Source organism: Stenella coeruleoalba (genome assembly GCF_951394435.1).
Source record: "Stenella coeruleoalba genome assembly, chromosome: 1".
NCBI classification, from domain to species: domain Eukaryota; kingdom Metazoa; phylum Chordata; class Mammalia; order Artiodactyla; family Delphinidae; genus Stenella; species Stenella coeruleoalba.
The window spans coordinates 163,418,891-163,490,979 of NC_137169.1; the positions used below are offsets into that span (position 1 = coordinate 163,418,891).

Consider the following 72,089-nt stretch of genomic DNA (forward strand, 5'->3'; position numbering starts at 1 on the left):
TGCACTGTTGGTGGGAATGTAAATTGATACAGCCACTATGGAGAACAGTATGGAGGTTCCTTAAAAAACTAAAAATAGAACTACCATATGACCCAGCAATCCCACTACTGGGCATATATCTTGAGAAAACCATAATTTTAAAAGAGTCATACACCACAATGTTCACTGCAGCACTATTTACAATAGCCAGGACATGGAAGCAACCTAAATGCCCATCGGCAGATGAATAGGTAAAGAAGATGTGGTAAATATATACAATAGAATATTACTCAGACATAAAAAGGAACAAAATTGGGTCATTTGTAGGGATGTGGATGGACCTAGTCATACAGAGGGAAGTAAGTCAGAAACAGAAAAACAAATATCATATATTAACACATATATGTGGAATCTAGAAAAATGGTACAGATGAACCTATTTGCAGGGCAGGAATAGAAATGCAGTCATAGAGAAGGGATGTGTGGACACAGTTGGCGGAAGGGAGGGTGGGATGAATTGGGAGATTGGGCTTGACACATATACACTACCATATGTAAAACAGATAGCTAGTGGGAACGTGCTGTATAGTGCAGGGAGCTCAGCTCGGTGCTCTGGGGTGACCTAGATGGGTGGGATGGGGCGGGGTGGAGGGAGGCCCGAGAGGGAGGCAATATATGTATACATATAGCAGATTCACTTCGTTGTACAGCAGAAAGTAACACAAAATTGTCAAGCAACTATACCCCAATTAAAAAAAAAAAGGAAGTAGCAATTAAATGCTTGGAAATAGGCCTTTCTTAGAATTAAAATTCTCCATCACAAGAAAAAATGTGTTTTGTTTTTTCCGGTAATGGAGTAGGTAGGTCACTGAGCAATATAATTAACAAATATCTGATGCCTGTGACTTTTTAATTACAAGATATCTGTGAGATTTTTTCCTATCACATCAGTTATCTATGGGAAATAGTGTATATATTAATGATGTCTAAAATATTATATAGCTAACTTGTATTATTGAGCAATTCTTTTCACCCCTGGCCTTACATTTTTCATCTGAAAAGCAGGGACTGGAACAACCGGTCTCCAAAGCTATTCCTAGTGCTAACATTCTAATTTCGTTTTGTTTTGTTTGACTTTTTATAGCCTTGAAAAGCCAAGAGGAAACAAAATGAATATGTGATCCTTATGAGAAATGCCCTCCTTTCTGTACTTGACTGGGTTCAGAATCCCTGTATTGGATGTGGCACCACAGTAATGCTCTTGAGGTAACAGCCAAGTAAGAAGGTCAATTTGCTGGCAGGTGCCTACCAGGTGAGAGTAGAGGTGGCAGAGCTCCCAGGACCAGCCTCAAAAAGGTGGCTTAACTATCCTGTTTAGCCATTCTCTTTCAGGTTTTCACAAACACCTAACCTGTAAAGCACCATGACAAGTGAAAGCCTCTTCTGAGAGCATTCACAGGCCCCTTCATGCTGCTACCCTCACCTCTGAAAAGCAAAATGTAAATATACCAATTTAGGAGGCAAAGGATCGTCTAGCATTGTTTTATTTAATGAAGTCCCCCTCGGGTTAATGACATCCACAGACACCTCCCTCCATCTTACCGCCATTCCTAAAGCTTACAGGAGAGCTACTACATAGCTCAAAACCTGGTCTACAGCCATATTCTCCATTCTCTTCTTATTTTCCTGTTGGCAGTTTTACAAAATCTTTAGGGGGAGTTGGAGGAACCACTAGTGTTTAAGCCCCTACTTCACTCAAAGCCTTGACTCTTGAGTTCTATTCCTTTCAGCACCTTAGGAAGTTCACAGTCCATATTCCCCCTTTGAACTCAGTCACTAAAATGATCTCAAGGCTAAGGGTTAGACAGTAGATCCACTTCATAGGTCAGCTTGCCATGCCTGATTTAGGAAAGTTTTCTCTGCAGACAGTTGTAGACAAATCCTTTCAGAGACAAATTCTGCTTGTTCCCAGTACCTAACATTATTAAAATCAAAACTTCTCAGAACTTTTCCAGCATTTGGTAAATCCATGCTGGGGAGGATTGGCAGAGACATGTTATATGCACTTGACAGCAATGCCCATTTATTTCATTCAGTACTTAACGGGTATTTGTTATGTACCTGGTATAGGTCTAGAACTGTCTCAGCACTGGAGATACAGCAAGAAAACTATCCCTGCCCCATGGAGCTAGTCCAGAAAAATAGGGAATAAGGCTCAAAGTCTTTCAAATGGAGCCTCAGTTGGGTCGAATCAAAGTAAGTTAAAGAAATCTATGTGAAAGTCTTCAATTATATTAAGAATGGCTTGATGAAACACAGGTATAGAAATTTCACTGGTTGAAATAAAATTCCAGTAAAGCCCCAGTTCTTGAATCTAATCTAGCATTTGTAACTAGTAAACCAAACGCTAGTCATATTTTTTTCCCTTTTAAATTTTCTCATGAGAAATAAAAACTTACTTCCAAGACTAGAAATAGATGGGAAAGTTTTTTTGAACTTTATTCAGATATAAGTGACATATAACATTATGTACCAATAGTTACAGAGAACATAAATAGATCCATTTTAAGTGCCAACATTGAACCACAGAACATTTCTGTTATATCACTGTTTTATAACTATAAGAAATAACAGAAATGATAAGTCCCCCTCATTAAGTTTTCTATTCACTGTCTCCTTAATTGTACCTCCTTTAATTGCCATCATGGAGTGTCTGGATTTTATAATCCAAGACACTAAGGTGTTTATTTTATACATCACCTCCACACTTAGTATCTTGTATGCTAGATACAAGAATCCAAACATTGTGTTGGTCTGGGAGGAAACGGAAATTCCATAGTTTGTTGAACCCAGAAAACCTTTAGTGCATCTCAGGTATAAAGTTGTTTAAATATATATAAAGTTCTATAATTGCAGAAGATGCATTTGAGGTTTACACAAAGAGCTTCCATTTCCTTACCATCCTCTCATACCTTAACCCTATGTGACACAGGTTCTATTCCCACCATTCTATGAACAAAAGAGCAGGTGATATACAGGCTGGCTTTTTAAAAAAATGTTTCTTTATCTGATTCCAAATGTAACAAAGGTCAATACAGAAAAACACCACACAAAAATGAAATATAGATAAGCCTATGAACTGTTAGTTAATTTTGACTATTTCCAACTAATCTCTTTTTAAGTGTATCAATATACTATTTTGTTTTAATAAAAGTAATGACAAAAGGCACACACCGATTTGGAGTTTGCTTTTTCTACTTACGAATATACCATAGTTTCTCATATTTTTTTTTACACTGCTTGCTTCATAGAAATTCATTCCATAAAGCTGCCTGTCAAAAACTCATACTTCTGCTAGACATTTAAGAGTTTATATTTTGTTCAAAATTATACATCTTTGCTCCCAGCTCTGATGATATCTTTGGGATAAACTCTAAATGAAACTAGCAGTTTAAAAGTCATGTCCATTTAAAATTGTAACACATGAGAAAGTTATGTAAACTAAAACTTTGAGGGTGCTTCCCCCCACCCCACCCCATCCCCAATATGTTTACACAGTGGTTGACTTTTTTATTCTTTGCTAGCTAATACGAAGAGAATGTCAGCTCCTTTGTTTGCTGTTTAATACTGGTCATGTTACTTTCCTTTCCTTTTACTAGTCATACAGGTTTACTCACAACTCTACAAATAAATCTTACTCATTCTTAATTTTCCAGCATTGAGAGATTGGTTCACCAGAAAAGTTGTCACTCATCAATTCCTACCCATCCCAACTCTAACGACATTCATTGCTTCCAGAAATATGGCACTTAATGCACCCTTGTCCTTACCCTTTTCATGCATGTATATGTCATCTTCAGTAAAACATTTAGTCGTTCGAAGGCAAGACCGTAGAGTTGAGGCCCAATATGCTAATGGCCCGGTGTTGTTTAATAATTTACCTTCCCAGGGGTGCTCTCCTGGGAATACAGGTGAGACTAATTGACTTTAGCAGTTGGGAGAGCAACAGCCAAACCTTCCATGTTTTTCAAATCTATCAGGCCATGAGAGGCTTCAGTAGCAGAGGCTCAACCACGGAAATCTCAACTATTGTCCCGAATTATGCCTGACTAATGCCAAAGATTGAGCAAGGGCCCAGGTATCCGGACAGTCTGGATTGCCCCAGGTCCAGACTGGAGTCCTGAGGGGTGTCTGCCCCACAGTGACTCACTGCCTGGGCTCTACGTTTCTGTCTTCAGCTCGATGCGTTTTATTCTTTAATCTAGCGTTCCGGAAAACTGACAATGCTGACCTCGCCAACGCTTGCTTCCTTTCCGCCCTTCCTGCATAGGGTGGTAACAGTCTTTACGAACAGGCGGTGAACAAGCCATTTCTCGCAAACCGCAGCTGTACTTCCGTGTAGGTCCGAAGAAGGAGGAGCCAGGTACAGCCAGGGTCTAAGAGTGAGGCGTAGAGCGGTCCGCGCGCAAGGACTCTTAGACTTCGGCAAGCGCCACGCCCCGCCTCTCCAGGCCTAAGGGCCACCCCCAACACCGAAGCCCCGCCTTACAGCCCGCCTATTGGCCCGGCAGGCCCGTCCATAGAGTCACTTCCGCCCTGGGTACGGCCCAGGCAACGCCCAGCTACGAGACCGCGTTTGACGGTTTGTGACTGTGCGGATTCTTGTCTCTGGTAACTGGACTCAGAAAGATCTCTGCTGAGCTGTTTCAGGTTTCTCGCTGATCTCCCGAAAATGACGGCGCCTTGCTCCTCTCGCAAGGCATCCCCCTACCGCTCCGAGAGTCCATTTTCTTCTAGGTGCTTCGTTGGGATTCTTTTGGTGGCGCTACTGCTCCTGCTTCCCATATCCTCTGGTAGGAGCCTGGAGAAGGTGTCCGCACAGGCGGCGAACTGGAGCGGGTGGTGGGTGAGGCAGGCCGGGTCGCGGGGCAGGCCCGCTGGAGCCGAGGGTCGGGGGAGCTTTGCTTGGTGGCTCGGGGCGGAGGCGCGGGGCTGAGTCCACCCAGGGTCGTAAGGAGTTAGGGTAGAAGGCGTGGCCAGACTGTCCCCGGCTCGTACTGTGTGGGGACCCCGGGGGGTAGTGACCACGTAGTGGCCGAAGAGAAGACTTGCTTGGTGGCGTGGCTGGGGTTTACCCGGGGCCAAGCTGGGTCTCTAGCAAAAGCTTGCAGGGTGTTTCCGGGACTGATCCGGTGGATAAGGGAGCGCCAAGCCGGGGCTGGTGGTGACGACTTGCTCTTGAGTTGCCCAGGTGCCTGGGGATGTTGCTAGGCTGGTGCTGTGCTCGTGGGGAGAGTTTGCCCTGTGTTCCCTGGGCGGGATGACGCCTTGTGCCCTGCTGGGCGTGGTTAGGGGAGCCCAGGCCAGGTGTACGCAAGTGTGTGGCCAGCGCTGCCGAGCCGAGTGTGGGACAAGGAAGCTTACTGCTTGCTTTAAGTGGGCCTGCGGAGCAGATGTTGTGCCTGTAGCACTCCGGTGAGAGCAGGCTCTGGGAGCCTGGGATTTAGAGGGTTTGAAAGCGGGCAAGGTGCTTTTTGTAAATAAAGTTAACAGGAAACTTGGTACTCGAGATCGTATTGATATTGATTTGCAGGTTCTTCTTCTTTTTTTTTTTTTTTTCTTTGCAATAGAGTTATCTTCCTGTTCTCATCCAATAGACAATATTCAGTTCTATTACCGAATGGCTTTTTGGCATTGCTTTCCTTCTTTCTGAAGGTTGGGTCATGTTTGAGGGGCTATCCGAAGCAACCTAAAAAACACTGGTAGCCAAATCTACCGAAAAATGAGTATCCTAAGAAGTGAACCAGAAATGGTGGTAGTCTGGTTTTCTCCTATAGCTCATAAACTAAACCTGAAGCCCAACCACTAGGTTTGTTTCATGTTTCACAGAAAGCACTTTTTTTTTTTTTTTTTTTTGCAATACGCGGGCCTCTCACTGCTGTGGCCTCTCCCGTTGCGGAGCAACAGGCTCCGGACGCGCAGGCTCAGCGGCCATGGCTCACGGGCGCAGCCTGGCATGTGAGATCTTCCCGGACCGGGGCACGAACCCGTGTCCCCTGCATCGGCAGGCGGACTCTCAACCACTGCGCCACCAAGGAAGCCCCACAGAAAGCACTTTGAAGTACATATATTCTAAAAAAAAGGCATGCTTATTGTATAAAACAACCATTTTTAATACTTTGGTAGATTTCCTTTTGTCTTTATATGTACATATGTTTTCATGCCCAAGTTATTTTTAGGATCCTATTACATATACGGTTTCATTAGCAGCATTCATTCAACAAATACTTGCCTTCTATATGCCAGGTCCTGTACTGGTCCTGAGGATGCACTGGTGAGCAATAACACACCATTCCTACTTTCATGATCCTTATTTCACTATTTGTCTGTCTGCCTACACACATGAATATATGCAGGGACTGTGTTTTGCTCACTGCTCTACCCCCAAGTGCCAGGCACACATTAGGAAATCAAATATTTGCTACAATTTATTGGGAGTGGTAGGCAGTAGCCAAAACATAATACTAATGAATATGTTATAACCCAAGAGAAGTACCCAGGAGGAAAGGAGCATGATTCTCTGACAGCATTTAACAAATGACTGGTGGAAGGGAAGACTTTTCTGTTCATTGAACAAGCCAAACTCTGCCACTTTGCCTTCTGTACTTGCTGTTCCCTTGGTCTTGGGACATTCTCCTGCCTCTAGCATAGTTTGGCTCCTTCTTATTCTTCAAATTCACTTGTGATATTACCTTCTCAGAGGGACCGTCTCTGACCCACTATTTCCAGTAGACACACATGTTCCAGCTCAATTACCCCACTAACTGGTAGTCACTCTCCCAAACTGTTTTCTGTTCTTTCCTTACTAGAATGCAGAGATCTTGGCTGTCTTGTCACACTTGTGGTTGCCTAAGTGTCAACACTCTTGTATAACTCTCAAGTACCAGAAAATTAAAGGTAACATTCGGCTGGGGCTTAGAACCCAGGAAAAACTTCTCTTGCATGGAGGAAGCAAGAGAGCCATGCTTAGGATGGCCTTTCTTTGGTGCCTAAAAAGCTAAGGAAGGAGCAACTGGGGGTCAATCTATCTTCTCCTGATAGTAGAATCCTCAGGTCTCACCATACTCGTCTTGCTTATTACGGATCATTTTAAAAGTTTATTTCTATGCCAGAGAGGTGTGGGGATGGAACAGCAGTGCTAACAAGAAATTAAAAGGAAATTTTTAAAGAATAATAATGTTTAGAATAGGCTTAAAGCTAGATGTTGAAGGATATGATGAGAACTATTTAAAATAGAGGAGGGCTTCCCTGGTGGCGCAGTGGTTGAGAGTCCACCTGCCGATTCAGGGGACGCGGGTTCGTGCCCCGGTCCGGGAAGATCCCACATGCCATGGAGCAGCTGGGCCTGTGAGCCATGGCCGCTGAGCCTGCGCGTCCGGAGCCTGTGCTCCGCAACGGGAGAGGCCACAACAGTGAGAGGCCCACGTACCAAAAAAAAAAAAAAAAAAAGTAAAATAGAGGAAAATAGAGGGATTTCCCTGGTGGCGCAGTGGTTAAGAATCTGGGACACGGGTTCAATCCCTGGTCTGGGAAGATCCCACATGCCACGGAGCAACTAAGCCTGTGTGCCAAAACTACTGAGCCTGCGCTCTAGAGCCCGCGAGCTACAACTACTGAGCCCGCGTGCCACAACTACGGAAGCCCGTGCACCTAGAGGCTGTGCTCCTCAGCAAGAGAAGCCAACGCAATGAGAAGCCCGCCCACCACTACGAAGAGTAGCTTCTGCTCTCTGCAACTAGAGAAAGCCCGCTCGCAGCAACAAAGACCCAATGCAGCCAAAAATAAATGAAAATAAAATAAAAATTTAAAAAATAAAATAGAGGAAAATAGATAAATAAAATGAATAGCACGTATTGTGGAAGGTAACAAAACTAGAAATGGAGGAAAAACAAGGTGAGGTTTTAAGGCTGAAAGGTAAAATCAGGATAGGTGGGAAACATAGATGAGGTACAAATGCGAACTTACTATACTGGCAGGGAAAGTATGTGGATAAAATAAATATTTCACTGAAGCAGCTCATGAGGAGAAGGTTTTGTAAGTGGGCAGTGTGTGCTTGGGAGGCTTGCCATCTCAGAGGTAGTTGCCAAATGGTAGGGGATCACAGAAGGGACCAGTCTCATTCCTCCAGAATGGGTCTGCTTTTTGGAACAAAACCTACAATTTCCTTTTATGGGTGGTTTCTTCTGACTGTTTTAGGTCTTTTCTTTCTTCCTAATGAAAGAAGCCAAGATCAATAAGTGCTTACACAGTAGTTTCTTAGTTTCTTACTCTACATATTACAGTGTAGGGAGAACAGTCCTTATCTGGTCAGTTGCTAGGTTACATATACTGGGAGATATGAGACAAAAGAAATTAAGTGGTCAAATATTTCTCCAGTGCATAATGCTTTAAGATGATTATTTTCAATATTAGATTCATTATACTATATTCTTTACCATTGGTTTCTGTTTAACAGCAGTGGTTCTTTGAGAACCAAAGTTTTTTGAATAGCAGCTATGAGGGACATACTGTGTGAGGTGTTGTGGCCACATGGATGGATGGAGTCCACTGGTGAGCTGAGAGATCCGTGCAGAGGAGAGTCCAAGAGAAGGGGACTGGTCACTGCCTCCCCAGGAGAATCAGAAAGTACTTCCCAGAGGAGATGTTGAGTGGATTAAGTTAAAGAAGACAAGAGTTGAACAGGAGTTGCTCCTGAGCAGGAGGAAGGGTGTTCAGAGCAGAGGGAGCATTGTGAGCAAAGGCTCAGAGATGTGGCATGGCTCAGGGCAGTCATGGACTGCCTAGTTACCCTGTGTGGCAGCAGTAGAGCAAAGGAGGCAAGAGGAAGGCAGCGCTATAGATCACAGAGTGAATAATTGTGAAAAGAACAGGATAGGTAGCAATGAACAACCATCGTAATAAAAATCACCTGTTGTTTTTGGGCACCTTGACTTAGCAGAATGCAAATCTAAACTAAGGTTGCTTTAATTTCCCTAGGCTCAGTATAAGACCATTTCTTGAGGACTAAATTGCAGACAGAGTGTATTGGTGTAACCATGCAAGGGTTCCAGGTTAGAGACAGTGATGGGAAATGGTGTTGGCAGTAGAACTAGGCTGCCTGGCTTCACTCCTGGGTCTGGTACCTTCTGGGAATGTATTCTTAAGCAAGTTACTTCATGGCTCAGATTGCTCATCTTAAAGAGGGTGAAATAGTACGTAACTCATAGGATGTGTATGAAGAGTAAGTTAGTTTAAAAGGACTTAAAATATAGTTGGTACAGGTAGTGCTTAAATGTGCTATTTCCAAGATAATTAATATCATTTCTTTTGTTGTTAGAAACAAGTTCTGGGATCTTTCATACCATACTTTAGGAAAAAAATGTAACCAACAGGATTTGGAGTTCTCCTTTGAGAATGTTAAAATGCCATTTCTAGTCATAGCAGTATTGGAGAATGGGTTCAAATAAATAAAGCACAAGTATTTTGACATTAAAAAAAAACTCTGATAAAGGGAAACATCTGTAACTAAAGCAATGGAAAAAATTTGAGGAAAGGCATACAAAAGCAAAGAAAAATGATGATTTGCAGATATCTCTGGAACAGGTTGGCTGAACAGTATAAAGAATTTGAATTTTGATCCAAGAGTTTATAGAACTGATAACAGTGCCCCTTCAGCTCTGGCGTCAGGAACTAGAAATGCAGTGAAGAATGAGACATGGTCCTCAAGAAGGTTACAGTCTCCTAGGGAGTACAAACAATGAACAATTACAGTATGAAAATTGCTATGAAAGAAATAAATTGGGGCTCATGAGGACATTTAACTGAATTTTTTGGGTGAGAAATGTTAGGAGCCTCCAGGAAGGAGTGGCATCTAAGATGAAACTGAAGGATGAGTAGGTGGGAGGAATGGCAGGGTCTCTGGTCAAAGCTGAAGTAATATGATGCAAGGAGGTCTAGAGTGCTAAAGTAAGTTGAGTAATTTAATGGGCACTACTAGTGGAATTGAATGTGGCTTAGAAGAGTATGCAAGAGTGAGCAGATATTAAAGCTCTGTTAGCCATGTCAAGGAGCCTTAGACATTATCATGAGGGAAGCAGGGAGCCGTTGAAACATATCTGACTTGGAAGGGCCTTGGTCCTAGTATCATATCAGTATTACTCTGGTGGCAGTGTGAAAATGAACTGAATGAAAGGTGGCAAGACCAGTAAGGAGACCTATTCAGAAACTCTTGTAGCAATCCAGATAAGAAATGATAGTGGCTTGAATTAGAAGTAAAGGTGGAAACGGAGAGAGGGAACAGGCATTTCAGTTGTGGAAAACATGTATCTTGTTTGCTGGCTTCATTATGTTATTTGAGATAGTGTGACACATTCCAAGTGGAGCTATGGGGAGGCAGTTGAACACATAGACTTGGTACCCCAGCTAAGATCTAGGATGGAGAGAGGGATTTGGGAGGCAGCTCTCATCAGTTGTAATGATGTCATGAGAGTATACATTCTGACCTGGGGGGATTTGCAGAATGAAAATAAGGAGAGCTCGTAGAATAACTCATGAGGAACGTCACATTATGCAATCAGACAGAGAAGGAAGAGCAGCCAGAGGACAGGCTGAAAACCAGGCTGGTTTGCTACCTGGAAACCAAGGAAAAGAGCTTTTTAGGCACAAGAGAGCAAAGAGAGAATGAACAATAGCTCCAGATGTTACAGACAGGGTAATTAAAATTACTGAGGGAGAGAGTGCTAGGATGAATTTACTTAGAAGGAGGCTACTTAATTACTTCGAACATGATTTATGTGATTTTTTTATAGGCCTAGAAATGAGTGGAACATGAGAAATTAAATAAAATTTGAAAATAGGTTGTGTAGAGTGAGAAAAGGGGAAGTTTCGTCAGGTTTCATTGAGGTTCCGGTTTGGGTCAGAGACCATGATTTTCTAAAGGTACCACCTGGGCAGGGGTGTGGGTGTGTGCTTACGTCAGAGAGTTATTTTTATTTTTTGCAAGCAGGTAGAGAGTGCTTGCATAATTTTTGTAAGTGTACAGAAGGTGAACAGTTTTCTTGATCCATATTAGGGACTATTTCACCTTCCTGAAACTCATCTGGAAAATTGGGGAATTTTCTGAATGCAGCCTATCATATGATATAATGGCATCTGTTATTAAAGTGTAGCATTGCAGCCTAATAACAATTACATTTTAAATTCTCTAGAAAAAAACTCAGTCCATATACTATTTTTCTGATGCTGGGAATGTTTAGTTTGAAAATCCTCATAGGAAAAAAGAATTCAGTATTCTGAGCAAGAGAAGAAGATATTTGATTATAAAACAAGTATGATATTAGACCCAGTTATTACAGTATATAAAGCTTGTAATCAACTGATGGCCAAAGCAAATGTTCTAAACTGCACATTGTTGAAGGCATGTCTTTCGCGATGCATGTTATTGGGAAGAAATACTGCAAGTTAGTCGAATAGATTGAACCATCCAGTTGACATTTCTTTTTCCATACACAGCACTGTATGTGAGAGTCATATTAGGAATTCTCTCTTCTTTTATGCCTTCAAGATAGTTACTGAGGGCTTCCCTGTTGGCGCAGTGGTTAAGAATCTGTCTGCTACTGCAGGGGGCATGTGTTTGAGCCCTGGTCCAGGAAGATCCCACGTGCCGCGGAGCAACTAAGCCCCTGCGCCACAACTACTGAGCCTGAGCTCTAGAGCCTGTGACCCACAGCTACTGAGCCCACGTGCCACAACTACTGAAGCCAGTGCGCTTAGAGCCTGTGCTCTGTGACAAGAGAAGTCACCGCAGTGAGAAGCCTGCCCACTGCAACGAAGAGTAGCCCCCACTCGCCGCAACTAGAGAAAGCCTGCGCACAGCCCTGAACACCAAAAACAGCCAAAAATAAAAATAATAAATAAAGTAAATCAATTTATTTTAAAAAAAGACAGTTACTGAAATTGAATACATAAAACAAAGAACACTTGTGTAATTTAATCACATGCATGCTGTTACTTGATTTTTTTCTTGGTGCTTCCAGGATATTCTAGAATGATACGTGTTTTTATCTAAAATGGAATTATATAGCATTTCTAGCCCATTATTTCCTATTGTAAAATGAGAATGTATGGCTCAGGGTATTCAGTAAATTTAATGTTATTAATAAAATTCAACTCTTTACTAATCTTTTTTAAAAATGCTTTTAATAACTATGGCTCTTTGTTTGTTTTTTGCTTTTGCCTTGTTTTGGGCAGTTGATTGAGGAGCATTCATGTAACAAGATCAGCACAGTGGAAATGTTCAAAACATTTGCTAAATGCTGAAACAATTTCAGCACATGACGTAAATGAAATGTTGGACAGTGTATTGAGAGAGGAGTTTAGAATTTAGAATAAGATGTAAAATATTTCACTTGTTTAGACTTCTCTCTTGACCAGTCTCAATCTGAAGACCAAGATCCAGGGAGTAAGAAAGAAAAAGTTCCTCAGGGACCAGAATAGGTCTGTCTTCTTTCTCCTTAGGTTCTTTTTATTTTTTTAACAACTTTATTAGAGTATAATTGTTTTACAGTGGTGTGTTACTTTCTGCTTTATAACAAAGTGAATCAGCTGTACATATACATATATCCCCATATCTCCTCCCTCTTGTGTCTCCCTGCCACCCTCCCTATCCCACCCCTCTAGATGGTCACAAAGCACCAAGCTGATCTCCCTGTGCTATGCGGCTGCTTCCCACTAGCTATCTGTTTTACATTTGGTAGCGTATATATGTCCCTGTAGCACTCTCACTTTGTCCCAGCTTACCCTTCCCCCTCCCCATGTCCTCAAAGCCATTCTCTACATCTGCGTCTTTATTCCTGTCCTGTCCCTAGGTTCTTCAGAACCATTTTTTTTTCTTTACATTCCATATATATGTGTTAGCATACGGTATTTGTTTTTCTCTTTCTGACTTACTTCACTCTGTATGACAGTCTCTAGGTCCATCCAGCTCACTACAAGTAACTCAATTTCGTTTCTTTTTATGGCTGAGTAATATTCCATTGTATATATGTGCCACATCTTCTTTATCCATTCATATGTTGATGGGCACTTAGGTTGCTTCCATGTCCTGGCTACTGTAAATAGAGCTGAAATGAACATGTGGTACATGACTCTTTTTGAATTATGGTTTTCTCAGGGTATATGCCTAGTAGTGGGATTGCTGGGTCGTATGGTAGTTCTAATTTTAGTTTTTTAAGGAAACTCCATACTGTTCTCCATAGTGGCTGTATCAATTTACATTCCCGCCAACAGTGCAAGAGTGTTCCCTTTTTTCCACACCCTCTCCAGCATTTATTGTTTGTAGATTTTTTGATGATGGCCTTTCTGACTGGTGTGAGGTGATACCTCATTGTAGTTTTGGTTTGCATTTCTCTAATGATTAGTGACATTGAGCATCCTATCATGTGTTTGTTGGCGATCTGTATATCTTCTTTGGAGAAATGTCTGTTTAGGTCTTCTGCCCATTTTTGGATTGGGTTGTTTGTTTTTTTGATATTGAGCTGCATGAGCTGCTTGTAAATTTTGGAGATTAAACCTTTGCCAGTTGCTTCGTTTGCAAATATTTTCTCCCATTCTTACGGTTGTCTTTTCATCTTGTTTATAGTTTCCTTTGCTGTGGAAAAGCTTTTAAGTTTAATTAGGTCCCATTTGTCTATTTTTGTTTTTATTTTCTTTACTCTAGGAGGTGGGTCAAAAAGGATCTTGCTGTGATTTATGTCATAGAGTGTTCTGCCTATGTTTTCCTCTAAAAGTTTTATAGTGTGTGGCCTTACATTTAGGACTTTAATCCATTTTGTGTTTATTTTTGTGTATGGTGTTAGGAAGTGATCTAATTTCATTCTTCTCCATGTAGCTGTCCAGTTTTCCCAGCACCACTTATTGAAGAGGGTGTCTTTTCTCCATTGTATAGTCTTGCCTCCTTTATCAAAGATAAGGTGACCATATGTGCATGGGTTTATCTCTGGGCTTTCTATCCTGTTCCATTGATCTATATTTCTGTTTTTGTGCCAGTACCATACTGTCTTGATTACTGTAGCTTTGTACTATAGTCTGAAGTCCAGAAGCCAGATTCCTCCAGCTCGTTTTTCGTTCTCAAGATTGCTTTGGCTATTTGGGGTCTTTTGTGTTTCCATCCAAATTGTGTAATCTTTTGTTCTACTTCTGTGAAAAATGCCATTGGTAGTTTGATAGGGGTTGCATTGAATCTGTAGATTGCTTTGGGTAGTATAGTCATTTTCACAATGTTGATTCTTCCAATCCAAGAATATTGTATATCTCTTCATCTGTTTGTATCATCTTTAATTTCTTTCATCAGTGTCTTGTAGTTTTCTGCATACAGGTCTTTTGTCTCCTTAGGTAGGTTTATTCCTAGGTATTTTATTCTTTATGTTGCAATGGTAAATGGGAGTGTTTACTTAATTTCTCTTCCAGATTTTTCATCACTAATGTATAGAAATGCCAGATATTTCTGTGCATTAATTTTGTATCCTGCTACTTTACCAAATTCATCGATTAGCTCTAGTAATTTTGTCGTGGCATCTTTAGGATTCTCTATGTATAGTGTTATCTGAGAACAGTGACAGCTTTACTTCTTTTCTGATTTGAATTCCTTTTATTTCTTTTTCGTCTCTGATTGCTGTGGCTAAATCTTCCAAAACTATGTTGAATAATAGTGGTGAGAATTGGCAACCTTGTCTTGTTCCTGATCTTAGTGGAAATGGTTTCAGTTTTTCACCATTGAGAACGATGTTGGCTGTGGGTGTGTCCTATATGACCTTCATTATGTTGAGGTAAGTTCCCTCTATGCCTACTTTCTGCAGGGTTTTTATCATAAATGGGTGTTGAATTTTGTTGAAAGCTTTCTCTGCATCTATTGACATGATCATATGGTTTTTCTCCTTCAATTTGTTAATATGGTTTATCACATTGATTGATTTGCGTATATTGAAGAATCCTTGCATTCTTGGGATCAACCCCAATTGATCATGGTGTAGGATCCTTTTAATGTGCTGTTGGATTCTGTTTGCTAGTATTTTGTTGAGGATATTTTCATCTATGTTCATCAGTGATATTGGCCTGTAGTTTTCTTTCTTTGTGACATGTTTGTCTGGTTTTGGTATCAGGGTGATGGTGGCTTGGTAGAATGAGTTTGGGAGTGTTCCTCCCTCTGCTACATTTTGGAAGAGTTTTAGAAGGATAGATGTTAGCTCCTCTCTAAATGTTTGATAGAATTCGCCTGTGAAGCCATCTGGTCCTGGGCTTTTTTGTTTGTTTGTTTTTGTTTTTTCTTTTTGCAGTACATGGGCCTCTCATTGTTATGGCCTCTCCAGTTGTGGAGCACAGGCTCCGGATGCGCAGGCTCAGCGGCCATGGCTCATGGGCCCAGCTGCTCTGTGGCATGTGGGATCTTCCCGGACTGGGTCATGAACCCGTGTCCCCTGCATTGGCAGGCGGACTCTCAACCACTGTGCCACCAGGGAAGCTCAGGTCCTGGGCTTTTGTTTATTGGAAGATTTTTACTCACCTTCTCAATTTCAGTGCTTGTGATTGGTCTGTTTATATTTTCTGTTTCTTCCTGGTTCAGTCTCGGAAGGTTGTGCTTATCTAAGAATTTGTCCATTTCTTCCAGGTTGTCCATTTTATTGGCATATAGTTGCTTGTAGTAATCTCTCATGATCCTTTGTATTTCTGCCGTGTCAGTTGTTACTTCTCCTGTTTCATTTCTAATTATATTGATTTGAGACTTCTCCCTTTTTTTTTTTTGGTGAGTCTCTCTAATGGTTTATCAATTTTGTTTATCTTCTCAGAGAACCAGCCTTTAGTTTTATTGATGTTTGCTATTGTTTCCTTCATTTCTTTTTCATTTACTTCTGATCTGATCTTTATGATTTCTTTCCTTCTGCTAACTTTGGGGGTTTTTTGTTCTTCTTTCTCTAATTGCTTTACGTGTAAGGTTAGGTTGTTTATTTGAGATGTTTCTTGTTTCTTGAGGTCGGATTGTATTGCTATAAACTTCCTTCTTAGCACTGCTTTTGCTGCATCCCATAGGTTTTGGGTCGTCGTGTTTTCATTGAGATTTTTTTCTAAGTATTTTTTGATTTCCTCTTTGATTTCTTCAGTGATTGGTTAGTAGTATATTGTTTAGCCTCCATGTGCTTGTATTTTTTACAGATTTTTTTTCCTAAAATTGATATCTAGTCTCATAACGTTGTGGTCAGAAAAGATACTTGATATGATTTCAATTTTCTTAAATTTACCAAGGCTTGATTTGTGACCCAAGATATGATCTATCCTGGAGAATGTTCCAGGAACACTTGAGAAGAAAGTGTATTTTGTTGTTTTTGGATGGAATGTCCAAAAAATATCAATGAAACCCATCTTGTGTAATGTATCATTTAAAGCCTGTGTTTCATTATTCATTTTCATTTTGGATGATCTGTCCATTGGTGAAAGTGGGGTGTTAAAGTCCCCTACTATGATTGTGTTACTCTCGATTTCCCCATGTATGGCTATTAGCATTTGTCTTATATACTGAGGTGCTCCTATGTTGGGTGCATGAATATTTACGATTGTTATATCTTCTTGGATTGATCCCTTGATCTTTATGTAGTGTTCTTCCTTGTCTTTTATAACATTCTATATTTTAAAGTCTATTTTGTCTGACATGAGAATTGCTACTACAGCTTTCTTTGGATATCCATTTGCATGAAATATCTTTTTCCATCCCCTCACTTTCAGTCTGTATGTGTCCCTAGGTCTGAAGTGGGTCTCTTGTAGACAGCATATATATGGGTCTTGTTTTTGTATCCATTCAGCCAGCCTTTGTTTTGGTTGGAGCATTTAATCCATTTACATTTAAGGTAATTATCCATATGTCTGTTCCTATTACCATTTTCTTAATTGTTTTCGTTTGTTATTGTAGTTCTTTTCCTTCTCTTGTGTTTCCTGCCTAGAGAAGTTCCTTTAGCATTTGTTGTAAAGCTGGTTTATGGTGCTGAATTCTCATAGCTTTTGCTTGTCTGTAAAGGTTTTCATTTCTACATCGAACCTGAATGAGATCCTTGCTGGATAGAGTAATCTTGGTTGTAGGTTCTTCCCTTTCATCACTTTAAATATGTCCTGCCACTCCCTTCTGGCTTACAGAGTTTCTGCTGGAAGATCAGCTGTTAACCTTATGGGGATTCCCTTGTATGTTATTTGTTATTTTTCCCTTGCTGCTTTTAATATTTTTTCTTTGTATGTAATTTTTCATAGTTTGATTAATACGTGTCTTGGCATGCTTCTCCTTGGATTTATCCTGTATGGGACTCTGCACTTCCTGGGCTTGATTGACCATTTCCTTTCACCATATTAGGGAAGTTTTTAACTATAATCTCTTCAAATATTTTCTCAGTCCCTTTCTTTCTCTCTTCTTCTTCTGGGACCCCTATAATTCGAATGTTGGTGCATTTAAAGTTGTCCCAGAGGTCTTTAAGACTGTCCTCAATTCTTTTCATTCTTTTTTCTTTATTCTCCTCTGTAGTAGTTATTTCCACTATTTTGTCTTCCAGGTCAATTATCGGTTCTTCTGCCTCAGTTATTCTGCTATTGATTCTTTCTAGAGAATTTTTAATTTCATTGTGTTTTTCATTATTGTCTGTTTGCTCTTTAGTTCTTCTAGGTCCTTGTTAAACGTTTCTTGGATTTTCTCCATTCTGTTTCCAAGATTTTGAGTCATCTTTACTATCATTACTCTGAATTCTTTTCCAGGTAGACTACCTATTTCCTCTTCATTTGTTTGGTCTGGTGGGTTTTTACCTTGCTCCTTCATCTGCTGTGTTTCTCTGTTTTCTCATTTTGCTTAACTTACTGTGTTTGGGGTCTCCTTTTCACAGGCTGCAGGTTCGTAGTTCCCATTGTTTTTGGTGTCTGACCCCAGTGGGTGAGGTTGATTCAGTGGGTTGTGTAGGCTTCCTCGTGGAGGGGACTAGTGCCTGTGTTCTGGTCGATGAGGCTGGATCTTGTCTTTCTGGTGGGTAGGACCACGTCCAGTGGTGTGATTTGGGGTGTCTGTCACCTTATTATGATTTTAGGCAGCCTCTGTGCTAAGGGTGGGGTTGTGTTGCTGTCTTGTTAGTTGGTTGGCATATGGTGTCCAGCACTGTAGCTTGCTGGTGATTGAGTGGAGCTGGGTCTTAGGGTTGAGTTGGACATCTCTGGGAGATCTTTCACTGTTTGATATTACTTTGCGCCGGAGGTCTCTGGTGGATCAGTGTCCTGAACTCGGCTCTCTCACCTCAGAGGCACAGGCCTGACACCCGCCTGGAGCTCCAAGACCCTGTCAGCCACACAACTCAGAAGAAAAGGGAGGAAAAAAGAAATAAATAAGTAAAATAAAGTTATTAAAATAGAAAATAAAATTATTAAAAATTTAAAGAATTGTTAAAGTAATAAAAGAAAGAAAGAAAGAAGAGAGCAACCAAATCAAAAAACTAATCCACCAATGATAACAAGTTCTAGAAACTATACTAAAAAAAAAAAAAAATGGACAAACACAACCCTAGGACAAATTGTGAAAGCAAAGCTACATAGACAAAATCACACAAAGAAGCATACACATACACACTCAGAAAAAGATAAAAATGAAGAAAAAATATATATCTATATATTTTTATAAAGGGAAGAGAGCAACCAAATGTATAAACAAATCTACCAATGATAATAAACTCTAAATACTAAACTAAGATAAACATAAAACCAGAAACAAATTAGATGCAGAAAGCAAACCCCAAGTCTACAGTTGCTCCCAAAGTCCACCGCCTTAATTTTGGTATGATTCATTGTCTATTCAGGTATTTCAGAGGTGCAGGGTACATCAAGCTGATTGTGGAGATTTAATCCGCTGTTCCTGAGGCTGCTGGGAGAGATTTCCCTTTCTCTTCTTTGTTCGCACAGCTCCTGGGGTTTAGCTTTGGATTTGGCCCCACCTCTGCGTGTAGGTCGCCTGAGGGCGTCTGTTCTTTGCTCAGCCAGGACGGGGTTAAAGTAGCAGCTGATTGGGGGGCTCTGGCTCACTCAGGCTGGCGTAGGGGGAGGAAGGGGTATGGAATGTGAGGTGAGCCTGCGGCGGCAGAGGCCAGCGTGACATTGCACCAGCCTGAGGCGCACCGTGCGTTCTCCCGGGGAAGTTGTTCCTGGATCCCGGGACCCTGGCAGTGGCGGGCTGCACAGGCTCCCGGGAGGGGAGGTGTAGTGACCTGTGCTTGCACACAGGCTTCTTGGTGGCGGCAGCAGCAGCCTTAGCGTCTCATGCCCGTCTCTGGGGTCCGCGCTGATAACCATGGCTCGCACCCATCTCCTCCTTAGGTTCTTAACTTTATAAGAGAGGCCTCTGAATTCCTTTAGTCCTTTAGGACTTAATGTGTCTCCATCACATTGTTTTACATAATTTTTCTAACAGATTTGTTAGGTTATCAAGTGCCCAGATAGTTAAAAGCAAGAGGGGGCTTCCCTGGTGGCGCAGGTGTTGAGAGTCCGCCTGCCAATGTGGGGGACACGGGTTCGTGCCCCGGTCCGGGAGGATCCCACATGCCGTGGAGCGGCTGGGCCTGTGAGCCATGGCCGCTGAACCTTTGTGTCCGGAGCCTGTGCTCCGCAACGGGAGAGGCCACAGCAGTGAGAGGCCCGCGTACCGCAAAAAAAAAAAAAAAAAAAAAAAAAAAAAAAGCAAAAAAAATAAAGCAAGAGGGCTTGCTGAGGTAGAAATGACATTATTCTAGGGAGTAAAAAACTCCTTCCCTCAACACCCCCCCAAAAAATCCCAGAAGTACAAAATTATAAAAGCATAACAATATAATAGCTTTACTGTTGGAATATATTGGATAAACAACCCAAACAGCTACCTCAGGGAGCTTCTGAGGAATGAGCAATCCATTGATCTGTGAAGGAAAGTTAAATTATATTTAAAGTAATGTCAAAGAGAGCAAGTTGTTTTTTCATGTAATGCTTTTCAGATAGTACATTTTGATAATTACATGGTGTCTATTCACCACTTTTAAAATGCTCAATTCACTAATAGGAAACAAATGAAACTGAGTATTATTTTTTGAAATACTTCGGTCCATAATTATTTTGATTTATGAATCTTACAAGGCATATTTTATATTGATCTCTTACCATAGCATGTCTTGAGTACCAACTGAGTACAGAGTGTAGTAGAGAAAGAAGGCATATGATCACTGCCCTCTAGGACCTTGCCTTCTGAGAGGAAACTGAGCCTGAAATGACAAGTGATCATATGCTTGTGTTTCAAACTATGGAAGAGTAATCTGAACAGAGTGCTGTATACTGTAGGAGACTTCTTAGAGGAGAGGTGAGTTTTGAAATGAATTTAGAAAAAAGTGGGGAAGGATACATACCTAAAATGTATTTATATTTCAAAACTAAAAACATTGATGCTATCTCTTTAATTTACTCTTGAATAAAAATTCATCTTATTCCCTAACAAACCAAAAGTTAATAGGTTGTTATTTAATGTAAGTAAGGCACATACACCACCAGTTGGGTAAAAGCATGGGACAGTCATTTAAAATCTTGCTGAGAACCTTTCCATTTATTCTGTACTACCTACCTGATGCCAGGCCACAGTCCCTGGCTGGTGAATGAGATAAAATATTTTTATGCTCTTATTCTCTTATACCTAGATGCCTGTGGTGAGCCACCAAGGTATGAATCTATGCGGCTCCTGGGTGTCCCTAAACCCAGTTATAGCCCTGGGGAGAGTATACAGTATGAATGTCGCCCAGGTTACCAGCCCAAGCGTCCTCCTGTTCCTACCTCTGCTGTTTGTCAGAATGATAGTATGTGGTCACCTCTCCAGGAGGCCTGTACAAGTAAGTAAACAAAACTTTTTTTTTTTAACCCAAAAAACTTTTTTATTGCTCTAGAGATTTTTCACACATTTTAGGGTTCATATTTTACGACTGAAATGGGTAGGTTTTAGACAGCAGTGCATTCAGGCTTTGAAAACTCTCCAGGGAACATTTTTTTCCACAATTGGTTGCCTGGGTAAATGTGAATCTTCTTTGATGTTATAATAGTTAAAGAAAGCAAATAATAAAAGATAATAATATTCCCATGAATTCAAGTGAGCAATGTAGAATATTGAATTTGATTCAAATCTGTTTTGAAACTGGTATAAAACAACGAATTTGAAATTTTCCTTTTAGGAAAACAGTGTCCTAACCTAGGGGATCCCACAAATGGCCAAGTAGACTACCCAAATGGAAGTATTCTGTTTGGCTCAGAGGCTCATTATGTTTGTAATGTTGGGTAAGTAGGATGCTCCTTAGAGGAAATAATGTTATATGTTACTAAATCCATTTTCATTTTGCCTCTCTTCTTAAACATTCCCACAAAGTTGATTTAATTTTGCTTTCTGTGTGACAAGTTGTACTGTAGCCAAATAACTCTTGGGCTTTTTATGGAGACTGAAAAGATGTGTAACTAGTAGAAAGAAATTTAAATTGAAGGAAAGTAAAATTGTGTAATACTTAGTATATGTATTAATAAACCTCTCATAAGCATTAAAAATGTGTTAATCATGGTGACTTTACCCTTGACAACACAATGCACCCTATTTAAAATGGTCAGTTCTCAGAGGTGAAATAGGTTTATGGAACTGGGGGGTAGAGTTGCCAACTGAAGATATTCTTATATCAAAGTAATCTGTAAGATGTCACAAGAACAAAAGTGACCTGGTAAGCTTAGACAATAATGTTGATCAAGATCTCTTAATTGGAAAACCTTATTTTTAAAACTACTACAAAGGAGTGAAGCATCTCAAAAAGTGGTACTGAGGATTTAATAATAGTCTTTGTTTTACAGGGCTCTTTTAATAGCATATGTTAGGGATACTGAACATTTATAAAAAATGTGAATTTAAAAGGTAAATGTAATATGCTATGGAAACACAACTGGTTTTTAAATATTGTCTATGTATCCTGGTAGTTTACTGAGTTTATTTATTAGTTTTTACTGTGTGTGTGTGTGTGTGTGTGTGTGTGTGTGTTTGTGTGTAATCTTTAGGGTTTTTTATGTAGAAGATCATATCCTCTGCGAACCGTGATAATTTTACTTCTTTCTTTCCAAGTTAGAACTATATTTCTTTTTCTTGCTTAATTGCTCTGACTAGAACTTCTAGTACCACGTTGAATAAAAGTGGTAAAAGCAGTTGTTCATGCCTGTTCTGATCTGTTCCAGATTTTAACCACTGAGCATGATGTTTGCTGTTGGATTTTCATGTATGGAGTTTATTATCTTAAGGCAGTTTCCTTCTGTTTCTAGTTTGTTAAGTATTTTTCTTATGAAAAATATTGAATTTTATCAAATGCTTTTTCTGCCTCAATTGAGGTGACCATGTGGTTTTTTTTCCTTTCATTCTTTTGATGTTGCATATTACATTGATTGATTTTTATGTGTTGAGCCATCTCTTGCATTCTAGGAATAATTCCCACTTGGTCATGATGTTTAATCCTTTTAAAATGCTGCTAAATTGTTTGCTAGTATTGTGTTGAGGTTGTTTGCATCAGTGTTCTTAAGGGATAGTGGTCTCTAGCTTTCTTTTCTTGTAGTACCTTTATTGAATTTTGCTATCACCGTAATGCTTGTCTCAGAATGGGTTTGGAAGACTTCCCTCCTTTTCAGGTTTTTGGAAAAGTTTGAGAAGGATTGGTATTACTTCTTTAAATGTTTGGTAGAAATCACCAATGAAACCATCAGATCCAGGATTTTTCTTAATTGGGAGAATTTTGATTACTGATTCAATCTCCTTACTAGTTACAGATCTATTCAGATTATCTGTTTTTGTAATTAACTCTTGGTAGGTTTTGTGTTTCTAGGAATTTGTCCATTATATCTAGTTTATCCATTTGTGGCATAAAATTGTTCATAGTACTCTCATAATAGTTTTTTTTCTGTCAAATCTATAGTGATGTTCCTGCTTTCATTTCTGATTTTAGTAATTTGAGTCTAATCTCTTTGTTTTAGTCAATCTAAGGGTTTGTCACTTTTGTCGCATTTTTTGAAGAACCAACTTTTAGTTTCATTGATATTCTCTCTTGTTTCGCTCTTTTTGTTGTTGTTGTTTATGTCTGTTCTAATCTTTATTATTTGCTTCCTTCTGCTAACTTTGGGTTTATCTTTTTCTGGTTCCTTAAATTGTACACTTAGTTTGTTTTTTCAGAGCTATCGTTTCTTAACGTAAACATTTATAGCTATAAATTTCCCCCTTAGCACTGCTCTTGCCGAATCCCATAAGTTTTAGTATGTTATGTTTTCATTTCCATTCATGTCAAAGTATGTTCTAATTGCCCTGATTTCTTCTTTGAGCCATTGGTTGTTCAAAAGCATATTGTTTAATTTTCATAATTTTATGAATTTTCCAGTTTTCCTTTTGATGTTGATTTTTAAATTCATCCTATTGTGGTCAGAGAATATACTTTTTATGATATCTGGCTTTTAAAATCTATTATTAATATTAATTTGTGGCATAAAACAATTATATTATTAATTATTTATTAAATAATTAATTATGTTTTGAATAACATTAATTTGTCACCTAACATATGGTCTATCCTGGAAAAGTCCCACATGCTCTTGAAAAGACTGTGTATTCTGTTGTTGTTGGGTAGAATGCTTTGTATATATCTGTGAGATCAGGTTGTTTTACTGTGCTGTTGAAGTCCTCTGTTTCCTTATTTATCTTCTGTCTAGTTGTTCTATTCATTATTGTGAGCGAGGTATTGCAGTCTCCAACTATTATGTAGAAATGCTTATTATGTAGAAATGCATATTTCTCCTTTCAATTCTGTCATTTTTTGCTTCATATATTTTGATAGCCTGTCATTAGGTACATAAATGTTTATAATTGTTATATCTTCAGTACTGAATCCTTATTAATATAAAATTTACTTCTTTGTTTCTTGTAACCTTTTTCATTTAAAGTCTATTTTGTCAGATTTTAGTATAGCTACTCTACTGTCTTTTGGTTACGATTTGTGAGAAATATCTTTTTCCAGCCTTTCATTTTCACCGCATTTGTGTCTTTGAATGTCAAGTGAGTCTCTTGTAGACAACATATAGTTGGATCATGTGTTTTTATCCATTCTGCCAATCTCTGTCTTTTGATTGGAGAGTTTATTCCATCTACACTTAATATAATTATTGACGAGGAGGGATTTATTTCTATCATTGTGCTACTTGTTTTCTATATGCTTTATAGCTTTTTTCTAGTCCCTCATTTCCTGCATTATTGTTTTCTTTAGTGTGTAGTTGATTTTTGTAGTGAAATGTTTAAATTCCTTTCTCATTTCCTTTTGTGTATATTCTATAGTTATATTGTTTGTGGTTACCATGGGAATTATTTTACATTGAACATTGTACATGGGAATTCCCTGGCGGTCCAGTGGTTAGGACTCTGCACTTCTACTGTAGGGGGCGCGGGTTCAATCCCTGGTTGGGGAACTAAGATCCCACAAGCCTCACAGGGCGGCCAAAAAAACCAAACCAAACCAAAACAAACAATGACAGAATTGAAGGGAGAAATATGCATTTCTACATAATAAGCATTTCGACATAATAGTTGGAGACTGCAAGACCTCGCTCACAATAATGGATAGAACAACTAGACAGAAGATAAATAAGGAAACAGAGGACTTTTTTTCTTTTAGCACTTTGTATCAATCCACGGTCTTCTGGTCTCTGAGTTTCTAATGACAAATCTTAATTAGTATCCCTTGTATGTGATGATTCACTTCTCTCATGCAGCTTTCAGCATTCTTTGTCCTTTGAAAGTCTGATTATCATGTATCTTAGTAAGATGAATACAAAGAGACCTGCACTCAGAATTTTAAGCTTTTGGAGAATTTTAAGCTTTTGGCATATTTGTTTCTTTTATCAAATTTGGGAAGTTTTCAGCCATTACTTCTTCAAGTATTCTCTCTGTCCCTTTTGCTCTATCTTCTCCTTCTGAGAGTCCCACAGTGTATTTGTTGGTGTCCCACAGATCCCTTAGGCTTTGTTCACTTTTCTTCAATCTTTTTTCTTTCTGTTTCTTAGAGTCAATAATTTCCACTACCCTATCTCAATTTCACTAATTCTTTTTTCTTCTCAAATATGCCTTTAATTCTTCCAGTGACTTTTTCATTTCCATTAATGTACTTTTCAACTCCAGAATTTACTTTTGGATTCTTTTTAGCTTTTCTAGCTCCTATTGATATTTCCATTTTGTTCACATATTGTTCTCTTGACTTTCTACATTTCTTCCTTTAGTTCTTTGTGCATCTTTATCCCAGTTATTTCTTTCAAATTTTACTGAGGCTCCAGGGCAGGGCTTAGGCAGGGGGCAACCCTGTGGGCAAAAGAAGAGCCAGTGGAGAGGATGTACCTGACCTTCTTCTTGGGGCACAGGTTGTTGGTTTGGCCACACTTCTTCTTGTGGCCGTTGACAGCACTGGTGTGCAGGTGAGCATAACACCTGCAGCAGATCATTTTGTTGCAGTTGTACTTCTGGGAAAGCTGGCAGAGGGAAGACTTGATGATACCACCCTGCAGGTGAAGCACCAAGTGTAGGGTGGATTCTTTCTGGATATTATAGTCTGAGAGAGTACGGCCATCCTCAGCTGTTTGTCTGCAAAAATCAGACTCTGTTGGTGAGGCAGGATGTCCTCAGTGTCTTTGATTTTGGCTTTGACATTCTCAGTGGTGACACTGAGTTTGACCTCAAGAGTGATGGTCTTGCCCGTCAGGGTCTTCACAAAGATCTGCTGTTTGGCTTCTTCATTGGCTTCTCTGTGTCTGCTGTTTGGCTGCTTCACTGAAGAAAAATGGGGTGGCAGAACTGGCATCCGTTAATTTCCATTGAGAGTGCCTTCACAAGACATTTAAAGTCTTTGATAGATTTGTCATGAGGTCTCCTTCAGAAAAAAATTCTGTTCATGTATTTTTCCACTGTATGAGCCATACTTTTCCTTTCCCGTTTCTTTGTATGCCTTACAACTTTTTTGTTGAATCAATATTTGAATCTAATAATGTGGTAACTCTGGAAATCAGATTCTGCCCACTACCTAGAGCTTACTGTTTTATGGGTTTTTTTGTTTTGGTTTGGTTTGGTTTTTTGATTGTTGTATGGTGTCTCTGTGCTGAGGAGCAGCCTGACATATAAACTTGAAGGTCATCTCAGGTTTTTTCTGAGCCTTTCTCTGGGCAGGCGGAATCATTTTCTAATTTTTTTCCACATGGCAGTTATTTTTGAATGTCCTAGTGTTTAATGTCTGGCTCCTGTTAGTGGAAAAAAAGTAAAAGTGAAGGGGAGGGGCAAAGGATGCTGGATTTTAAATCCCTTGGATATCATTTGTCCAGTGTTGAAGGAGCTTGAAAAAGTTGGGGGAGGTGTGACAACAAAGGCTGCCCACCTCTTTTTCTGCTTCTCTGTGATCAGAAGCAGCAGTGATAAGAACACAAATCCCTGATACTTGGAGGGCAGATTCCTTTTTGCCCACCCTAGCTCCCACAGGCTACTTATAAGCTGCTCTAGCAACACGTGTACAGATGCCAGCTGGGTGGGGGGGGGGATAGGTAGCTGCCACTGTGCTAAGAGCTAAAATTGACTCAAAGCAAGTTAATTTACCTAAGTCTTCTCCTAGTAATTGCAAGCCATGGACAGATTCTAGACTTCCAAAATAGTGATATCAGGCAGATTCTGTCAGTGTCATCATCAAGGTGTGGAGACAGATTTCTGTTGCCACTTATTTTGCCATCATCCCAGAATCCTCTCCTAATGCATTATAATCTAGAATCAATGAATTAGCCTTTAGGGAAAAGTCCTCTGGAAGTGGGTACAGGCAGTTACACTGAGTATTTTTAACTTGATTAAGTAAAAATAGCAGAATATCCAGTGAATGTTCCGCTGGAACATTTAGAAGAGGCTACTAGGCACCAAAAGTTTAAGATGTAGAATCAAGGAAGTTGTAGCCCTCTTGAGAAACAGAATATATAGAGAGGCATCAGAGCAAAATAGTAAATGAAAAGCACCAAATAGATAGAATCATTCATGATCGTTACAGTGAGAGTCCAGAAGGAGAAGAGTGTATTATGAATTTAAATAATTGGAGAATACTTCATTGAGTAGTATTCCTGAACTACTACTAGAAAGATACAGGCATATCTTGGAGATATCGCAGGTTCCTTTACACACCACTGCAATAAAGCAAATCAAATGAGTTTTTAACATACATTTATACTATACTGTAGTCTGGTAAGTGTGCAATAGAATTATGTCTAAAAAAATGTATATACCTTAATTTAAAACTACTATATTACCAGAAAAATGCTAACCATAATCTGAGCCTCAGAGGCATAGTAGTAACATTAAAGACATTGATCACAGATCACTATAACAAGTATAATAATAGGAATAAAGTTTGAAATATGTGAGATTTACCAAAATGTGACACAGAGACATGAAGTGAGCAAACGTTTTGGGGAAAATGGCACAAATAGACTTGTTTGATGCAGGGTTGCCACACACCTTCAGTTTGTTAAAAACTTAATAAAGTGAAGAGCAGTAAGATGAGGTATGCCTGTATTCTGAATATTAATAAAGAATCTAAAGAATATTATCTAAAGAATGTTTAAAAAAAAAAGCTAAAACTTACCTAGTACTCACTACATGCCAGATGCTAACTCATCCAATCCTCAGAACAGTCCTATGAGGTATGTAGTGTTACCCCCCTTTTCATAGATGAGGAAACTGAGCAAGAGAACCTTGCCTAAGGGGCTTGCCCAAGCTCAAATAAGTCAGTCTTAGAGCTGGAACTTGAATCCAGGCAGGCAAGCTCTAGGGCCTGACCTGTCTGCTCAGTCCTTACTGAGCAGAATGGTGTGAGCAAAAGAGTAGAGAAGTGAACGTGTGATGCATTTGCCAGAGATAGCGGAGGGGCTACACTGACAACATGACAGAGTCATTTAGACATTTTTCTGTGGGCCAATGTGTGTTCACATGCAGAAACTCTATTTAATTAAGTTGCATATTTAGTTAGCACTTACATTATATTTTGTTTAAGGACCTTCTCCCTCAAATTACTATAGTGCAGGAAGACAACCATATAAAATTGTTTTCATTATTATGTCCATCTTGTAACTACTAAAGAACATAGTAACTTTTCTTTTCTCATTTAGTTATTTCTTAATTGGACCAAGTATTCTATACTGTGACATTTCTGGAAGTACTGTGGCCTGGAGTGATACTCCTCCAATGTGTGAAAGTAAGTATATTCTCTCTTTAGAATATAGAGGAGCAGTTCTCAAACTTTGGGCCTCAGGACCCCTTTATGCTTTTAAATTATCATAGATACCAATGAACTTTTCTTTATGTGGGTTATATCTTTTGCTATTATTATATTGGAATTAAAACTGAAAAGTTTTTAAAATAATTATTATTCATTTTTAAGAAGAGCAAGCACAATACCTGTTAGTATATACAACATACTTCTATGAAAAATCAAAAATTTCCAAAACAAATAGTGGCATTGTTTTACATTTTTGCAAATTTCTTCAATATCTGGCTTAAAGGAAGACATCTGGATTCAGTGTCTTGCAAAATCACACAATTTATAGCCTCTGGAAAATTTCACCATACACTTGTAAGGATGAAAGTGAAAAATGACAATAATACTTGGTATCAATGTGAAGAACTGATTTAGTGAATAGATATATTTATAAATTATGAAGTGTTTCTCAACCAGCACTGAGTTCTGTTTTTAATCATAATTATATCATATCATTAAATTGTCAACATCTCTTATGATGAGAACAAAACTTAGTATGGCCTTGCAGATAAATAAATATGTTTCATATAGATTTTTAATGTAGTTATTTAAGAAAATTAGTTTTATTTTAAATAATTCACTTCTAAATTAATAGTTTGAATTTAGGATAATACATTTTCTCATAGAAACCTTCTAAATGGATATTGGATTCACAACTAGCTTGTAGAAATCATATGTTAATTTATTGAAGGCAATTCATATATCTTTACTAATTGCTGTTTAATCTTTTACCTTTCCTTTTGCCTTTTATGTCTTATTTTTTTCCCTTTCTAAGAGATTTTGTGTAAACCACCTGAAAAAATTCTAAATGGAAAATACACAAATAGCCACAAGGATATATTTGAATACAATGAAGTAGTAACTTATAGTTGTGATGCTTCAGATGGAACAGATCAATATTCACTTGTTGGAGAGAGCGAGCTTGTTTGTATTGGAAATGACAAATGGAGTAGTGACCCTCCTCAGTGTAAAGGTAATAATATTTCCATTTATTTCCTTCTTAATTTGTAAATACTGTAGAAACGCTTTGTAAATTGTTTTACTTACAGTAAAAACAGCCATATGTGCTTGATCCTCCTATTTAATTGGTTTCTAATTTAATTTAATATCGGTCAAATCAAGTATAAAATACTTCTACTTGTAGAGCTTCCCCCCTCTCACCCCACAGGTTCTTGGCATTCCAATTTATACATTGTAAACTACTGTGTATATGCATGAGTTAGGACTTTTTTTCCATGAAAAGCATCAAAAAATTCAACACACACTTTCTTAAACATAAGAAAGTGTTATCTTGTATTACAAGAAGTCTGACAGTTTTGGCTACAGGAAATCATAGTGTAAATTGTAAAAGATTAATTGTCTCACAGATATGATTTATAAACTCTGGGCAAATCTTACTTAAAAACAATGTTTAAGGCATTAGAGCATGATCAGAAGCAGGGAGACACTGGAGGGATTTTTACTCTTGAAAGAAAGGGTCCACTGAATAATAGCAAAATATTTACTCTTCTCAAGTGAACATGGAACATTCTCTAATACCATATTCTAGGCAATAAGATAATTTTTAACAAATTTCAAATAATTGAAATCATTTAGAGTACATTATCTGATCAAACTGGGATGGATGTAGAAATCAAAACATAAATCTAGAATATCCCCAAATATTTGAAAATTATGCAGACACTTACAACTAATAAATGAATCAAAGACAAAGTACTAACAAGGGAAATTAGAAAGTGCTTCGAATATAATAAAAATGAAACACAGCATATCAAAATATCAGAACTTGTGGGATACAGCAAAAGCATTGCTTAGAAGGATATTTAAACCATGAAATACTTATATTGGAAAAAGAAAAGTCTCAAATCAATAATCTGAACTTCTACCATAAGGAACTAAAAAAAAAGAGCAACTTAAACCCCAATAGGAAATAATAAAGACAGAGAAAAAAATCAATGATATTGAAAAGAGAAATAATATAGAGAGAATCAAATCAATACCTGCTTCTTGGAGAAGATTGATAAATTGGATAAACCTATAGGTAGTTTGACAGGAAAACAGAAGATACAAATAACCAGTATCAAGAGTGAAAAAGAGGAGGTCACCACATATACTGCAGACATTTAAAGAACAGTAAGGGAATAAAACAAACAACTTTATGCCTGTAAATTTGACAACTTAAACCTTCTTGCATGTAGATTTTGTCTTTCCTTTTGTTATTGTGGTATATCACATTGATTGATTTCTGTATGTTGAACCATCCTTGTGCAGAAGGAAATTTTGTCAAATGCATAAATAGCATTTGACAAAATTCAACATCCATTCATGATAAAAACCTTCATGGAGGTGGGTATAGCAGGAACATACCTCAACATAATAAAGGTGATTTATGACAAACGCACAGCCAACATAATACTCAAAGGTCAGAAGCTGAAAGCCTTCCTGAAATTCAGGAGCAAGACAAGTATGCCCACTCTCATGACTTCTATTCAACATAGTGTTGGAAGTCAGAAAAGAAAAAAAAATAAAAGCTATCCAAAATAGAAAGGAGTAAGTAAAACTGTCACTATTTACAGATGACATAATACTCTATATAGAGAATGCTACTCTATAAAAAACTATTGGAACTAATATATGAATTCAGCAAGGTAAGAGAATACACGATGAATATACAGAAATCTGTTGTGTTTCTTTACCCTAATAATGAAATGTCAGAAAGAATAAGTTAAAAAAAAAATTCCATTTAAAATTGCATCTAAAAACAAACAAAAGAACCTAGGAATAGACTTAACCAATGAAGTGAAAGACCTATACACTGAAAACTATAAAACATTGATAAAGGAATCTGAACATGATTCAGAGAAATGGAAAAAATATACTGTGCTCTTGGATTGGAAGAATTAATATTGCTAAAATGGCCATACTACCCAAACCAATCTACAGATTTAATGCAATGCTTATAAAAATACCTGTGACATTGTTCACAGAACTAGAACAAATAATCCTAAAATTTATATGGAACCATAAAAGAGCCAGAACTGCCAAAGCAATACTGAGAAAACAGAAGAAAGCTCAAGATATAACCCTTCCTTGACTTTAGACTATACTACAGAGGTACAGTAATCAAAGCAGCATGGTATTGGCACAAAAACAGACATGTAGATCAATGGAGTAGAGAACCTACTCCATTGTAGTTCAATGGAACAGAGTAGAGAACCCAGAAATAAACCCATGCACCTATGGTCGATTAATCTACAACAAAGGAGGCAAGAATATACAATGGAGAAAAGACAGTCTCTTCAACAAATGGTCTTATGAAAGCTGGACAGCTACATGTAATACAATGAAATTAGAACATTCCCTCACACCATATACAAAAATAAACTCAAATTGTGTAAAGGCCTAAATGTAAGACATGACACCATAAAACACAGGCAAAACACTCTGACAAAAGTTGTAGCAATATTTTCTTAGGTCAGCTTCCCAAGGCAAAAGAAACAAAAGCAAGAGTAAACAAATGGGACCTAATCAAACTTAAAAGCTTCTGCACAGCAAAGGAAACCATCAACAAAACCAAAAGACAACCTATGGAATGAGAGAAAATATTTGCAAATGATGCAAATGACAAGAGGTTAATATCCAGAGTACACAAACAGCTCATACAACTCAATATTAAAAAAACAAACAACACAATCAAAAAATGGGTAGAAGACCTAAATAGACGTTTCTCTAAAGAAGAAATACAGATTGCCTACGTGTATATGAAAAGATGCTCAACATCACTAATTATTAGAGAAGTGCAAATCCAAACCACAAGGTGTTACCACTGGTCAGAATGGCTGTCATCAAAAAGTCTATAAATAATAAATGTTGGAGAGGGTGTGGAGAAAAGGGCACCCTCTTGCACTGTTGGTGGGAATGTAAAGTGATGCAGCCAGTAAAGAAGACAGTCTGGAGGTTACTTAAAAAACTAAAAATAGAGCTATGATCCAGTAATCCCACTCCTGGGTATATGTCTGGAAAAAGCGAAAACTCTAATTCAAAAAGGAACATGCACTCCCAATGTTCATAGCAACACTATTTACAATAGCCAAGACGTAGAAGTAACCCAGGTACCCATCAACAGGTGATTGGATTAAGAAGATGTTTTGTGTGTGTGTGTGTGTGTGTGTGTGTGTGTGTGTGTGTCTGTGTGTCTGTGTGTCTGTGTGTCTGTGTGTCTGTATGTGTGTGTATTGGCATATTACTTAGCGTTAAAAAAAGAATAAAATAGTTACATTTTAGCAACATGGATGGACATAGAGAATTTTATGCTTAGTGAAGTAAGTAAGACAGAAAGACAAATACTATATGATATCAGCTGTATGTGGAATCAAAAAAAATAATACAAATGATTCTATATACAAAACAGAAACAGACTCACAGATGTAGAAAACAAACTTATGATTACCAAAGGGAAAAAGGAGGGGGGCAACAAATTAGGGGCATGGGATTAACAGATACAAACTACTATACGTAAAATAAAAAAGCAACAAGTATTTGCTATATAGCACAGGGAATTGTATCCAATATCTTGTAATAACCTGTAATGGAATATAATCTAAAGAATAACCAAACAACAAATCACTATGCTGTATACCTGAAACTAACACAATATTGTAAATCACCTATACTTCAATAAAAAATTATAAAAAACCTTCTCATGAAGTGTACTGCAGGCCCATGTCCTCACTGGGGAATTATACCAAACATTTAAGGAATAAATAGTAGTAGCCCTACACAAAGTTTTCAAGAAAACTAAAGAGATAGGAATACTTCTTAACTCATTTCATGAGGACAGCATTGCTCTGATACCAAAACCAGACAGAAACATTGCAAGAAAATTACAGACAATATCCAAAATGGGCATAGAACTAAAACTTCTTAAAATATTAATAAATCAAATCCTTGCCTATAAAAAATAATACATCGTAATTAAGTAGGATTTATTCCATGAGTTCATGGACGATTCAAATTTGAAAATTAATCAGTGCAATTTACCATATCAAGAAACTTTGAAGAAGAAAAAAAAAAAACACTCTTGCATTCCTATACACGAACAACGAAAGATCAGAAAGAGAAATTAAGGAAACAATTCCATTCACAAGTGCAACAAAAAGAATAAAATAACTAGGAATAAACCTACCTAAGGAGGTAAAAGACCTGTACTCAGAAAACTATAAGACACTGATGAAAGAAATCAAAGGTGACACAGATGGAGAGATACACCAAGTTCTTGGATTGGAAGAATCAAATTGTGAAAATGACTATACTACTGAAAGCCATCTACAGATTCAATGCAATCCCTATCAAATTACCAATGACATTTTTTAGAGAACTAGAACAAAAAAGCTTAAAATTTGTATGGAGAAACAAAAGTCCCTGAATAGCCGAAGCAATCTTGAGGGAAAAAAATGGACCTGGAGGAATCAGACTCCCTGACTTCAGAGTATACTACAAAGTTATAGTAATCAAGACAATATGGTACTGGCATAAAAAACAGAAGTATAGATCAATGGAACAGGATAGAAAGCCCTGAGATAAACTCACACATCTATGGTCAGCTAATCTATGACAAAGGAGGCAAGGATATACAACGGAGAAAAGACAGTCTCTTCAATAAGTGATGCTAGGAAAACTGGCCACCTACATGTAAAAGAATGAAATTAGAACACTCCCTAACGTACACAAAATAAACTCAAAATGGATTAAAGGCCTAAATGTATGACCAGGCACTATAAAACTCTTAGAGGAAAACATAGGAAGAACACTCTGACATAAATCATAGCAAGATCTTTTTTGACCACCTCCTAGAGAAATGGAAATAAAACCAAAAATAAACGAATGGGACCTAATGAAAGTTAAAAGCTTTTGCACAACAAAGGAAACTATAAAAAAGACAAAAAGACAACCCTCAGAATGGAGGAAATAGTTGCAGATGAATCAACGGACAAAGTATTAATCCCCAAAATATATAAACAGCTCATGCAGCTCAATATTAAAAAAACAACCCAATCAAAAAATGGGCAGGAGACCTAAATAGACATTTCTCCAAAGAAGACATACAGATGGACAAAAGGCACATGAAAAGCTGCTCAACATTGCTAATTATTAGAGAAATGCAAATCAAAACTGCAGTGAGGTATCACCTCACACCAGTTAGAATGGTCATCATCAGAAAATCTACAAACAACAAATGCTGGAGAGGATGTGGAGAAAAGGGAACCCTCTTGCACTGTTGGTAGGAATGTAAATTGATACAGCCACTATGGAGAACAGTATGGAGGTTCCTTAAAAAGCTAAAAATAGAATTACCATATGACCCAGCAATCCCACTACTGAGCATATACCCAGAGAAAACCCTAATTCAAAAAGACGCATGCACCCCAATGTTCATTGCAGCACTATTTACAATAGCCAGGTCATGGAAGCAACCTAAATGTCCATTGACAGATGAATGGATAAAGAAGATGTGGTACATATATACAATGAAATATTACTCAGCCATAAAAAGGAACGAAATGGGGTCATTTGCAGAGACGTGGATGAATCTAGAGACTGTTATACAGAGTGAAGTAAGTCAGAAAGAGAAAAACATATCACATATTAACGCATATATGTGGAACCTGGAAAAATGGTACAGATGAACTGGTTTGCAGGGCAGAAATAGACACAGATTTAGAGAACAAACGTATGGACACAAAGGGGGGAAAGCAGCAGGGGGTGGGGGTGGAGGTATGATGAATTGGGCGATTGGGATTGACATGTATACACTGATGTGTATAAAATTGATGACTAATAAGAACCTGCTGTATAAAAACAAAATAAAATAAAATTCAAACAAAACCAAAAAGACACATGCACCCCGATGTTCATTGCAGCACTGTTTACAATAGCCAGGTCATGGAAGCAACCTAAATGTCCATCAACAGATGAATGGATAAAGAAGAGGTGGTACATATATACAGTGGAATATTACTCAGCCATAAAAAGGGGTGAAGTTGGGTCATTTGTAGAGACGTGGATGGACCTAGAGACTGTCATACAGAGTGAAGTAAGTCAGAAAGAGAAAAACAAATATCATATATTAACGCATATATGTGGAATCTAGAAAAATGGTACAGATGGACTGGTTTGCAAGGCAGAAATAGAAACACAGATGTAAAAAACAAAAGTATGGACACAAAGGGGGAAAAGTTGGGGGGAGGCGGGCGGTGTGGTGTGATGAATTGGGAGATTGGGATTGACATGTGTACACCAATATGTATAAAATAGATAAGTAATTAGAACCTGCTGTATAAAAAAAATGAATAAATAAAATTAAAAAAAAAAAGAGAACTTATGAGAGCTTAGAGTATGCTGCATATCCTCCCTTATTTGAGCCCAGAGCCATTTGCTTAGACAAACCTTCCCTTGAATATATTGGACAATTCTGTCTCCACTTCCCATTAGCTCTGTAAGTTATTTAACTTCTTTGAATGTCAGTTTCTCCTGCAAATAGAATGCCTAACTTAATGTTTATTTTAAAGATTAAATCTTCTAGCATGTGCCAAAAAACAAAAACAAAATAAAACCACACATGATCACCTTAATAGATGTAAAAGAAAAAAGAGTATATGACAGAATTTATCATCTTTTCATTATAAAACTCAGCAAATAAGGATATAAGGGAACTACCTGAAGCTGACAAAAGGCACCTATAAAAGTTCCCCAGCTGGGGCTTCCCTGGTGGCACAGTGGTTGAGAGTCCGCCTGCCGATGCAGGGGGCACGGGTTCGTGCCCCGGTACAGGAAGATCCCACATGCCGTGGAGCAGCTGGGCCCGTGAGCCATGGCCACCGAGCCTGCGCGTCCAGAGCCTGTGCTCCGCAAAAAAAAAAAAAAAAAAATTCCCCAGCTAACATTATACTTAATAGTAAAAGAGTAGTTTATTTTTACTTAAAGTGGAACAAGATAAGGATGTCTATTCGGCATTGCATTGGAGTTCCTAGACAGTACAATAAGGCATACATATTGGAGAGTAAGAAATAAAATAGACTTCATTCACTTATGACGATTGCTTTTGTAGAAAACTTGAATGGCTGAAGTTTTAGCAAGGTTGCAAGATACACGATCAACATTCAGAAATCGACGGTATATCTATAAACTAGTAAAACACCATTCGAAATTGAAAATTTTCAAGTACTGTTTATACCAGCTCCAAAACATGAAATACTTGCATATAAATCTAGCAATGTATGTGAAATATTTAAATGGTAAAAGCAACTAAACACTTATAGAAGAAATTAAAGAAGACCTTAATAAATAGAGAAAATTCAGTGGTCATGGATTAGAAGACACAATATAATAAAGATGTCAGTAATTGATCTTTAAATTCAACACAATCCCATAAAATCCCAGCAGAACTTGAGAAACAGGCTCTACAATTTATTTAGAAAGATAAAAGAACTAGAATAGTCAATATAAATTTGAAAAAAAATTATAGATGTCTTGTTCTACCTGATGTCAAGACTTCTTATAAACCATGCTGTAAGGAATATAATCAAGACAGTGTGGTATTGGTGAAAGGATAGCCATGTAGAGCAGTGGAACAGAATAAGTATCCAGAAATAGACCCTTTCAAATATGTCCACTTGATTTCATCACAGATATACAAACAATTCATTGGAAAAATGGTAAATTTACAGGCTCAATTCGATATACATTATGCACAGAAAAAAGAAAGCACCTCAACCTATGTTAGCACCATAGACAAACATTTACTTACAATGAACCAAAGACTTAAATGTAAAACCTAAAACCATAAGGCTTTTACTAGAAAACGTAGAAAATATTTCTGCCTTAGCCAAAGATTTCTTAAATCAATGCTAAAAGCATGATCCTTCTTCTTTAAAGAAAAAATATTAATTGGACTTATTAAAAACTCAAAACTTCTGCTTCAACTACACTGTTCAAAGAATGAATAAAATGAGCCACAGACTGGGAGAAAATATTTGCAAAATACATATCTGCTAAGGGACTTGTATACAATATATAAGTAACTCTCAAAACACAATAAGAAAAGAACCCAATGTTTTCTAAGATGGGCAACATATTTGAATAGATTTGTTTCACCAAAGAAGACATATGTATGCCAAAAAAGTACATGAAAAGTTGCTTGATATCATTAGTAATTACAGAATGGAATTTAATACCATAGTGAGGTATCACTAAACAGCTATTAGAATGGCTGAAATTAAAAAAAAAACCTAAAAACTAACAATACCATTAACTGGCAAGTATATGGAGCAATTGGAGCTCTAATACATTGCTGGTAAGAATGCAAAGTGGTATGAACATTATGGAACACAATTTGGCAATTCCTTATAAGGTTAAATATACATTTACCATACAACTCAGCAACATAAGTAAAAAGGTATGTTTATATAGAAACCTGCATGAGAATATTCACAGCAGCATTAGTCATAATCATTCCACACTGGAATTAGCCCACATGTCCTTCATCTGGTAATGGATGAGCAGCCTATACCACATCCATACAATGGAGTAATACTCTGCAATAAAAAGAAATGAACTCCTGAATCATGCAACAGCAGGAATGAATCTCAAATGCATTATGCTAAGTGAAATAAGCCATACTCAGAGGCTGTGATCCCATTATGACGTGCTGGAAAAGCAACATTATAGGGACAGAAAACAGATTAGTGGTTGGCTCGTTGGATAAGGTGGTCGAAAGTTGGGGAGGGTTGATTACAAAGTGGCATAAGGAAGTATTTGGAGATAATGGAACTTTTGTTATTGTGCAGGTAATTACATGGTTATTTGAATTGATCAAAACTAATACAGCTGTACACTTAAAAGGGTGAGATTTACTGTATGTACTTTGTTATCTAGTAGTAAACCTAACTTAGAAGAAAATCATTAGGTACAATTAAGAGCATATTGGCCCAACAGTGAAAAATATCAGTGACAGAGCAATAGAAATCCACCATGATTTGAAAAGAAAGATTAAAATAAGAAACAGAGAGAAAGACATTTGGGAGAAAAAGCAAAGAGTCAAACATACATGTAACTGGAGTTTCAGAAGAGAGGAGAGAGAAAAATGTAGAAAATAATTTCAATAAATACTGGCCAAAAATTATCTAAATTTGATCCAAAACAACAACCCCACAGGTCTGGGAAATTCACTGACCGTAGCAGAATAAATTTCAAAAATTTACCAAGAAACTGCCACTAAACTAAACACAACATGGTAAAACTACTGAAAACAAAAGAAAAAGTAGCCAGTGAGAGGGAAAAACAAAAAACAAAACACAAACATATTACATCCTCTCTCTCCTCACCCCAAAGTAAGAATGACATGACAGCTGACTTTTGTTAAGGAACTGTTGAAACTACAAGACAATAGTTTCTGCTAATGTGCTGAAAGAAAAAACAGTTAGCCTAGAATTCTCTGTCAAAGAGAAATCTTTCAGAACTGAAGGTGAAATAAAAACAGTTTCAGATAAACAAAAGCTAAGAGAATTTGTCATTAGCCAACCTGGACTATAAGAATTGATAAGGAAGTTCTCCTGGCTGAAGAGAAATAATACCTGATGGAAATTCAGACCCAAAAGAAAGGAGAAAGGACACTCTTCTGGTTTAAAAGGCAGTGTATTATCTGGCCCTCATCTATTACTCAGATTTAATCTCATAAGACGTTCTCTTGAACTCACTGCCCAGCCCAGTGTTTCTTGATTTTGTTTTTTCCCAAATTCTGCCAAACCCATTAATGGATCGTGAATCCTAGAGGGTCAGGATGAGTATTTTACTTTTTAAGAAGTAGAGTAGAATGGGAAATATCAGAGTACACTGGTGTGAGGGCTAAGTATTAACTTTTAACATTATCTCAGGCCTGTTTGTTTATATACTGGTTTACAATGTAAAATGTATTTCTTGATCTCTGGGTTACAGTCCAGAATGTTTGGAAAACACTCCCCTAACTCCGCTGGCCTTTGTACTTCTTGAACATCCCAGTTCCTCTGTGTTGTTGTCACCTGAGAACTTTCTTTTTCATATCTTGGCATGGCTAGCTTCTTTTCAACTTTTAAATTTAAGCTCAGATATTACCTTCTAAGAAAAGTTTTTGCTGCCTTTCTTAAAAAGCAGGGTACCGCAGTTAGTGTCAGCATGATCTTAAAAAAATCCTAGAGCTAAAGAGCATTGAAAGTTTCTTTTGAACTTGCCCTGAATTTGTGTCTGGTACTCAGACCTTTCTCAAAACTTGTCAATAATGGAAAGAAAATGTAGGGAAGCAAATAAACTATAATGACAGTCTGTTTTAGGTGGGAAAAGGTTATTAGACTACTCCAGATCTGTTTCCTGGAATTCAAATGCGCAGTCTTTTTTTTTTTTTTTTCCAATTAACATCTTTTCATTCCTTTCCTCTTTCTTTCCACTGGAAGTTATTACTTTGCACTAGTTTTTCTGGTCCTATGTGAAAGCAGCTTTCCATTAACTCTGGAATTTCTCCATTTTTCAGTGGTCAAATGTGCCTATCCATACGTTGAAAATGGAACGATAGTCTCAGGACATGGAACAAAATTTTACTACAAAGCAACGATTGTATATAGATGCATTGAAGGTTTTAAGCTTAATGGCAGCAACACAATTGTCTGTGGTGCGAACAGTACTTGGGAGCCTGAGATACCAACATGTATTAAAGGTATAAATATTGTCGTTTTCCTTTGTTTTTTTTTTCTTTGACATTAAATGTCAATGATACAGAATAATAGAAAAGAAACAATTTTCATATTTAACTGTCTTGCATTCATTTCTGTGATAGTTGTATGACTTCAAATTTACAAAGAAATCTGCTGTTGCGATTTTGGATGTCATTATAGGGTCTTAGCATTTCATGTACATCACACATGTATATAAATTTCTCTTGTTTGACATTTTTTACATGTAAAAATGAATAGCAATCATTTTTCAGAGTAAATTGAAGCATAGGAAGTTTTACCTAAATAAGAGTGAAAGGCATAATTCATATTAATGAAAAGAAAATAATAATGCCCAAGTTTTTTATTCAGTCTACGTTATTTTGTTTTCCAGAGTCAACTACTCCTAGTACCCAGCCTCCAATTTCCAGTGCCTCAGGTTTAGTAACTACCTGCATATATTTTTTCAAAAGTCTTTCAGATTCTTGGTGAAAATACTAGCAGTAACTCGCAAGTGTTTGATCCAATCTACATGTTTTTTGTTTTCCAGTGTCAACTCCTCCCAGTTCCCAACCTCCAATTTCCAGTGACTCAGGTCTAGTAACTTCCTGCTTATATATTTCAAAATCCTTTACATTCCTTGTGATTTTTTTCAAAATCTTTTAAATTCCTATGATTTACACTCATTCATCAGTTTTAGGAATGAAATGGAGAAGAACATATTAACAGCCATTTTAGTTGTTACATTTAGTGACTTTAAAATTATTTGCAGTAGTCTGCAGATATAAGCAGGTGGCAAGTTAAGTAAACTTTAAGCATGTTTACTTACATGTAAAATGATTAAAAGATGGTTTTTTTGGTGGATGATTTAAAACCTTCCTTACTGAGTGGTAGTAAATTTAAAATGGGATCCATTTAAAGCACTTAGCACAGTGCCTAGTATCTAGAAAGCCCTTAAAGGTAGCTTGCATGCATTACAGCATAACTCAATATTAATGCAGAGGAAGGTCCATGGCGTCTGTTTTTTAACATGTGTGTTTTCTGTATCATCGACATTGATAATTTATTCATTTTAAAAGTGATCTGTTGACACCTTTACAGGGTATCTCCTGGGTCTAGGACTATGTTTCTTTTCCCAGACCGTGACCAGTTTGGTTCTGCAGGGACTACTGATTAGCTGCTCTGCCTAAGACTTGAGAGACTATTTTGATATGGTGGAAGGAATTATCTTCCTGATTTCAGGGCTGCTGTCTCTGACTTCTTCTCTTTGGTTGCAGCAGAAGCAAGAGACAAGAGGAAGAGAGGAAGAGCATTAGCCTGGGCAGACTGCACTCAGGGTCCCAGTGTGGCTCTGCTCACTAAAGTAACAACATTTCTATAGGTTCCAGTGTCCCATTGTTTAATGACTCAAACAAATGTCATCTACTGGCTTTTAATTTGTTTACTTCTTATTGTCCTAATATTTTAAGGACTGAGGGGAATTTTTCATGTTAACATGGTAATTAGAACACCTTTTTATAATTCCCGTAAACCTGGTATCCAGTAATCTCCTTGAGTACCTTGGTGAGGGCTGTGAAGTTTTGGTGGGAAAAAGATGTTTTTTTTGGTGGATGATATTGACCCATCCATGTTTACTCACATGGTCCTACTGGGACTATGCACTGTGGTATACTATGTTTGTTGATAGGCTCTTTTGAAAGAGTTGACCATAAGCATTTTATAAAGGATTTATAAAACACTGATACAGTTTAGTGTTTGAAGAAGAGAGAATTGTGAGGACAAATTTATAAAGAAGGTAAACTACAGGGATTTTTTTTTTAAATATCAAAAATCAAAATTCCTCATGAGACTGTCAATCATTTTTTATCATCAGTTAGAGAGCATGAAAAGTATCATTAGTGACATATAATGGTGATAAGGTAGATGTGATTATGCAAATATGAAAAAATGTGGGCAAAATACTAAGTGGAAAAGAAAAGGATACAAATTATGTAATAAGGTACTATGTGGATGGTATTTTTTTTAAGTTTCATATCTTTATTCTGAACACATATTTTTATGGTTTATTATTAGTTAACTTCTAGGATTTCCATTATATAATACAAAGCCATAGTGAACATCCCATAGTGAACATTCTTATGGATACATTCGTATGTACTTGTGTAAATATATATTTTAGGTTAACTTCACAGAAGTAGAATTGCAAAGTTTAGGAAGTATGTGTATTTTTCATTTGGGGAAATAATTCAATTTGAGAAATAATCTTTTTAAAAAATCAAAAGTAAATCCATAATTTTGTATTGATAAGGCTGGAGAATTGAATCAAATTTATTTTTCCAGATTCCAAGCCTACTCATACAACTACGACTCTGGGGTCAAGTCATCCAGGTGCAGGAGTTCTTTATTCTACATATATTGCTTAGAACTTTTTAGGGTGATGAGTGAAAAATGATGTCACATATTAATTTGCATTTATTTAATTATCAATGAAGCTGAGCTTTTTTCATCTACAGTTATTTGTTCATGTCCTTTTTTCATTTTTCTATTTGGTTTCTAAAATATTTCTTGTTGATTTGTCAGAATTCATCAAAGCCTGTTTAAAATGAACTTTTTTTTCTAGGTTGTTTTTTTTTGCCTTATATTTACTAGTCAGTTTTAAAATTTTATATTATTGGGTATATATATTGCTTTTTATAACTTTTAATTACATAAATAGTATATGAATATGAGTTTGTAAAATTTCAAACATTATGAAAGCATACAGAGTAAAAGATTACTTCTCCTCCTCTTTCTCTAGTCCATTTCCTGAATCATCACTTAATAGTTTAGGGTATCTTTTTATTTCTGTACATCAACATCTTTATATGTGTACTTATACATATTTTGGCATTTTTTCTTTTTTCTTAACCAAAAATGGCATTATGCTGCCATATTTTTCTGAAGCTTTCACTTTTTCCATTTAATGTATTGAATTGGGGTTCTTTTTAGATCTACTCCCATCCTTTTTAATGATGACTTTAATATATACCATATTTAACTATTCTCCTATCAGTGGTCATTTACATGTGCACTTTACATTTATAGGTAGCTGGGTGTACTGATCTTTTCCCTAATGGCTATGACTGTGTATCCTTCTTATAAAAGCTTCAGGACTTCCCCATGCTGAAATTATATAAACATCTTAACCATACATCCTGATTGCATTATTTGCATTAAATCGTTGTTTTATCTGAAATTCATTATGGTATGTGGAATGAGATTAGGTTCATCTCCATTCCACCCACCCCATCTAAGGGCTAAGTAGAACTATTTGTTGAATAAGTTGTCTTCTCTACAGCTGTTTTGAAGTGCCAATTTTTATCGTACATTAAATAAAGTCATAGGTGTTCTAATCTTCTCTCTGTTCCCTTGATCTCTGTCCATTCCTGTGCCCCCAGTAAGTCGATTTTTTGACGGCAGTACCATAATATGTTTTAATATCTGGCAGAAGACATCCTTTTCAGAAATGTTCAGGCTATTTTCTATGTTAATTTTTCTAGATAAAATTTTTTTTTGACTATTCAACCATTTTAAGTGTACATTTCAGTGGCATTAAGTACATCACTACTAGCTATCATCACAACTTTTTCATCATCTCAAAATGAAAGATTATATCCATTTAATAATAACCCTCCATTCTCCCTCCCCTCAGCCCTGGTAACCAATATTCTACTTTCTATCTCTATGAATTTGACTATTCTAGGTCAAGAAGTAGAATCACTTCTGACTTATTTCACTTAGCATGATGTTTTCAAGGTTTGTCCCTCTTGTAACATGTAGCAGAACTGTATTCCCTTTTATGGCTGAATAATATTGCATTATTTGTATATACCATATTTTGTTTATCCATTCATTTGTTGATAGCCACTTGGGTTGTTTCCACCTTTTGGCTATTCTGAATAGCACATTGGGGTGTATGGTAATTCTGTGTTTCCCTTTTTGAGGAACAAACTTAGTGTCTCCCTCAGTGGCTGCACCATTTTACGTTCTCACCAGTGATACACATAGGTTCTAATTTCTCTACCTCTTTGTCAACACTTATTTTTCTGTTTTTTGATAATAGCCATCCTTATACATGTAAAGTAGTATCTCATTGTGCTTTTCTATTTTTTAATTTCCCTAATGATTAGTAATTGATCATCTTTTCATGTGCTTACTGGTCTCTTATAGATCTTTGGAGAAATGTCTACTCAAGTCCGTTTCCTATTTTTGAATTGTTTTTTTGTTGTTGTTGAGTTTTAGGAGTTCATTATGTATTTTGGACATTAATCTCTTATCAGATACATTATTTGAAGATGTTTTCTCCCATTCTGTGTATTGCCTTTTCACTCTGTTGGTAGTGTCATTTGAAGCACAAAGGTTTTTAATTTTGGTAAAGTCCAGTTTATCTATTTGTTCTTTTGTTGCCTGTGTTTTGGGTGTGACATCTAAGAAATCATTGCCAGATTCAATATCATGAAGATTGTCCTCTATGTTTTCTTCTAAGCGTCTTATAGTTTTAGCTCTTAAGTTTAGTTCTATGATCCTTTTTGAATTAATTTTTGTATATGATGTAAGTGTCCAACTTCACTATTTTGCATGTGGATATCTGTTTTCCAAGAAACATTTGTTGAAGAGATTATCCTTTCCCCATTTTTCCCCATTGAATGTTCTTAGCACCCTGTTGACAGTCATTTAACCATATAAGCAAGGGTTTATTTCTGGGCTTTCTACTCTATTCCATTAGTGTGTGTGTGTGTTTCTATGCCAGTACCACTCTGTTTTGATTATTGTAGCTTTTTAGTATGTTTTGGAACCAGGAAGTATGAGCCCTCTCAACTTTGCTCTTCTTTTTCAAGATTTTTCTTGGCTATTGCTAGTCCCTTGATTCCATATGAATTATAGGTTTGATTTTTCAATTTCTGCAAAATGGATTTTCAAGATGGTGATAGGGGTTGCATTTAATATGTAGATTGCTTTGTGTAGTATTAGCATCTTAATAATATTAAGTCTTCCAATCCATGAACACAGGATGTCTTTCCATTTATTTATGTCTTTAATTTTTTTTTCAGCAATGTTTTGTAGTTTTCACTGGATGAATGTTGCACTTCCTTGGTTAGTTTATTCCCAAGTATTTTATTCTTTTTGATACTGTTGTAAATGGAATTGTTTCCTTAATTTCCTTTTTGTATTGTTCATTGCTCATGTATAGAAATGCAACTGATTTTTGCTTGTTGATTTTGTAGACTGCAGCCACCTTTGCTGAATTATTTGTTATATCAGGGGTGTGTGTGTGTGTGTGTGTGTGTGTGTGTGTGTAATCTTTAGAGTTGTCCTTTTATAAGATCATGTCATCTGGAACAGAGATCATTTATTTCTTCTTACCCAATTTGAGCGCTTTTTATTTCTTTTACTTGCCTAATTGCTCTGTCTAGAACTTCCAGTGTTATGTTGAATAGAAATGGCAAATGCAGGCATCCTGGGTTGTTTCTTATCTTAAGGGAAAAACTTTCAGTTTTTCACCATTGAATATGATGTTAGCTATGGATTTTTTATAAATTGTCTTTATTATTTTAAAGTTTCCTTCTATTACAAATCAGATTCTAAATTGTTTTTAAGCCCTCCTGTACCTTTTAGTTTTTTTGTTCTGTTGAGATATAATTGACATATGGCACTGTATAAAGTTTACATTGTATATCGTAATGATTTGGCTTACATACATCATGAAATGATTACCACAGTAAGTTCAGTGAACATCCGTCATCTTATATAATACAAAATTGAGGAAATAGAAAAATTTTTTTTTCCTTGTGATGAGAACTCGTAGAGTTTACTCTCTTAACAACTTTCTTACATAACATACAGCAGTGTTAGTTATATTTATCATGTTGTACATTACATCCCTAGTACTTATTTATCTTATAACTGGAAGATTGCACCTTTTGACTGCCTTCATGCAATTCCCCTTTCCTCCCACCCTCTGACTCTGTTAACCACAAATCTGACCTCTTTCTATGAGTTTGTTTGTTTGTTTGTTTTTGAAGTATAATTGATCTACAGCACTATGTTAGTTCCTGGTATACAGCATAGTTAATATTTTCATACATTTCAAAATGATCACCATGGTAAGTCTAGTTACCATCTGTCACCATACAAAGATATTACATAACTATTGACTATATTCCCCATACCTTACATTTCATACCCATGACTCATTTATTTAGTAACTGAAAGTTTTTACTTCCTAATCTCCCTCATCTATTTCTCTCCTCCCCATACCTCGAATCCTCTCCTCCTGGCAGCCACCTGTTTGTTCTATGTATGACTCTGTTTCTGTTTAGTTATGTTTACTTGTTTTGTTAGATTCCACGTATGAGTGAAATCATATAGTATTTGTCTTTCTCTGTCTGACTTGCTTCACTTACTATAATACCCTCTAGGTCTATCCATGTTGTCGCAATTGGCAAGATTTCATTCTTTTTTTATTCCATTGTATGTGTGAATGTGTGTGTGTGTGTGTGTGTGTGTGTGTGTGTGTGTGTGTGTGTGTATGGATAAAGAAGATGTAATGTGTGTGTACAGGAGGGCTTAAAACCAATTTAGGATCCAATTTGTAATAGAAGGAAACTTTAACAAAGTAACATTCATCTATGGATGGGCACTTAGTTTGCTTCCATATCTTGGCTATTGTAAATAATGTTCCAGTGAACATAGGGGTGCGTATACTTTTCAAATAAGTGTTTTCATTTTCTTAGAGTAAATACCCAGTGTTGGCTTGTATGGTAGTTCCATTTTTAAGTTTTTGAGGAATCTCCATACTGTTTTCAATAGTGGCTGCACCAATTTACATTCCCACTAACAGTACACAGAGGCTCCCTTTTCTCTACATCCCTACCGGTATTTGTTATTTGTTGTCTTTTTGATGATAGCCATTCTGACAGGTGTGAGGTGATATATCATTGTGCTTTTGATTTGTACTTCCTGATGAGTAGTGGTGTTGAGCATCTTTCATGTGCCTGTTGGCAATCTGTATGACTTCTTTGGAAAAATGTCTATTCAGGTCTTCTACCTAATTTTAAATTGGGTTCTTTGTTTTGTTTTGATGTTGAGTTGTATGTGTTCTTTGTATGTTTTGGATATTAACCCCTTGTCAGATACATTGTTTGCAAATATCTTCTTCTATTCATAGGTGGTCTTTTGATTTTGTTGATAGTTTTCTTTGCTGTGCAAAAGTTTTTTAGCTTGATGTAGTCCCATTTGGTTTTTTACTTTCGTTTCCCTTGCCTGAGGAGACATCCAAAAAAATATTGCTAAGGCTAAAGTAAAAACATGGTATTTGCTATGTTTTCTTCTACAAGTTTTATGTTTTCAGGTCTTACATTTAAGTCTTTAATCCATTTTGAGTTTATTGTTGTATATTTTATGAGCAAGTAGTTCATTTTGATTCTTTTTCATGTTGCTGTACAATTTTCCCAACACCATTTATTGAAGAGGCTGTCTCTTCCCCATTATGTTTTCTTGTCTCCATTGTTGTAGATAATTTTCCATATAGCAGTGGGTTTACTTCTGTGCTCTCTCTTCTGTTCCATTGTTCTATGTGTCTGTTTTTGTGCTAGGACCATACTGTTTTGATTATTTTAGCTTTGTAGTGTAGTTTTAAGTCAGGATGTGTGATACCTCTAGCTTTGTTATTCTTTCTTAAGATTGTTTTGGCTATTCGGGGTCTTTTTGTTTCCATACAAATTTTAGAATTATTTTTTTCTAGTATTTTGATAGGGATTGCATTGGATCTGTAGATTACCTTGAGGTGTATGGTCATTTTAACAATATTAATTCTTCCAATCCAAGCACAGTATATCTTTCCATCTGTGTTGTCTTCAATTTCTTTCATCAGTGTCCTATAGTTTTCTGAATATAGGTCTTTTACCTACTTATTTCTTGGTATTTTGTTCTTTTTGATTTGATTGTAAATGGGATTGTTTTCTTAATTTTAGTTTTAAGTATAATCACATTGAATCCATAGGATAATTCTGACAATACACTAATGATAAATTTGTTTGCTGTACCACAGAATATTGTCCCAGGAAATGTTACTGGACAGGAAGAAGAATGCTTTGATACTGAATATAAATTTATAATATTTTGATACTACTTTTAATGAGAAACATTAATATAGTTTATATAAGGAAAATAAAATTATAAGGGTTTTTGTACAAAGTCAAAAAATCAAAACCTATGAATTCAGAGGACTTTAAGCTTTATTGTTTTTTCTTCTTCTTTTATTTACTTCCATTTTTTTCCTTTTTTCTAGGATATCCCAGTCCCGGTGATGAACCACCACCTAAAGATGCTGAGAGTTTAGGTATTATTTTGGTTGTTAATAACCCTGCATCATGAGGCCCTAGTTTTCAACATGGAAATATTACCGTTATCTGTAGTTAGAAAAGAGACAACATGTCACAAATTGGTGATAATTGTTCAATGTGTAATTGTACATTTTAAGTAATTTTAAAGGTGAAGATACCATGACAAATATAAGTGGTACTATGTATAGGCACATGAGGGTAATACAGTTTTTAAGAGGTTCCCCAATTTAGGCTTCCTAGCATGATAAGTTTACTTTCTTAAATAATATGGTTACATGTAGTTTAATATATATAAAACATGGCTTGTTTTCCATGTGATAGTGTTACTTTGTAATGGCAATTTTTAGATAAATTTTCTTTCTACTGGTACCTTGTATATACAAGCCTTGAAGTACTACTAGTTGGGTTAGTTTTTCTATATCAAGCTGGGGTAGCACACTTAATGTTGGCTCACATAGTTCACACATATGTGTTAAAGAACTTGATGAAGTATAGTTGTGATAGTTAAATGAAATATAAAGATTTACTGATAAGGAAATGAAGAAAAATAGCTATTACTTTACTTTAGACTAGTAAAGTTAATCTATTTATAAAATGTACTTTAGGCTTGTTATGTTTTCCCTCTGAAAACTTGCCACGGTGTCAAGTGAATCCAGTGCCATCTCAAGATGCTTACACTTGATAATATTTATGAAATAAAAAGAGCAGAGCCGAACATGACATTTTATGCTATGAGTTATAGATAACAAAAGTAATGGCAGTTAAGAAGCAGAGGTACTGACAAACATTTCTAAGAATTAAGATTTGGTAGTATTATTTATTGCTCTCTGGATAGTCAAAAATGCATGTTTACGTTTCTGTGCATAGTTTTTATCCATGTTCCCTGGTGTTCCCTTTACATTCTTAGATCAAATCTCCTTGTAGGACTATGTCTTAATCTGGAGGGAAAGGGGAATAGGAGCTGTGATGATACAATGATGTATTGTTTGTGAAGACTCTGCAAATAACATCTATATGATAGATTAATAGCACTCTATGACTTATTCTACAGACCCACTTAGGGAAAAAAATATATGTTAAATTTCCAACAAAATCATAAGTAACAAAAGACTGAATGTTGAACTAAACGAACTATAGTGGGCTGCTACGTTTCTAAAATGATTTTCCTCTAGTAAATTCTGATTGTCCTAGTTACCTTTACTAAACAACCTGGTGTGGTAGCTACAGCATACAACAGTGAAAAGTGAGGTTCCTGTTAGGAGTTTCACAAGGTGTGTCCTAACCCTGGAATGTGATTAGAAGGGTTCCGTGATCAAAATAACCTGAAAGCACTAGCAGTCATGCTAAAACTAGATTGATAATTTTTACTTTGTAGTTATAGATGATCTGATCATATTAAAATGTAGCTGCTACCTGGAGACCCCTAGGTACTTAATTATCTCCCAAACTGTTTTCATTTTTTCTCAGGTGCAGGAATCATTGTTGCAATTGTCACTGGTACACGTACGTATCCCAAACTTTGATACCAATTAAATCAAGACATTACTCTGAAAAGTGCAATAGTTTTTTAAAAGATTTTTCAACTTCTGTGGCTTTATAGCTTGAAATTAAGTAAAACAGGAAAAACCTGACCTTTTATATAATACACTACCTTGTATTATTGTCTATTCCTTTGTATTCTACATGTCCAGTTACTAACAAACCCTAAATAATACAAGTTGTTTCAAGATCATTACTCATATGAGTTTGCATCCCAAATATGCTTTGAGTAATTTTCTCAATTAATCAAGGACTCTTCTCTGACTTACTCTGTACTGTTTAATGCAAAGAATTGGATTGATACTGAAGAGTCCAGATGGAATGTAAATGTATATGTGCTTAAATAAGATAACATTTTCTGGCCATGGAAATCTGACCATCATTTATTTCTTCTGCTAGATTTTGAATCTTGGCAATGATTTTTCACAGTTAAATATCATTTGTTTCCTGATTTCTTGTAGTTTTTGGCGTTGTAGTAGTTGTCGGCAGCATCTACTTCTGTTTTCACAAAGAGAAGAAAAGGTAAATTGAAGCATGTTTTTTAAGTTACTGGTCCTTCTCACAGTTGACATAGTTTTGTGCACGTTTTGTTTGTAGTCTGTATTGCATGTTGTTTTTTCAAAAAATGCACCTGCATGAGTGTGTTGTCTGAATTACATTTCTTTACTAAAAATGTTTTCAGCTGCTTTCAATATCATTGCAACAAGAGTAATCTGTGCAGGTTGCTTCAGCTAATTATGATGTAAGAAAAATTTCTGTGGGATTTGAGGTTTAAGTGCTGTAGTAAATCATGGACCATTTTGGGGCTTTCTCTATCCTAGGTGTACCCAACTTCCTAGATTGGACTAATGGCCAAGATTAAATATTATGAAATGGTTCACTGTGGAGACTTTGACAGCTGTAGTCACTGTAATTTTTATGGTGAAAGTTTTCAGTTGTCTGTATAACTTAGGTAGTAGTAAGAAGCTACATAGATGGCTCATTCAGGTACCCACTTTGCTTTCTTTTAGATTTGTTATTCATACAAGTTAAACTGGGGAATTTAAAGCAACACTATTTGATTTCCCTCTTATGTTCTCTTAATTTACTAGGTTGCAGTAAAACTGATGGGGTTAAACTAAAAGTTGCTGAGAGGGTAAGATTTATAAGGCACTTCATGAACTCTGTCTTTTTATCTATAAAAATGAAATGGGGGGGGACTTAAAATTGAAAAAAAAGGTACAAATACATATCTTCTAAGGAGAATAGAATTTTTAAACATCATCTTAAATTTTAATGAAATAATTTAAAATCTAATGAAAGACTTAGAATAAAACTGGAGCATAGACCAAGATTAGGTGCTTTGATATTTCTGACTTTTAGTGACTTTTTTCCCCCTATTGCTTTGGAAATAGCTTTGAAATCAAACTAATAATTAACAATAATTGGTATTCATGGCTTTATGATATATATTCCTTTTATATTAATCACAGGGTTTGGACTACCTAATAAAAGTACATTCGTCACTCATAAAGAGCTAAAACTTTTTTTATATTTCTTGGTTATCTTTTAAAAATATCCACAGTGCCTTCATTTGAGTCTTAAATCTTACATTTGTAGAACACATAGTATGCATATTTGATTTCTCTATCAGCAGTATGTTTTTAAAATTACATGTACACAGCAATCTGAGAAGGAAGTACTATCAGTGAAATATTTGACAAGTCTAAAAGGTTTATCTAGAAATAACCTCTCAAGAAAGCAAAACAAAATAGCTTTCTGCTCCTCACTCCCCTTCTTTGTTTAAAACATCACTACACCAAAATAAGGTTCCCTAACAAGTATCACCCAAAAACTCTCTCTAGCTATCAGCTAATGAAAGCCAAACAATTATCTGAGCATCGTGTCCCCCAGGTTAAAGTTTCAGTAGCATTAGAGATCTGAGATCCCATTTCTAATGCGTTCCCAAGTGATGATGCTGCTGGGCCTGGACTACACTTTGAGAAACCAGGGTGTAGACCATTACTGATGTGCCTGTGCTCTTTAACTTGAAGAAACACCATCAAGCTTATTGGGAAATGTTTTACCTGTTTAAGATTATTGGATTTTTTAAAGACTCCTCATTTATGTGTATGCTTTTATAAAAGAATGTGAAGTAATACCTAGCTTTAGTTTGCCTTTCCTTTAAAAAGGTAAATATTTTTATTATATCCTTTGCATTGCTTAATGTCCATATTTCCCCCCACCCCAATTGCTTTTGTTGCTTTAGAAACTACTTTACAAGACTGTAAAGTGTAGGCAGTTGCTTCTCCATTCCTAGGGATAACTCTGGAAGCAGGATACCAGGCACAATAATCCAGAATTGCTGTTAATGGGAGTTCCCTGGCAGTCCAGTGGATAGGACTCAGCACTTTCACTGCCGTGGGCTGGAGTTCAATCCCTGGATGGGGAACTAAGAACCTGCAAGCTTCGTGGCGTGGCCAAAACAAAAACAAAAAAACACAAATTTGCTCTTAAAACTTGATACAAAATGGATTTGATATAAACTTGTATTTATGATATTTTGGGAACACAATTACCCTGCTACAATATTTATACCAAAGCATGAAAATAGTATAAGTAGTCATTTTTAAGACGATTAAATTTTGATGACATATGGCCACAGGGTTAAAGTGCTCTGTTATAGTTTCCTGTTTCTTAGCTCTCAACTAAGAATAGAATAGAATCCCAGTTGGTCTGATGGGCTCCATCTACACCCTCCTTCCTTTTCCCTTTCAGTCTCCTTTCTTAACTAACTCTTCCACCAAACTTTCCAGCCTTGGAATCCACAGCCCTTGCCCTCTCCCTTGCTATTGCTTGAGTCCTGTCTTGCATGTTTTGACTGTGTGGTTCCAAAAAACAGATACCTTTTGTTTACATTAATGTTTTCAATTATTTGTTGTGAATATTTTTTTCATAAATGCATGATTCTCTCTACTCGGGTTAAATCATCACTGGATAAGTGAGAGTTTTTTAAGTTCATTAGAATTATTGCAATAGTTTATGTATTTTAGTAACAGTGACTGAGTACTTTTTCTTTTTTCCATTAAGGATATTTATTATTTGTTGTAGTTTTAAAATATTTTAATGTTATATTAATAATGACTGATCCAGTAACTGTAATTTTTAAGCTGTCTGCTTAAATTAATATTACTGAAGCTTTTTTGGATATAATATAAATGGTGAATCCAGTTCAGGTGGTGGGGAGTATAATGACATGGGTAAAAACTTGAATGGTCAAATTAACTTGAACATTTTTCTACCTGGTTCTCAAATTCTTGAGCATTGAACAAAGGCTTTAAAAAATTTTAGACAAAAACTAGTAAATGACAAAGATGTTGTAACAGTTGAGAGAGCATATTTACAAAATTTAGATCCATCCTAGAAAAATGGGAAGTCATAAGTTTTACAGAGATCTTCCCTCAGGTGAAAACAATTGTGCCACAGGAAGAAACTGTCCTCGATGCAAAAGGTCCATCTGAAAATGTATGTCATAAAATCGATTTCTGAGACAGTATTACATGGAATTAATACATGCTCTGTGTATTGCCTCAAAATCTAAGGTGCTAGAGACCAGGACCATTTCTCCTCATACAATCTTATTCTGTGAAAGAGAGTTTACATTATTCACTTCAGGCTAAGAGGTTTCAGAGGTAGACAGATTGCACACAAATTTAGAATCTGTATATCTGCTGGATGATCTGTAAGACTTCAAAGGTAAAGTAGCTTCTTGCACCAAATTCCTGTTTCAAGTTCCTAGTGAGAATCAGGAGAGCCATAATTCATGAACCTAATTGTCAGCTTTACTTCCCTTCTCCTCCATCATTGATTTTATCCCATTTTTATGCCACTCTTGCTTCCTTTTGGTTTGACGTCACTATTTTATTCATCCCTGTTCCCTTCCTTTGTTCAGCACATACCTAACTGGTGAAAGCCACAGACAAGTAAATTTTATTTCTCTCTGAGAAAAGATGAGAGAAAGGTTTGCTTTTATCATTAAAAGGTATCTGCTTTCTGTTGCGTTTCTTTTCAGAGATGTCCTTTCTTCTGAAAAGTATTCAATGAATATTTAGATATTGATAAACTGAACTAAGATAAGTGGGCAGTAGACATCCAAGAGGACACCTGGATTCCTGTTCCCTTTGCTAGATTATTGATGTTTTCTCCTACCTTCCCTGTTTTAATGTAAAATAATGTGCATTGACAGGCTCTTGCTTTGATAACAGGCGCCAACAGAGTAACGTCCCCCATGTCCTTTGATCAGACTGTCTAGCTCCTCTACCTTCTAGCAGCTATGAATCCAAAGCTGGGGGAATTTTTTTAGCCCAGTGGGAAATAATCACAGAATGTGTTCATTTTAAGTTCATTTTGGTTTTTTGACAGAAACCAAAATACATTTCACTTAATTTTGTAAGGATTTTCAATTTCCACTTGTAAATATTAATTCTTTAAAGGCATTTATCTGTTTCCCTTGGCCAGGATATTTTTAACATATAAAAGAGAAACCACCACCAACAAAAAACCCTCAGATTTTGGAAAATTATGAAATGGCTTTAAGCCATTTAACCCCCTCTACCTTCTGTCTCTGAATGAAATGAATTGGAAGTTCCTCCTTTTGTGCCAGAATGTGTGTCTGCATGGCCAGGAAAAGAGGAGTTATGTTTCCCACCACTTATAATGTGAGGCGCTACCCTAGGTTACAGTCATGAGTTTGGGAGCAGATTCTACAACGGCCAATAAGAAGGGCAATTTCTTAGTAAAAGCAAAGTGGTGACTTTGATCACAGGGGCAAAGGGGAAGACAAAACATACCAACTAGAATGGCACTGTGGGCCTACCCAGCCCTATGTATCTGCTTGGTTCTCTTAGGATTCCTTTGAGGCTAAAGCCAACCAGGAAAGTAGTTTTCAGATGGGCCGTGAGCTTCAAGTTTTCTGTAAACACTTGAAGTTAACTTAATGAATGCTAAAGGTAATATGACATAACTGTAATTAGTACAATAATTCACTTTCACATTTTAATCTTCAGATAGCTTTGTTGTTATTTCAAATTAATGTTTCTTTAAGTTTATATTAATGCAGGGACTTCCCTGGTGGTCCAGTAGTTAGGACTCCGTGCTTCCATTGCAAGGGGCATGGGTTCAGTCCCTCGTCGGGTAACCAAGATCCCGAAACCTGAGGGGTGTTGCTGAAAAAAAAAAGAAAAATTTTATATTAATGCTTATTTATCCTTCTCATATATTGGATTTCTATTTAAAATTCTACTTAAAGAAAAGCGTTTCACTACTACAGAAAAAGAAAGTATTGACCTCACAAAATAGTAAAATATAGTGGTCTTAGAGGATTCAGGATAGGCCTAAGTATTGAATCACTCTCCAGAATAGTCCTGCGGAAACTGCTTTATAACAAGTATTGTGCTGGTTCATCGTGATGCCTCCCCCACCAAGAGAAATATGAACGTCTCCAGAATTAACACCGTTAGCTCCTACATGGGGTAGGTACCCCGAAGTGTTAGCTGGGGCAGGCATACTGTAAATAACCAACTGGTCCCCATTTGGTTGTAGTCTGTCTATTGTATTCAGTTTCCTAAGCAGGGACTGGAACTGCTTTTTCCAGCTCCAGAGTCAGTAGCCCTGAGTGGCTGCCGAGGACATCAGAAGTGGCTCATCCTACTTAAGGTGAGCTTGAGTGCACACTACACACCAGATTCAAAGACTTAGTGCAAAGGAATGTACCATCCATGGGTATTGGGTTAAGTAAAATATGTTCAAACTACTTTTCCTGCTTATCCTTTTTTTGATGTGGCTTCTAGAAAATTCAAAATTACCTTGTGTGACTTGCATTATATTTCTTTGGAAAACACTGGACTTGAATAACAGAGTTTAGAAAGATGTCTGTTGTTACCAAAAAAAAAGTGTTATGTGAGTTTTAGTTACTTAGGAGACTCTCCAACCAGAACACATGATTTTCCTTGACCGTGAGGGGTAAACGAGGCATTCCTCACTGATCTTGAACGCTGCTGGAATCATTAGCTGTTTAAAGGTTTCATCTCAGAGTTAGATTTTAAATTGCAATATTAGGAAAATGTGTGTTTCTCTGTAGTCTTCCCCATTAGCTCTAAATTAAGATAAGGGAATATTTACTAAGTATATGCAACTGCTCTATTTCTTGTCATGGAGGGAATCAAAACTATAATACAGCAATAGAAGAAGGGTTTCTAGAGTGAGACTGGTTGAACATTGGAATTATTTTAAAAGAATCATTTAATTCCTAGTTCAGTGACTCTTACTAGTATATAGTTTTTTTTTTAATTGTCCATGTTCTAAATGGGCTTCTGGAATTTAATTTATGTACTTAATTATGTTCATCTCTGACCCTATTTTCTAACCTTGCTTCGTAGGAAAGAAGGTATTGCTACATACAGCGCTTGCCAGAATAAGGTAACCACTCCAGCAGAAAAGGACTAAATGGTTTCCACAAACCCATGTATCATTCAGCCATGAAAATGAAGGAAATCCTACCATTTGAGACAATACAGATGGACCTTGAGGGCATTATGCTGGGTGAATAAGTCATATAAAGAAAGACAAGTACTGTATGATCTCACTTATATGTGGAATCCAATAAAACAAGCTTATAGAAAAAGAAATCAGATTTACCTTCATCAGAGGTGGTGGGCTGGGGGTGGCAGTTGAGTAAAGGCAGTCAGAAAATATAAACTTCCAATTATAAGATAAAAACGTACTGGGATGTAATGTACAGCGTAGTGACTACAGTTAGTAACACTGTATTGTATTTTGGCAAGTTGCTAATAAGAAAGTGGATCTTAAAACTTCTAATCACATGGAAGAAAAAAATTTTTTTGTAGGTACATGAAGTGATGGATGTTAACTAAATTTATCGTGTAATCATTTTGCAATATATACATGATCAAATCATGCTGTACACCTTAAACTTATGCAGCGTTATATGTTAGTTATATTTCAATACTGAAAAAAAATCTATAAAAATTATTTGCTAGTTTCTTACACTGTCAGGAATGGAACTGTTAAGCTATAGGGCTAACATTTTAATGTGGCTGAAGTACAGTCACCATCATTTAATGCTTCTTTGAAATGTGTATGAATTTGTGTTTGAATATCTTGCTTGTTTTTCCTTAAATAACGCTTGTATTTATAAGGGCAACTTAACACAGTATCGCGACTAGTGTTAAGGTGGGGAAATATTTTTTCTATAAAATCTCCAAACTCAGAGAACTATAATTCAAAATGGCATTACATTTCATTTGTAAAGAAAGTGATTTTGAAATCTTTTCTGTTCAAAGATGACTGCCAACTCTTAAGATTCATTCTTCAACAATCCCAAAATATGCATTATATATTATTTATTATAAAAGTTTGATTTCCTTAACTAAGAATATTACCGGAAAATACTCTTACAGTTAATAGGTTAAAATACTATTTTAAAAAATTTGTAACCTCTTGGTGATTTAAAGATGCTATAAAGTTTATTTCTGGCATTTGTTCTTCACCCCTTTTAATAACAATAAACCAGTCTAAGAAATCAAGAAGAATTCAGCATCAGTTGCATGCTTCTGTACAAAGTTAGAGGGCTTCTAACACCCATAGCAGGAATGCCATCTCAGGACAAAGTGAACACTGTGGACTTGTAGTTTTCTTAAAAAGAATTCCACTCTTTAAGAGAATTAGAATCCACTCTAAATTCTGTTTTTCTCTCCCCACCTGAATAAAGAGATGTCTTACTTTAAACATGTCATCTGAATGTAGGCAGTTTTGTAGGGAATAAATTCATCAGATAACCTCAAGTTGCATTAGAATCTGAGTCTCACCTCATCTGTAAAGGGCAGAGTAAAAATGAAGCCCCATATTTCAGAAAAGCAAACTTAACTTTGTAGATTTGCTGTAGGTCATGCAAAGGGATGGAAAGAAGAATGAGCTCAGGTAGCTCTTGACGCTCAGGTGGGACAGATCCCAGCCCTCTTCTCTGTCCTCACACCAGGCAGGGCCTCCTTCAAATAAGCCAGCGGCCAAAGAGGAGGGACTGTCTCTCTAACTCCAATTACATTTTTACATGTTTTGTTTCACACTTTTATAGTTAGTAGCACAAACTGGGCCAAAGAAACGTTGCCTTAGAAATAGATGAATAAAGAATCAAGAGTGAACCGGAGTAAATATTGTTTTACTCCCTAAGGACATGTTTGTAAGGCCATGTAAGTGGTCCTTCCCTTTGTAGTCTCTGGTGAGGCACTTTAGGAAGATAAATTTGAGGAGAATAAATTCAGGAATTCTGAGATAAATATAGAGTTGAAGTTTTGCTGTACCCTCTTCCACATAATTTTTGAGAATCTAGCACTTGCTTAGAAGCAAGGGGGTGGCTATAGTACATATTTTTAAAACCCTCAAAGAAGTGTTTTCAACCAAGGATTATTATGCTTACCAAAATAAATTGACTTTCACAGTATAGTTTCCACTTCAAAATTAGTTTTTCTAATTTATTTATATGTAAGATTGAAATATGTGTGTACATATAAATTATGTTCTGTTTGTCAAATAATTTGTCAATTAAATATAGGGGGACACCATTTTTCTCTAGAAATGTTTATTTAAATGAGAGAGGGAAAAGTGTATTTTAATTTAAAGCTTTCTTAAAACTGCATTTTGAGAATTGGACCTTCAGATCTATTAAAAAAATAAAATGTCATTATGGAGAAGTTTCATTTGTGATAATGCATTTATTTCCAGTGTGTTTTATCTCAAATCGGAGTACGCTTCTAATGGGGCCCACCTTCTGTAAGCATTCCCCTCCAACAATCACCACTCCTGCCCCTCCCATCTCAGAGCCTTAACTTAAGCCTGTCCAAGCTTTTCCCCTCCCCAGGGGTCACGTGCCTCCCCTGCTCAAAGGTGCTCATTCCTACCTCCGTTAGCCACAGCATAAAGTCCATTTCATGAAAGATACTTGAAAGCTTTCTACAGTTAATTCCCAACTTTTCTTCCCAAGCCTTCTCTTTCTGCAAGACTTCAGATAACCTGCTGTCAGTCAAGCCAGACCATCTATCCTGTGCTCTCTGCTGTATTCCTGGTTCACTATTGGCTGAAGCGCCTGTGGTCCTGTCCACCCGATCCTGGGCCTCTTCCAAGGCCCAGCTCACAGAGCCCATTCTGTGCAGTACTTCCTGATTCTGCCCAGCTCTCAGCCTTCATTATTTCCTGGCCTTGAGTTCACCACATTCAAGTATCTGTATCTATGTGTGTGGAAGAAGACATATCTTCCACATCACTTTAATGTATGGGTGTGGCTAATTAAAAACCCAAGTCCCAACCATGAAAGCATAACATGTTTCTGAACCACGGCTGCACACTGGAATCCCCTGGAGACTTTTACTGATGCCTGGGTCCCACGCCCCCAAAATTTGTCATGTCATTGACCTGGGGCGTGGCCTGGGCAAGTAATTCTCATATGCAGCTAAGTGTGAGAACCTCTGCATTAGTGGTCCTCCAGTCTCAGAGTCCACTTCTACACATGAACTTATAAAGACATAAGGTGAATGCTTATACTTACATGGTTTTGTAATTCAGCCTATAAAGAAATCAGAAAATATCTAAAACTTGAATTAAGGTCTTATTGCCTGCCTAACCAAAAGAGGCTATCTGTGGTTTAAAAACAAAACAAAAACAAACAACAAAAAAGCAATCTTTCTAATATCAACACTGGATGAAAATTAGTTTGACTATAACTAAAGAATGTATTTTATCAAATTTTGTCTTTAACTTGAGACTATAGTATATTTTTTAAATTGGCATAAAATAAACAGGAAGAGCTTTTAAGGTGACTAACAATAAAAGTCCTCTACAAGAATTCTGAAGACAGCTGAGGTAGGCAGGAATTTGAATTTAAATTGTTTAAGAATGTTCTAGGTTTAAGGAAAATAGGCAACTCTGGTATTCTAAAACTTAGTAATTGCTGACAATATTGTAACCAAGAATGAATATTTTTGCATATTAAAAATTTTATATATTTGTACTCAAGAGCAGGATTTAACATAGTCTATTGACTCTCAGAAACAATGCAAAATTGAGAGAGCGTATACATATATATATTTTTTTTTTCCTATGCTGCATTGCTTTCATCATTTCCAGGATCATCCATCCAGAAAAGGTTACCCTAGAATGAAGTGGTGTGCCTTTATAGTATTAGCACTGCTGCCCTCCTGTGGACTGTTAGGGCATTTGACCATGCCTTTCTTAGTTTTTCAAACTTTGTCATTATTCAGAGATTTTAGTCATTGCTGAGTTCCAGAAACCGTTTTTAATTTCATTTTAATTAACTAGCTCTTTTCTGCTTGCCTTCTAGGAAATTAACTTTTGAAAAAGAGCTAACCTCTGTCCCTTATGGCTTACATATGGAGGAGCATAATATTGGGGTCTGCGGTCAGTAACTATTTTTCCTTCCCTCCGGCTTAAATACCAGCAGAAAGTGACCAAAATTGCCTTAAGTATGCATCACATTGAGAAAGCTACCCACCCTGATTCCTGACTTATCAGCGCAAGAAAACTTGTTTAGGATAGTAAAACTCATATTTGCCAGGCAGTCACTTAAGTTTCTATCGTTCACCACCTTTATGTAGCTTTTAGAAACAACTATGGTACGTACGTATGACACGATGGCAGGCCTTGTGCAGAACTAGCAGAAAGAATCAGGACATCTGGCATCCTGGTGCTTAGGGTTTGTGGCTTCATTGAGAATTCTGGAGACTACTATCATTTAGATGAGCACTATTCATGGTGTTCAGGAAAATGATTGGTCTTCTGATCACCCACTGCCACCTGAAAAGGACCCAAGGGAAAATATTCCTTTCAATCTGTCTCTGACGTGGACTCAATTATTGGAGAATCCTTGGGTAGGATCCCATACAACCACGCTTCTCAAATTTTTGTGTGCAGGTGAATCACAGGATGATCTTGCTAAAATGCAGATTCTTGAAGCAGTAGGCCTCAGCTGGGGCCCCAGGTTCTGCATTTGTATGTGTTCCACATACTGCGGTTTGTGGAGGCTGTATAAGGGCCTCCAGAGATACTGGAGTCATAATACAAGTATCACCCTACTTTTTAAAATCCACTTTATGCCACTTAGTGCTTTTACAAAAGACCTACATTGGTACCTGTTTTCATTAATCAAAAGAAATCCAAAGAGGATTTTTGCTTTTATGAAAAAAAAAGGGAAAAGCGAAAATATCGTTCAGCATTTATTTTGCAGCGAGCTGTTATACAGGCAGCCCACACAGGAGGTGAGAGTGGCACCCCCACGCTCCTTCCTGGGAACTACACTCAGCATCTCAGCATCAAGCTGCCATAGGTCTAGAAGTATCTGTGCTTTGTCTCCATTTATTTTGTGCATCCCTTTGCAAGCTATGCCCTCAGGCATTTGCTTCAGTGCTTTATGCCAAATCTGCTTATGAAAGGTTGCATAGGAACATTCTACTTTCAGATACCAGGGGAAAGCACTACCTGGAACCTGTGAATGTGGCTTTGTCTGCAAAGGGTCTTTGCAGATGAGATTTTGGGTGGGGAGATTATCTCCCCCAGGTGGGGCCCTAAATGTAATCACATTTAATCCTCAGGAGAAGAAGGCAGAGGAAGCCTTGGCTACAGCAGAAGGCAATGTGACCACTGATGCAGCATGCTATGGTGCTGGCTTTGAGAATGCAAGAAGGGGCCACAGACAGAGAATGCAGCTCTGGAAGCTGGAAAAGGCAAGGAAACTGATTCTCTGACAGTGCATCCGGAGGGAGGGTGGCCCTGCCTATAACTTAATTTCAGATTCTGACCTCCAGAACTAAAAGAATACAGGTGTGTTGTTTTAGACAAGTTATTGTGTAAATGTTTGTGTCCCACCAAAATTCCTACCTTAAAATCCTAACCCGAAGGTGACCGTATTAGGAGGTGGGGCCACTGGGAAGTGATTAGGTCATGAAGCCTTCATGAATGAGATTAGTGTCCTGATAAAAAGAGACCCCAAATCCCTTCACCCCCCTGCCCCAGGAAGTTACATGGCACTGTCTACAAACCAGAGAGCTGGCTCTCACCAGGCACTGAATCTGCCAGCACCTCGATCTTGGCCTTCCCAGCCTCCAAACCATGAGAAGTAAATCTGTTCTTTATAAGCTGCCTTGTCTGTAGTGTTTTGTTATAGCAGCCCGAAGAGACTACGACACCAAGTTTGTTGTAACTTGTGAAAGTGGCCACAAGAAACTAACACACCGACACCATGAGTCCTCAGGTCACATTTTGTGTAGAAGCAAGACCCAGAGGAGGCGCTCTCAACCCTGACTGCACAGTGGAATCCCCTGGGAAACTTTCAGAACACACATGTCCAGACCCCATTTCTACAGCAGTATAACCAGAACCTATAGGGGTGGGATCTGAAAATCACTATTCTAATGGCTCCTTGGGTGAATGCAATCAGAAGGTGGGTGGAGCAGTATCACATTAGAATAAACACAAAACATAGCTTTCCTCGTGTTCAAGGAAAACTCTTAAACTGCCCTCAGATGCAGACACACCAGTCTGCTAGGCAACTCCATGAAACTATATACCAGCTTCTCAAAGTGCAGGGCTGAGCCAACATCTTACACGAAGACTTACCAGGTTAGAGATTGAACACATTGTTTACCCTAAGCTGGAAAAAGACTTGACTTGTCTCATAGTTATTAAGATTCGCCAGCACTTGGTTCCACAGGCGGGAATTCTTTGCCAGTACAACTTGCATGAGGCTGGAGGTGCCTTCAGTCCAACTCGCTCTCCACTGACACGCTTACAGTAAATGTGTAGCGAAGCTCAGGGAAGAGAGCTCCACGCCCGACAAAGCGTTTTCTATATCTGGGTGGAAAGCAAGGCCTCAAAAACCAGACTCAAGATGTCTCCGAAAGAAACATTCTGCTTAGCAATTTCTAAAGAAAGACCACCCTGGGATGCCAACTTTAGGTAAAGACCTGCCAGCCTCCAGATGAATAAAGCAAAATAATCCTAAATGAGGGGCATGTTAATTACTTGGGGTGTGCATTGTGCATCTCATGACTCAGCCGTAAGCACTATTTAAGTATCCATGGGAGCACCAGGAAGTACTTTTATGGAGAAGATGTCCCAAGTCATTGTTTTTGTGCTTTGACGCTAAACTCCATCTTTTGGCACTTTCTTATTGGGGACTGGAATCACAGCAACCTGCTGGCAGAATCCATGAGTTACTTGCTTTATTGGGGATACCTAGGCTGGAACTAGGGACACAGTAGGTGAATCAAAAGTTGTTCAGTTTGTTACAACTGACCCAAAGCTGTTATGCCCATAGGTCTATTGTAGCTACCTCAGCAAAGAAGTGAATAAAACAATTCAGGGTCTTAACTGGTCCCATCACCACATCCTGGGGATTAAAACATGAATTCTCCAGTCAACAGCCTGAAACAGCACTGCAGCTGCAGTGAAAGGATGCATCCCATTCACGGGGAAGTTTTCCCAACAGATGCTTCACCTGTCCCACCTCCACCCGATTGGGCAGGACAGCCAGCTGGGGGAAGACTGGCAGGAGGTGGACTTAGAAAGGCTTCCCAGGTGGTTGAGATGCCACCGCTTATGGAGAACCACTGGCGTGAAACACAAGTCCTGCAGGTAGGTCAGGGCTGGCCTCGCATCTCCTGTGCAAAATGGTCAATCGGAGACACAGCCCTCCTACCTGAAGAATCCCCTGTGAAGTCAAATGTGGCTCATTGCTGAATACCTTTACAGAACTGGTGCACTCTGTCCTCAAGAGTTGATAGAAACTAAGAACCAAAAGTAGCAATACTCCTGCATCTCTTATAATGCAGCTGAATTCATCAGTGCTCCTCCGCGGGCCATGTGAGTCCAGGCTCAGGTATGCCAATGTTTCTGAGGGAACACTGACTGCAGAGGCTCCAGGGCTGCAGCCCACTGGGAACCGAGGTCAGTTTCCCATTCAATAAGCAGCATCCTTCAGCCCAGGTCTGCAACGTGTCTCTCTTCTGTAATCTTTTTTCTCACTTTACTTCTTGCCTCATAGAATTTCATTCCTGTCTTCATAGGCTACATTTTTAATATGTTTGCTGTAACCGACTTCAAATTCTTTATGAAATAGGTAAGATCTGCACAGCAAATGAACTTTTCAGAACCCCACTAATCATCATCATACAATTAGGAATGGAAAATAATCTATGAAAAACGAAGACATGATAAATTGTATACAGTAAAGCATTTATTAAGGTTAGGATGCATGACAGAAAGATAATTTAACAGCAACCAATTTATAGTTTACATCACTACCACATTTCAGCAAACCGAGGACATCAGATAAATTTTAGTGATTTGCTTCTAAAAATCCATTAACTGATCTATTACCCGTGCATAAAGTATTGTAGATGTAGTTAAAGAAGTTAGCAGGAAAAAGCATAACCTTCCTCCCCCTCTCTCTGCACATCCATCTTCCAGGAAGCCCCAGGCTGTCGCTGACCAGACTTGGCACGAGGCCTCGAGGCTGCTGCTTTTCCCCCTACATCATAACCGATTTCAAATGGTGCTAGACAAAAACAGACTCTGAACACCAGGAGAAATCGGTCAGCCTGTGTAAGAGATGGGTCCAGTGGTGCTCGGTGGGGTCCGGCACCTTGACAGTGCAGGTGGCAAGTCTGATTTCAGCCGCTCGGCAACTGCAGCTGAATGTTTCACGGCATCTAGGAGCAGGTGGACAGTGCTGATGTGATGAGATAGTCCTTCTGGGACACACCCCTGCCCTTGCCTATTGCAATCAAGTACCCAACCCAGCGTTGCCCAAGCATGTGCTCAAAGGCCTTACCAGCAGGCTACTGCTAGGGGTTGCCGCTCCCTGTCAACAGAAAGACAATCACAACCTCTGGCTCTGCTCAAGCCTCTGAGTTTCTATTGAACACAACCCCATCCCTGCACTGTCCCCCTCCACAACCCAACACACTCAAGAGTGTACTTTGATTCTCAAGTTCTTCCTTTCTTGAACCGGCTCAGGTGGCAGAAGGAGGGAAGCTGATCCCACGAGCAGCAGCTCCTCTGCGGTTGGCCTTCTGCTGTGCTGCAATTCTTACTCCTAAAACACTGATTTCAAATGGTGCTAGATACAAAGATGGAAAAATCTAAGCCACCATGTGAAACCAGCTTCCAGAAGAAGAGGATCTCACTGAAGAAAGAAGGGAGATGCGATCGGAAGACCCAGCCTCTGCCCCGAGCAGAGGTGTCTTCTTGCAGTTCCACTTGTGACGGGACATGATATATGGATCCATTAGAAAGGCACAGAGGAGAGTTACAAAGTGATGCTCAAAGAACATGAAAGTCAAAGCTGATAATTTACACAGACAATCGCAATACAAAACTCATGAATTCTAAGTTATTTAATTCCATAACCAGTCCCTACATATTATTATATATATGACGAAATAAAATTGCCAAAGCTGTTACTAAACTGGGTTAATATTTACATTAGTATTGCCCTGCTTTGTAAACTATTTCACAGTGTGAAAAGCATTTTCCGATATTATCTCACGTCATCAGGAAACAAGCACCCTTTCTGCCTGTGAGGCTCTAGACACTACACAAAGGTGGGTTTCACCTGAGCCAGGGCAACTCTTCCATGTGTCCTAGTCACGTAGATCATGGGCTCCTCCTTCCCAGCCATAGGTGAGTGGTCAGGACATTCAAATATGACCCCGTTAATTGCCAATCTTATTTATTCTCTACTGTGACACAAAAAGATTAGTGTCTTATAATTGTACTAAGTAGATAATCCTCTAATAAAAGAATGGAGTTTTGTTTTGTGTTGTTTTCAAATTCTGCCTGAAAATTAGGTTTGCAAATGGTGTTCAAATTAGATTTCCCATCTCCTAATTGCACCATCGTTTTTGGTTGTTTGAAGCTAAGAAAATATGTCTGTATTTCCTCTGATACCATAACCAAGAGAAAGAAGAATCTGTATCTCTCCGGTTCCCCACCAATTCTTCAGGACTCTAGATAAACCCTTTGATTTTTTATGCCTCTGGACATAACATCATGTGCTGCTCTCGGGAAGAGAAGGAAATAAAATTTGAACACCAAGCTGTGCTCCTGAATTCTCACAACAGTTTTGCGGAGTAGGTAGTATTCCCATTTTTTGCAGGAGAAGAAACTGATCCTCAGTGTGGTTCAAAAACTTGTCCACAGTCCCATGACTAGTGAATGGTGTCGATTCCAGCTCTGACTCCAAAGTCTGTGCTCCTACTCTTCTGCCCACTGCCTCCTGTTCTGTAGCTGGACTACCGTCTCATTCTGTTCTTGAACTTAATTATGAGGAAGATTGAGGGTGAGGGTAGTCCTAGGCAATATTTCTGCATAGAAGGGGGGGGTATTCCTGACTGTACATGTTAAACTTGGGTGGAGATGAGAGCACGCCTGGTTCTGCAAGGAGCCGGTGCTTCGACACTTGCTTTGTTCTCCAGCACCCTGGTGCCTCTGTGGTCTCCACTGCAGGGCTGTGGGAGGGGAAGACGCTGGGGATGAACTGCCCTGCAGTACCTGTGCTGGACGCCTGAGCGATCCTGACAGCAGGCAGCACTAGGCTCTGCAGCCGGTGGGGCTCTGCGTGGCCTCGGCCACAGGTGGGAGAGCCAGGGCTGGGGATCAGTACTGCCTGCCAGGGCTCTAAGTAAGGACACCTGCAGTCAACAGCGGAGGGGAGGCCGGAGTGCGGGGGGGGCGGGGGGTGTATCTAAGGCTTTAAGGTCACGACTGAGCGTTAATGATAGTCATTCCCGTAGAATACGAACCCTATAAAACGTGAGGTTTGGAGACCTACACTCGCTAATTCTCAGCTTTGCTGCTCTGTACTTCAGCCAAACTCGTCTTCCTTCGTAACTTCCAACTGCCACTCTCCACAAACCCGTTCCTAAGGTGTCGTCACAGGAGTCCTTCGGTGATCCAGACTGCCTCTTTCTCCATCAGAAGGCCTCTGCATAGGCTATTCCTTCTTTCTGGAACAATCTGCATCTACTCTCTCATAACTACCAACCGTCAGTCACTGCCCTCCCCGCCAAGTAAGTCCTCCTTCAGGTCTCAGCTGGGCCACCCCGTCCGCAGGAAAGTTCCCCAGTCTAGCCTGGCTTTGGGTTAAGCTCCCCTCTCACACCATCATGCTCCTGTCCTTCAGAACACACACTCAGGTCATCTAGTCGTGAGGGTGATTAATCCATGTCTCTCCTGCTACCCAGGAAGCATCAGCTCTGAGTGCAGAGGAGGGGATGCACATAGCAGAGGAGCAACTGTCACCGAGGGATCTAAGGGATATGAACCTGAGTTTGGGCTCCAACTCTCGAGTTCTAAAATACTCTCAGTTCTCTGGAAGAAGAGACAAGAAATCATTAGCAATGCACTGCTGTAAACACTCTAAGAGTAGAGGGGATAAAAGTCATCTTAGTATCCAAACCTTTCACCCTTCCAATCCCACCAGATAAAAGGGTCTGCTGAGGTCTCAGACCTCCCAACAGAACCAGGCTTCTCTCTTGAAGTCGGCCGAGCAATGAATGACACACTTACCTGAAACCAGATGCTGATTTTGTCCCCTAGTTGCAAGTAGCCAGGTGATTTCATGCGGCTGGAAGCAGCTTGCTCTCCCTGGCACCCAACCCGAGGGCCTCCTTGATCTGGAAGAAGGCAGCCTGGTAAAACCCCAGCCTGCTAAGGGCTGTGTCATCAAAGGCGGGACGCTGGATCCTCCCACCTCAGCCTAGCGGCCCCACGCAAGCTGACCAGTGGAGAAGGGCTTAGAGGGCTGTCGGGAAGGAGAATCAGCCCCTGAGGAGTGGGTATGTCAGCCCTGGGAGGTGCCACAGCACAGGAAGAGGGTTTGGGGGCCACAATGCCGCCCCAGTCCAGTCTGTGCCCACATTCTAGTTGGAGGTTTTTCCACCCCCTCGTGCCTACGAAACTCCTCTGCCTGGGCAGGGACCCGAGGGTGGAGGAAAGGTCACCATACAGTGAATCAGAACACAGTGGCTTTAATTCCTGCTCGGCCAGGCTCTGAGAACTGGGGCCTGCACTTTCCTGGAATAGGCCTCGGAATGTTCATCCGAAAACAGAGGGGCTGGTGCAGACTGGTCACTGCACATTCAAATGTATGGAGGGGTCAGGCAGGACACTTAAGACAGAGAAGCACAGACAGTGTGCAGCAGAAGTGTGGGGACCCGGAGGGGCCGTGTTTAGTCTAAAGGCATGCAGAATCCGATACAGCTGAAAAAAAAAAAAAGAAACAGAAACTCTGCACAGGCCAAACAAAAACATGAGTGTTAAATACAATTCATGGGCCGTTGCTTAAAGAATAGCCTGGAGATTGCAGAGAGAGCTTCTACTGCATTCTATAAATGATGCTGTGTCATTTAAAGTGCTAAAAATCCTATGCCCAGCACGGTGCCCAAAAAATAATACGGGAGGAAAACAGGAGGGAGAGGAATCCTTGTTTATGAAATCCGTAAGCAAACCCACGGAACAAACAGATATTTGCCTCCAGGAACCAAATGCTGCTGGCTTGTTCTGCGCTACCACAGCGTGTTCAAATCCAGAACGCTTGGGAAGGTTCCTGCGAGGCAGCAGCTTCTCCCTCCCTCCCAACCCAGCTGGGTGCTGAGTCACAGCTACTTACATGACTGACGCAAGTTCCAGCCAGAGTGGGGGAGGAGCGCCGGAAGTGGAGCCCAGATCATCCATCTTCCTGCCACTGGGAATGCTGGTTTCAGGGCTCCTGGGAGTGAGGAAGAGTCATGTTGGTAAGAGAGAGGGGCCTAGAAAAGGCCCTTTTGAAAAAGGGGAACAGTCTGCCCTTGAGTTAGTCCCAGACCATTGTACGTCTGAACAGAGAGGCCCAGCCCAGCTTCCTGTCACTCTCGGCTCTAGCCCTGGCCCAGTGTCCTGGACATTTTGTCTTAAGCTGTCAGGGTGGGACCTGTTGCCAACTAGCTGTGGTTAATGAATCAGAGGAAAGGGTGATAAAATGAAAGGTATATATCCAGGGGGCCATGGAGGAGGGGAACGTGGAACTGGCTCGCTCTCTCTTCCTCTCTCTCTCTGGCAGCTTGGCCCCCATGAGGACTCAGCATCCAGGAACCACCACACTTCACAGGCCCTAGATCCCAAGGTGGGATGACATACTCCAGACCCACTAAACCCCCCCAGATGACCCCTGAGGTAAAAAAAAATCACCACATTCTCAGCTTGTGTGGGCCCAGCATCAGCAGCTCTGGTTTCTCTTGGGGCAGGGGTATGGAGGCCTGTGTTCCTAGGCCTCTGTCCCTTCCTCAACACCACTTGGGTCTGGAAATCTCCCCACCTCCCAGACTCAGGACAGGGCATGGAGGCCCTAATTGGGATGACTGGCTGGCCGGGAGGATGCACATGGCTATCCTGCCCTGGGGATGCCATGGGGCCTGGGGGGTAGCAGGAGACAGTGGGCAGTGAAGGGGAGGAGGAGGGGTGGCGTGAAGATGGGATCAAGGACGCCTCCCTGTTTCCCAGAGAGTGACTTAGGCTGGGCAGAGGATGGGCACAGCCCTGAACTGCTTTCAGGGAAGCTGGTGCTTTCCACAAGAGGAAAAGTAAGTGTGCCTTTGGTCTATTACACACACGCAATGCCCACCACAGTTCACAGGTCCAAGCCAACGCAGATCTGAAGAAAAACCACCAACACTGCTCCCTTGTCACTCCCAAATCATCTACTTGACCCAGTGAAGATGGACTCAGAAGTGAAACTTCAGGCTCAGGTGAAATCTAACTCTGGAGGTTGGGGGAGAGACACCCAGAGCCCAGCTTCCCCACCTCCCAAGGAGGAGCTGGGTCACCCCCTCCTGCAGCCACCAGGAGTAACTAGCAGGCACAGTATGCTGCCAGGAGCCCCACTTAGAGGACCGCATGCCTGCCTGCTGGGTGAGGCTCGTTTCTGTCCCCAGGAACCTTTCCAGAAGCGTGCCCAGCCTCTGCAGTACTGCCCCCACTCCTCTTGGAAGGAGAGCAGAGCATCTCCCCAAGTCAGACATCCTCCCAGGAGCACAGCCCCGGCAGGCACCAGGAAGCCCGGGGCGTACCCACTAACCTCCAAGTGGCGGTTCTACCCAGTACCTGGGCACACACCTGGCAGAGCACATGGACCGGGTCATGCCCATGACCTGGTTCCACTTCCCTAGGTGGGGGGCGGGAGGCTGGGCAGACAGAGGGTAGGTCTGGAGTCCAAAGCCAGCTTGGAGCACCTTTCTCTCCTGCTTCCCCTGCAGCTGGCCAGGCTGGTGGCTGTACCTTCACGGCTATGCCAGCCTCATTCTGTTATCAGGACTTCTGTCTACCAGTCTCAGGACCTGGAACAGTGAGTAGTGGGAGGAGGCAGGAAGAGGAGGGAGGGGAGGGAGGGAGGAGGAGGGGGGAGGAGGGAGGAGGGGGGGAGGAGGGAGGGAGGAGGAGGGGGAGGAGGGAGAGAGGAGGAGGGAGAGGAGGGAGCGAGGGGGAGGAGGGAGGAGGGGGAGGGGGAGGAGGGAGAGGAGGAGGGGGAGGAGGGAGGGAAGAAGAGGAGGGGGAGGAGGGAGGGGGGAGGAGGGGGTAGTTTCACAGTCTAGTGCATTCCCATCAGATCGGAGAGGGGAACACGTACAACTTCCCCTTTTCAAGAGCTCCGCTGCCCCCACTTTTGTTTCGGTTCCTTCCCCTCTGGACTGGGGATGGCACGGCTGGTGGGCTGGGCAGGGGCGGGCACCCAGGTGCCCAGCCAACTGGGCTCTTGCCTGGCTCCATCTCGGGCCTGGCAGGCTCCCTCGCCCATTACCCGGCATGCCCTTCTCCTTGTCAGGGAGGCCGCGCCCTCTTGTTTTCAAAGTTTTATAACAGTATTGTTTGTTGTCCAGCAGATTAAATTCTTTTGGAGGCGGGCTGGCGGGGGCGGGGGGGGGGGGGAGGTTAGGGAGAGGGAGGGAAAAGAGAGAGGGAGAGAAAACACAAATAACTGCTATTAGGGCCAAAAGATTAAATGAGTTCCTTTCTGAACACAGACTTCACCTGTCTTGGAGAGAGGCCAGTGGCCAGGAGCCCACGTTCCCTTCCTCTCTGTCCCTGTCACTCTCTTCTCTCTCTGCCCCCTCCTCACCTAGCAAGGTGACATGTGGTCTCAGACTTTCCAGGCCACTACTCAGGGTTCAAGCTGAAAAGAAGAAACAGCTAATAGGGCTGGGGGGTGGGGGATTCATGCCTGAGCAACTCCCACCCCAGATAGGAAGCACGACATGCGTCCGACCTGGTCCTGGCAAGGAGACCCTGGATTCCCATCTCCTCAGGGCTTTGGATGACCTTCTCCAGGACCAGATGGGGAGCTGCCCCATTTCAGAAACGGTTCATCTCTGCAGTGAGCCTGTGCCGAGTTCACATGTGAAATAAAAGTAATACATTCTATGATGTCAGGGACACCGGAAGAACTGGACCCCAAGGAAGTGGTAACACTAACGCATGGACAAATATTCCCGTATACCTAAGGAGTGAGTGAGGATGAGAAACAGAAAAGAAGGAAGATAGAAAGCTGATATAAAATAAGCATGATCTTATAAAGAGGGGGAACCAGGGAAAGGTTCCTGACCTGGCAGGCCTTTCGATGCTAAATCTGCAGGCACTAACAATACAAAAGGATACATGATTCTCCGTATTCAATACAACCCTCATTTAGACATTAACTGGTTGACTCTGGACTTTGGTCACCTCTAAGTAGTATGCTCACTTCAACACACACCCGTGCCTTTAGAACAGCAGGCAATGCTGGTGGTCCCAGAGCTGTGGACCTGCCCTGAGATATTCCTCTTCCATCTCCTGCCTTTCTCCAACAACTATGCATGGCCCTGCCTCATGCACCCCTCTCTCTCTTTCTCACACGCGCGCACGCGCGCCCGTGCT

General features: G+C 38.8%; 1 protein-coding gene, 1 long non-coding RNA gene and 1 pseudogene across 11 annotated transcripts in view; 1 reads left to right on the forward strand and 2 right to left on the reverse strand.

Annotated features, from left to right (window-relative positions):
- The first annotated feature begins 4,594 nt into the window (after window positions 1-4,594).
- Window positions 4,595-57,453, forward strand: LOC307190541 (membrane cofactor protein-like). 5 transcript variants are annotated; one of them, XM_079929747.1, is made up of 14 exons: window positions 4,595-4,831; window positions 20,735-20,923; window positions 21,260-21,362; window positions 28,269-28,354; window positions 29,193-29,390; window positions 39,978-40,160; window positions 40,550-40,594; window positions 40,706-40,750; window positions 42,496-42,543; window positions 48,485-48,535; window positions 50,007-50,042; window positions 50,540-50,600; window positions 51,170-51,213; window positions 56,495-57,453. In XM_079929747.1, exons 1-13 carry the CDS (start codon window positions 4,711-4,713, stop codon window positions 51,177-51,179), a joined length of 1,176 nt encoding a protein of 391 aa, XP_079785873.1. In that variant the 5' UTR covers window positions 4,595-4,710; the 3' UTR covers window positions 51,180-51,213; window positions 56,495-57,453. The 5 variants fall into 5 exon arrangements, with proteins under 5 accessions (XP_079785873.1, XP_079785870.1, XP_079785871.1 ...); XM_079929744.1 differs by lacking the exon at window positions 51,170-51,213; XM_079929745.1 differs by lacking the exons at window positions 51,170-51,213; window positions 56,495-57,453 and adding an exon at window positions 55,711-56,463.
- Window positions 25,401-25,936, reverse strand: LOC307194263 (ubiquitin-ribosomal protein eL40 fusion protein-like; annotated as a pseudogene). The gene has a single exon. The product of its transcript is annotated as a ubiquitin-ribosomal protein eL40 fusion protein-like (transcript).
- Window positions 57,454-70,817: 13,364 nt separating the features above from the next.
- The window catches only part of LOC307177899, a 16,022-nt gene continuing 14,750 nt past the window's right edge, over window positions 70,818-72,089 (reverse strand). For all 5 annotated transcript variants that reach the window (XR_013825106.1, XR_013825107.1, XR_013825108.1 and 2 more), the window contains exon 3: window positions 70,818-72,089. This exon is cut by the window's right edge. This is a non-coding gene — a long non-coding RNA (uncharacterized lncRNA).

Coding starts and splice junctions, on each gene's coding strand:
- LOC307190541 (XM_079929744.1), top strand. CDS start 4,711: ATGACGGCGCCTTGCTCCTCTCGCAAGGCATCCCCCTACCGCTCCGAG. Junction 50,043..50,539: donor TGCAATTGTCACTGGTACAC/GTACGTATCCCA, acceptor GATTTCTTGTAG/TTTTTGGCGTTGTAGTAGTT. Junction 50,601..56,494: donor TTTCACAAAGAGAAGAAAAG/GTAAATTGAAGC, acceptor CTTGCTTCGTAG/GAAAGAAGGTATTGCTACAT.